The following is a 72089-nucleotide window of genomic DNA, read 5'->3' as shown; positions in this document are numbered from 1 at the left end:
TTTTTAAAAAGGCACCCTTTTTTTCTGCAAACAGAACAATGATGAACCAACTCGCTGCCATTCACTAAAGTAGCTCGACACACAGATTACCCATGGACCTCTCAACTTGAAGAACCACAGAGAACCATGAGCCTATGTTATATATAAAAACTAAGTCAGGGACAAGCACTTGTATCAAAATTATGTGCCGGTGATACCGATCTGTTTCCAAACACTTCTTGAATGGGTAACGCATGTAAAGAATGAGTCCCTTTGCCATTACCGGTAAAGGTCACTAATTTCTAATTCAGAACCAAGAAGATGACTCCCCAAGTGCCCCTTTGGGAGAAGAAAGCAGATAAAAACAAGAAATTCCCCGGAGCCCAACAATCACAGCCCTGGAGTCAGAAAGAGCTGAAACACATTGTTCTATCCCCCTCCGGCTCATTGTGGGTCTGCAGACAGAGAAAGCCCGGTATTCCGATGGGAGGGACACAGATGGACCAGAGGAGATTGTACAAGGCCGTGTAAATGCAGCACCAAGCGTGACAAGACCATACCAAACACAGGGTCAAGACGCTGCCGATGCAACATTTACAGCTATTGTAACAACTCATTTGTGCTAATGTAGTCAATGAATGGCTAATCTGGTGAAGAAGAAATGTCATTTCATTGCATGGGGGGAAAATGTTTCGACTAAATAAGTGATTGATGGGTAGTGGGTAGGGGCCAAGAAATACAGTGTAGCAGCGTATTCAATATTTGCAGGGAAATGAAATGGAGGGGTTAGAAACAGTCTGCAAAGCTCGCCACTCTTCCTGAGTCCTCCAGCAAATGGTCCTGTCAGTGTAGCCTTCCTTGTTAACATTGTCTGGTCCCAGGGAAAATTTCCCTTTTTAGTTGACCCCCATTTGATTCTCCTTAATCCTCATACAAGTCCCTAGCAAGGGCCGTGGCAACGGTCCTCGTACGGAAGATAGAATTTATTAGTGTTATTATTCCGCTGCCTTCTCAGTTGCTTTTGATAAGAATACTGACTCTTGAAAGAAAAAAAAAATTGCAATTCAAAAGAGACTGGGAAGCGAAAGAATGCCAAGTATTACGGAAATCTCCAATCTCGACTGGTTTAAAATTGGATGCGCTTTAGAGTGAAGCGCTCTCTTGATGGGGAGGTTAAGAGGCTGAGATACGCTTCCTGTGACACCATCTTGTCGGGTTTAAAGGGAAAAACCCAAAACCTGCTGTGGTGGGGATATTCAGGATGAGGTAGCCTAAGCTGGAATATGGTGGATTTATAATAAGATGCTATTTAAGGGACGCATTTGAGGCGGGAGGAGAGATGAAGCAAAAAGATCGATTCACCCCCAAATAAAATTTGCATAAATAAAAGTCTCTTGAATATAGGGTCTCGAATAAGATTAACGTTAAAGGCCAATGTGCTTTATGGCCCATATGCTGAGAATGCTGAAAAGATAACATTTTGTTGTTGTTGTTTCTTGTCCAAGTTGCCAGGACCCAAAATGCCCTCGGAGAAGCACATGATGTCCCCAGGGGCAGTGCTCCAACATAAGGCACCCTGTGGACACCCCTCTGTTTTGGGGAGTGGGATTTGCCAAGCTGGCCAGTCATGATGGTCACTAACTGGCAAATTTTTTCATCTTGGAATAGAAGCCCTTAGAGGGGAGGTTTTGAAATTTGTGGTTTCTGCAGCTCCTCTGACCATGCTGGAACAGCAGGTCTCCTCCTCATGTAAACTCGACTCCTGCGCTGTTAATACTATGCCCATTCAACCGTTCAACAGCTATGCACTGAACATTTTTTCTGAGCTGTGCACCACACAAGGCACTGGGGATAAAAGAAGAAACCACTCCTGCCCTCCTGATTCTCACGGTGTGTAAGGAAGACAGACATTCACTAATTCGTCAAAATGTAAGAGGGCAACAATAATAAAGATCTCCAAAGTAGAGAACTTGGTGCTGGAGGAGAGTTTTGAAGAAGTGCCTGCCTTAGTCAGGGATATCAGGAATTCAGCTGAATGTCTGAAAGATGAGTACAAATAACCAGACAAAGAACAGAGCAATGAACATTCCAAGTGGAAAGAATGGCATGTGCAAAGGCACAGCGGTGGGGGAATCTCGCCAACTGCCCGGAGATAAAAGAAAGGCAATGTGTCTGGGAGAGGAAGAAGAGGGAATTCTGGAAATCTGGAAGGGCTGTTGGTAACCTAGAATTAATTGAGCAGTAATAGATTTGCAGGAAAGAGAGGAACTGGAGATAAGATGGGAGGGATGGTATGTCCTCGGAAAGCTTTGTGGGCTCTGTTTTCTGCCCCAGGATTCCAGAAAACACCCATGCCCTACTGCCACCACCTTCCTTCATATTTGTTGTCTTTTCATATTTCTGTAGACTTTCTATTAACCTCAATTGAAAGTCATTCATTCATTCAACAATTTTTTTTTTTTTTAGATTTTATTTATTTGAGAGAGAGAGTGGGAGGAAGAGCAGAGGGAGAGAGGCAAGCAGACTCCCTGCTGAGCACAGAGCCCAGCATGGGGCTCCATCTCAGGACCCTGAAATCATGACCTGAGCCCAAATCAAGAGTTGGATGATTGACCAACTGAGGCACCCAGGTGCCCCTCATTCAACAAATATTAAATGTCTGTTATGTGCTAGGTTCTTTGGGAATACAAACGTAAGAGTAACTTATTCCTCCTATCCCCTGCATGAAGTCCGTAGCACGGTCATACCATGTCTCTTGAAAATATAGGTAGCTCTCATCCATGGCACCTGCTACGTGTGCCTTGCCCTGTGACAAGTATATGTGGTATGTATATCACCTGATTGGTCCCTAAAATCGAATCCATGAGCCAGTGAAATTCACAAAATATGTTTTATTTTTCAGTTTGCAACAACTTCGAAAGTAAGTTTTTCAAAAAGTCAAATGTAGGGGCACCTGGGGGGTTCAGTGGGTTAAAGCCTCTGCCTTCAGCTCGGGTCATGATCCCAGAGTCCTGGGATTGAGCCCCGCATTGGGCTGTGCTCAGCAGGGAGCCTGCTTCCCTCTCTCTCTCTCTGCCTGCCTCTCTGCTTACTTGTGATTTCTGTCTGTCAAATAAATAAATGAAATCTTTTTTTAAAAAGTCAAATGTATTCAATTTAAAGAACTACTATATGTTCCAAAAGAATGTCTTTTCTACTTTTATTAATACTAACAAGCTCCAGTATTAAATGATTAATTAATCAATAATATTGAAGGATTTGATTAATTAATTAAATAATATTAAAGGATTTGACCCCTAAAAGGCTGTTTTAGTTTGATTTTTATGTTTTTTGTTAAGAAATTATATAGGTTTCTTATACTGGTAAGGATCCTGAGGTTACAAGTGGCAGAAAACCCACGCAGTGGGTATTGAATGCAGTGGTAGATGGCCTTCAGGTATGGTTTGATCCAGAAGCTGATCATATTCATAGAGCTCTGGTTCCTTTTTGATGACTTTTTCTCTAGTTGGCCCTCCCCTTTGACAATTTCCTCCTTGGTCTGGGTTCTCTCATTGGAGTAAAAGAGCTGCAGCCATCCTCAACTCAGCCTGAGTCACCGTCAAAAGAATACAGGACAGTTTTTGTTGCTGTGGTTGGAGCAGAAGTGCCAAGGTTCACTCTGATTGCAGCAGCTGGGTAACTTGTCCACCTGTGAACCCATCACTGTCACAATGGGAGCATCGCAGAATGGAATGTTTCTTTGTTGTAACTTTTGGGGGAGAGACAGACCCTCTTTTCTCCTAGAGTTGAGATAGAAAGGAGAGAAACAGCATCAACAGCTCACAAAGGGTACAAGGTGCCAGAAGCCTGCAAACACATTCCCTAGATTATCTGGTTTAACCCTCACAGCCACCAGAAGAGCCCTTTTCACATAGGAGGCCACGGAGGCTCTCGGATGATTGGAATCCAGAAGCACCTATCACTTGCTCCTGCCCACTGTGCTTCTCTTCTGCTTTGCCTCATATGTGAGAACTTCTGAGGCGGTCCTGCCGCTGGGAGGAAAGAGCCCACCTGAGGGGGAAAAAAAAAAAAAAAACAAAAACCAAAAACAAACCCTGCCAAAGCCAAAAACCAAGAAAGGAGAGAAATCAAGTCCTGAACACATCATTTGAACCAGCTGATCAAACCATACATCAAGCTAACAGCACCTCTGCCTTGAAGCTAACCATGCATGAAGCTAAAACCACCTCTGGACGAAGAAATGTTTATGCCAATAAAGTCTCTCTCTCGCTCTCTCTTTCTCTCTGACTTCTGCAAATTTGGTCTTTTTGTTACTTGCAACAGAAGAAAGCACACACAGTAAAGAAATACGAATATTTCAGAAAGAACTTTAGAAATTCGATGCCACCATTAATCGTAGTGTTAGGAACCAATTTACAGATCAGTGCCAGTCTACAGCTAATCCATGTATGTGAGCTTGTTTTTTTCTTTTTAACATGATCTGAGCTATGCCGGAATGGAAGGACCGGCTTTAAAAAGAGCAAAAATTTTATAAATAATAGCCAACCAGGCTAATCCACCAGTATGTACACGTTATCAGGTGAAACTTCATTTTCTTTGCTTTCGGGTGCGTTGCTGTGCTTCTTAAAGAAGGACACCCAGCATCCTGATAAGTGAGGCAATGTGATTCTTTCACGCTTGTAAATTAGAACAAAGATTGTGATTCCTTAATAGAATATAATGTTTCTAAAGAGGGATGATCTCTTTGAAAGGACTCTGCAGTGGTAATGCCCTTTAGAAATAGGAGAAACCTAGACATCATTGCTATTACAAACTGACTCTCACCCCAAGAGGATATAGGGTCCCTGTTGGGGCACTATTTACACAGCAGATAGTGAAAACAAAATAATTAACAATAAAACCAGTCATCGAAACACACATTTCTTTCTTTCAAGCCAAGGTGTAATTTTTCTAAGAGTGCAGGCTCGTGTTATAAATCGTTGACTGTCAACACATTATTCTTTCTAACCTGCCACCCAAATCCTCCAGGGTTTCTCAGCCCCGATCCGCCTAACAGGGACATGAACACTCCCGGGGACACCAGACCAGGCAAAGGAAGCCCGACTCCGGATCACATTTGGTCCGGGGTCTTACAATCCTGCAGAGCATGAATGGTAAATTAATGTTCTGGGGCGGGACAATTATGCATGCGGGAACTATAGTAATTATGCTAATTGAGGAGACCTCTTTGTTGTGAGATTTCCAGAGCAGGAAGCAGGTTGTGTCAGAGATTTACAGTAGAAGTCCTAAAAACAGGACCCCCAGGTGTGCCCCCGGGGGTAATGACAGAGGTAGCTGGAAGGTTAATCTGGGAACAAAGAAAATGTGCTGGAACCAAACATGGACAAGCATCAACATAAGGTCTACGACTGAGAGCCTCATAAATAAAGGGGAGGAGGGAGGAGTGTTGAGGGAGGAGGAGGCAAGATGGCAAAAAGCTGGGCAAAGCTGCATCCTCTTTAAACATTCACGAGTGGAAAAAAGTATCAAACTGAAAACCAGCTTTAAACAGCAAGGGTAATAAAGGTTGCTCAGTTGCTGATCAGATGTGAGGCCAGTGGGAGTCGAGGGTGGCCGTGGAGGGGGTTGGGTGGGCAGGAGTTGGAATTGCAAGGAGAAGGGTGTGGTCCGATGCAGCCCAAGAGAGAGCAGGAGCCCCAGAGGAATGAAGGGGCCCTTTCTCAGTGGCATCCTCAAAGGGCCCACGTGGTGCACCTCGGAAGGTGCCATTGAACTTAGGGACACAAAGCCATCTGAAACACTTCTGATTTCTCTTCCTTTCAAGTTTATTCTCTTGCTGTTAAAGGTCAATGCAAAAATTAGATGCAAATGGACTACTGGTTTATCCAAACTAACCTTGAGTTGAGAGGGCATCTCTTGACCTAGAAAATGAGGAATCGTCTTTTTTTTTTTTTAATTTCCAAAACCAACCTTTCTCTCTGCACAGAAATTTCTCCATGACCAAACCTACTGTTTTCCCAAAAAGATAAGAAACAGAAATCCTCTTTGTATGAACTTGATTGCTGCTTCTAGGTTCAACTCTGGTTTTCTTCCACCTTCCGTGGTCCCAGGTTTGCAGCAAACAGGCCAGACCCACTTCAACCTCTTCCTTGTCATCTCCTCCCCCTCAACTCTGAGAATCATGACTCCCTCCTCCTGGAGGACCTCTGCACCGAAACTGCTTTTGGGATACCTCTGATCCCCTCATCAAACAAAGTCAATGCCTTTTCTTGGATGCACATCATTCTTGGCCATTCTGTGGCAGTCAGAATGTTATCTCAGAACTGGAGCCTGGGATCCATTAAGGATGTGGTTCTCCAGCTGCTCTTTGACTCTCTCTGGGAGTGGTTCTCACCAGCATCAGAGTTGCCTGGTGGCTTGACTACAAGGCAGATTGCTGGGCCAACCCTCAGATTCAGTAGGTCTGGGTGGGACCCAGAATTTGTGTGACAAGTTTCCAAGGTTGTCCAGCACCCACTCTTCCAGCACCACTGTTCAAATACTATCAACTCAGCCTGTGCATTAAAATGGCCCCAGGGCTGAGGCGCTTATAAAAATATAATGTGTAGGTCCTACCCTGGACTGGTTTGGTGAGATTATCTGGGCTGGGGTCTGGGCTATCCATCCCTATGATTCTAACATTCAGTCAGGATTAATGGTCTCTCCATTTGCCTCCTCCCCTAGTTCCGTTTTGTCATGTCAAGCTCTATAGTGACCATCTGTCAAGCTCATTCTCTTGGATCTTTGCCTTTTGGGCTTGGTATTCTTCCCTTCCAAGTGGGAAATTATGAGCCCTGACCTAGAGTGTTGGCTCTGGGGAAAGAGATAAGGTCAGTTTTGAGAGCTATTTGGGATCTAGAAATAACTCTTTACTAAGAGTTATATAATTAAATATATAACATGTAATTAAATATGGGCACTGGAAGAAACAATTCACTAATTTGGTAATAAGATAGAAATGATAAGGGTGCCCAGGTGGCTTAGTCAGTTAACTGTCTGCCTTCAGCTCAGGTCATGATCCCGGAGTCCTGGGATCAAGTCCCACCTCGGGCTCCCTGCTCAGTGGGGAGCCTGCTTTTCCTTCTACCTGCTGTTCCCCCCGCTTATGCTCTCTCTCTCACTCTTGCTATCTACCTCAAGTAAATAAATATGTTTTAAAAACAAAAAAAATAATATCTGTAGCTGTTTCCAAATACTAGGAAGACCATAGTCAACATCCCCTCTGCAACAGTTTTACACAAATATTGTGCCCAAACCTGGATCCAGCAGATAGAAAATAGTTTTCTCCTATACTCAGAAATCAGGAGGCAAACGCCCCTTGGTACCTTGCCAAAAAAGGAATTAGACCTATCTGAAAATAAGATCTGGTTTTTGTTTTGTTTGTTTTACATTCTTAGAGATTTCTTTTCCCTTCTTTCTTTTTTCTCCCTGTAAGTCCAAATATCAGTGATCATACCACACTTGCTAGTTGTGTTTTGATAGCTACCTTTTTTTTGCTCTCTACACACATTCATACACAGTTTTTTCTTCTTTTTCTTTTACCATTTTTCCCTCTTTGCATTAAAAGTAGTCATTTGTTCCAGAAATGGAAGATGGATCGATATTAAAACATTTATCCATAAATTAATTGTCACAACAAATTAGATATATAGGCTGTGAAAGTTATTTGATAAATATCACCAATCACAACTATTGCTGAAATAAACAGAAATGCCCTGAGCATTATAAAGACTATTATCAAAGCCTAAAATCAAACATTAAATATAAAATAGTAAGCAATCTCATTAAAGGAAGAAAGAAAATGGGGGTGCCTTCAAACATCTGTTGTTTTGGCGATTCTAGCTAATGCAATAATAAAAGAAAAGAAAATGGGTGGTATAAATTTGAAAATGAAAAGAGAAAATTATCTTTATTTATAGATTATGTAACCACATGCCTCTGTTTAAAAAAAAATTCAACTGAGTAAATTTGAAGATCAAATTAGCTTTATTCTGTGATTCACGAATCGGGCAGCATCCCATCTAGCAGACAGAAGGGAGCTCTGAGGAACAAAATGGAAGGTTTTCAGAAGCAGAAAGTGGGAAGAACAAGGAAACAGCAGATTGTTTCAGGCAAGGTCACCTTCCTGTGAGGGAAGGATGGGGTGTATCAGACAGATTACCTCACTAACGCTAACCAGGTGATTCCAGACTTACTAGTTAAGGTCACATTCCTAGGAAAGATGGGAACTCTTTCTTTTTTAACACATAGAACACCCAAGAAAATATAGTAATATTCTTTGAAACTATGGCGATTAAAGGGCAAGGGATTTTTTTTTTTAAGTTTAATAAGTACACAAAAATGCAAAAATTGTCTTTATACTAGCAAGGGTTATTTGTAATGAAAAGAGGGTTTTAAAAATTCCATTAATGGTCACATCAGAGACTTTAAATTTCTAAAGAATCAAGGTAGCAAAAGACATCTATGTGAAGAACACAATTAAAAAAATAAAATATCTAAATAAGTGGATGGAAAACATCATAAAAAAGTCTATCTTTCTCAATAGAAATAAATTTAGCTTCCCATAAAATCATAAAGGGTTCTTTAATGAAAATGGTGAAGTGACTTTAAGTTTTATACTGAAAAATAAATGCGTAAGAATTGTTAAAATATTGTAGAAAAAATGTAGACTAAGAGACTATGAATTGGTGCGATCAAAGTAATATGGTATTGGCAAAAGACAGAGGAGATCAGTATATAAAAGGCCAGAAATAAATCCAAGTATATATAGGAACTTAATATATGATAATGGTGGTATTTAAATTCAGTCATGAAAGAATGGTTTATTTTATAAATGAGACTGGAATAATTGGCTATTCATCTGGAATAAAATAATGATAGCCCCTTACTTCAGGCCATAGACAAAAATAAACTTCAGCTAGATTAAAGAACTAATGTAAAAAATTTGAGGAAGAACGATTATTAGGAGAAAATTTAGGAGAATATTTATCTAGCCATTGGGTGTGGAAGTTCTTATTAAGCAAGAAAGGAATTCCAAAGCCATTTAAAAAAAAATAATAAATTTTATTTCAAAACCCAGCAATGTCAAAATGACAAAAGGACACCATAAATAGAGTCCAGAGGCCTGTGACAGATTGGGGGAAAAATATTTGCTAATGTTAGAGTCAGGAGTTTGTATCCCTGTTGTATAAAGAAAGACAAAATAATTTTTTGTGAATCAAATAACTAACAGACAAATGGGCATGGAATAAGAAGCAGGAAATTTATCCAAGGAAATATGCAAAGGGTCAACAAACATATGAAAAGAAAATCCGGCTCACTGGTGAATAGCTACAGACAAACCCAAATGCAAACAAAATGCCTTTCTCCACTTTTCCCTTAGAAAAAATGTACCCTCATGAGGATGATGATGGTGATGATGACAAGTCTATATTGTGCTTGCAAGGTACCAGCTGCTGTTCTAAGCATCTTACATAAAACAGTTCATTTAATCCAATCAACAACCCATAAAGTAGACACTATTATAACCCTCATTTCATAGATGAGGAAACAATACATCCACACTTGGAAATAAGTTCTCAAAGAAGAATACTCATCCTTACCACATTCAGAATTGCTATCAGATCCCATGTCACTTTCCTTAAACACTCCTGACTGGGACCCAGTACGTTGCTTTTGATGGTATGGAAATGGTTAAACCCACAGTGTGAAAGACCCCAGAGAGGGGGCCCAAGTGTGGTAGGACAGAGATTTTCACTGTATTTTCCTGTTTCGTTTTTGGATGTCTTTAAGAACAATTCAGCGAATTAGGACAAAAGAGTTTTGTGATCTTTTGTAAACTTCTGTGCTGTGGGATAAAATCTAAGTCTTTCTAACTTTATTGCCTCCCCATTCAGCATTTGGCTCCCAGTTATTAAAAAACATAAATCTTTCAATTCCCTGTATGAAACGTAATGGGAGAGGGGTAACCTGATTATGGTGACTTCTTATCAAGCTAGGAGGGTAAATGATTATTCTCACCTACAGTAATCATGCAATTGAGATTTATTTATTTATTTTTAGGGAGAAAGCATGACTGTGCAGTGGCAAGAGGCAAAGGGAGAGGGAAAGAGAGAATCTCAAGCAGACTCCCTGCAGAGCAGGGAACCCGATGTGGGGGGGGGGGGGGGGGTTCAGTCCCAGGACCCTGAGATCATGACCTGAGCTGAAATCAAGAGTCAGTTGCTCATCTCACTGGGCCACCCAGGTGCCCCTAATAATGTGATTGAATGAAAGGTATGGGAGCTGCAGGGGAAAATATCCAAGAAAAGTCACAAAAGGTGTTTATAGAAGAGAGGTATAATTCCACTCGAATGAAGTTTCATTCATGTATCTACTCATTTACTCCTGCATTCAGCATGTGCCTGATTTGATTTATTTTACCTCTGACATATCCAAACTGCTACTTCTCTTTATATTCTGCATTATATGTATAATAGCTCATTCCATGGCTAGAGGCTTCCCCTATGAACCTTTAGGCATTCCCCCAGCTGAACTGCTCAAGATTCTGGGGGCTTACTCAGACATCAAACAAGCCTGGTTCTGTCTTCCAAAGGTTAAAAGAGAGAAAATCATTAGAAATTTCAATCAACTTCTTAGTGCTGTTTGTCAGCTCTATCTTCTGGGCACATGCCAGGATGACACAATCTTGCCCACTGGGGATCTGCTTTAGTCAATGACAACAGAGAAGAAGTGATGCCTCATTTAAGATCCAATGTGGGCACCTGGCACATCCCTTTCTGCCCCTGCAAAGACAGAAACAGGCATCCAGAAGCAATCTCCATCAGTCTGAGTCTTCACAATGGACATGCAGAGTGAGTGAGAGATAACTCATGTTGTATGAAGCCCCTGGAAAGCTCAGTACTGCTTGTTACCACAGCACAGTGTTGCATATCCTGACTGAAACACTCCATGAGGAGTTAGGTCTTACTTACGCTCCTGGTGTGCGTTACTGTTATAACTCATACCTTGCCATGGAATACATGTTTGTCCATTGCTGTGGTGATGTCTTTTTCTCTGGAAATCTGAACACAGTGGGCTTCATGACTATAATATTTTTAGTTTCACTCAAGGTCTTAACCTTATTCTCTCTGAAGGACGACACCCTTGCCTGGGTGGCTGAGTACAGAGTAGCTTCTAGCCTCAGCCGTGGGTGACACAGGAATTCTTAGAAACCCTTGGGCCAATGTTGTGCCCAGGTCACTAAAACAACTGCTGTCCTCACGGGGAGTTTCTCTTTGGAGTGCTTGGGGCCCTTATCTGATTAAGCATCTTATCAAACCCACTTTGGGTCACTTTGTTATGATTAACTAATTTCACATACAGGGATAACGGTTTTAGATTTCCATTTCTTGCCCCCAGAAAACCCCAGATTTTATATACAATAGGTCAACCCCTTCCAAGGCATTCATACTAAAGAATCTTCAACAAAGCATAGAAGGTTGGGTTATATTCAGTGCTGGGCTAAAGCCAGCTCATACAGGCTCCCGACAACTACCTGTGTGCAAGCCCTTCTACCTCTGCCTTCAGTGCCTCATGTGGATGGCTTGAAATCAACCACAATGGTAGTATTTACACAATAGAAATTAGCAATTGCTACAAATCAGGATTGTTGTTTTTGGTTTTGTTTTTTCCCTTGGAGATCCAGTTGTAGGATGCCATTGGTTACATCCTTCATCCTCTTCTCTGGGAGTCCACTGCCTCTACAACTGCCTAATGGAGAGGACCCACTAATATGATTCTAATCTTGATAGGGAAAACCCTTCCACCTTTGCTCTTGTGACTTAGTAGTCACTTGCCTACTATTTTAAATTTCACTTCACTTGAAACTCCATTCCAAAGAAGCTGTGATTAGACACCTACTACATCCCAGGTACTAGGAAAATGAGGACACACATGACAAATTCTCCCTTCCATGTTGGAGCTTCACTTGAGATATCTAGAAGGTCAAGGGTAACTACCACTGATATAAGATATTTTTATTGTATCATACCCTTTATTTATCATTTTTGTTTACCTTAGTTTCCTCAGAACTACCTAATTAATTTGTGTTCTGTTAATTAACTTGTGCAACTGTTACTGGGTTTTTTTTTTGGTCCCTTTGGGAACTGCTCTGCTCCACATCATGTAGTTCTTGTAGAACTATCAATCAAGGTATGAGTGTCCACTGCCCCAGCGATAGATACATGGCTGAGGTTAGCAAAGTATATCCAACTCCCTTAGACACAGATACTGTTCCAAGGTATGCTTGCAACCTAACTGTGGTCAGCCCGAATCTTTTTGAAGAGACTGATTCTGGAAGTCTGAAAGGTTATCAATCCTTCTGAAAGCATGAGCTTTAAGAACCTGATAAACCTGGAAATGTCACATTACATGGAGATCGTTTATAAGAGAATGAAGCCAACACAGATGAAAGCAGAGCCAAGAAATGAGGAGGGCAGAAGGGACAGAACATGATGATATTGTTTCTTGAAACCTCAATCCATCCATGCCTGAAATGGAACTAACTAACTCTTGGACTTTTCAGTTACATGAATTGATGGCAATTTCTTTTGGCTTCGGCTAACTTGAGATGAGCTTTTTTTTTTTTTCCTAGCAGGTGAAACTGATACATACCTGTTCAGTACAGCAAAGTACTGCTTGAGTACAGAGTACCACTGCTCAAATCTTTGCAAGTAAGTCTTGATTCCCTTTCTATGCTTGTTTTGGTCATCTTCCATGGAAGCAATGAGGGCAAGCCAAGTGCTCCTGTGACATTGTCTGTGTCACCTTCTCCTGCCTCCTTAGTCTCTGTTTCTCTCTCCTATCTCCCCTCCCCAGGTCTAGACATTGTGTGTCTTTTCAAGTGGGGAACTCACCATGCCCATACCTGAGTTGCTTACCAATGGCTTTATGGCTTAAGAGTAACTTTCTTCACTTGTTTCTGGTTTTTTGGTGTGAAACTCATGTTTGGTTGTCAACCTGGGGAAAGAAACAAGAACATAGCTTATATTATAGGAGTTTGGTAAACCTTGTGGATGTAAGTAGTGCTGGGGTGGGAAGTGATTGAAGGAGGTTGAGGAGCAAGTAGGAAAGAGTGGAGAATAATGGAGCTATCATTGACGTTTGGGCATACATTGGAGGAAGATGGTCAACAGCCAAAAGGGTGATGAATCCTTTGAAATTTTTATTCTATTCACTTGTGGAAAAGGTCAACTTCCTCTAATTTGAACAATGGAAGGTTTTTTTAAAAAAAATATTTTATTTATTTATTTGACAGAGAAAGGGAGTGAGAAAGCACTAGCAGGAAGAACAGCAGAGAGAGGAGAAGCAGATTCTCTGCTGAGCAAGAAACTCAATGCGGGGCTTGATCCCAAGACCGTGGGACCATGACCTGAGCTAAAGGCAGCCGTTTAACTGACTGAGCCACCCAGATGCCCCAATGGAAGGAGTTCTAAGGGGCCATATCTGGGGACTTTAAGTCATTACTGTCTTAAGGCAAAAGGCATCCAGGAATCTGCCAAGATGAGTAGTTGACTACCTACAGAGAGTGTGGATCCTCCACCCAATGATTTATCTGCTGAATTATGAGCTGAATTGGGATGTTCTACTTTTAATTTGGGGTGGTCTTTTGAAATCAGAACTTCTAGCAAAAAAAAAAAAAAAAAAAAAAGAAAGAAAAGAAAAGAAAAGTAAAACCACAAATTACACCCAAGTTACAATACATTGTGGAGATACCCCAGATGCTTTGAGATCAGTGAAAATAATCTCATTTTCAAGAGAAATTACCCATCCTTGCCAGAAGAACATGTGTTCCCATGACATCTGTAATGAGACACTCCAAATAGACTGCAGTAATAGAAATCCTCCTTTTGGAGGAAGGGCTCTGGAGCAGGTCTATTTGGATCATGAGTGTACAGAAAGTACCCAAGTATCAGAGCCTGCCAATCATGCCATGAATCTGTGTAAGGAGAAATTGATATCCATCACATTGCTCCTTTATTTGTCCATTCATTGATTCATGTATTCAGTACATGAGTCTCCCGGCCAGTGGAGAGCACCAGAGATACACATCTTTAGCAGCAGCAATGAATAAAAGGTAGCCCTCACCTTGCAGGTTCCAATAGAAGAGATAATGTCATAATAACGTATAATAAATATATCTTAATAACAGATGTCTGTGCAGTGCTCTCTGGATGTATAGAGCATAGAAGGGAAAACTGAATTCTGGGTTCACAGATTGCTGGTGAGAAACAGGAATAAACACCAGTTACCTGAACCAAGTCACGAGACCTAGCATTGGGTCCCACCTGTTACTGACGAACTACATCATTACGGGGCTGGGGCGGGGGGCAGGGATTGGCCTCAGTTTACTCACTGAAAAATTGAGGTGTGGGCTATAGAGTTGTATGGGCATCATGATGTGTGTGTGTGTGTGTGTGTGCATTTTAACTGGCAATGCATCTGTTCAAAAAGATTTGCACCCAGTCAAATCTTTATCTTCTTGCCCATGTTTCTAAATACAGTGTAATTTCCTTGTCTTGTCTGATTAGGTTGATCTTAAGCAGACTGTGATTTAGAAGGGGGAAAAAAGGTTTTCCTAACAGTTACAAGTCATTTATCTTGATTAAAAGGATAGTCTTTATATCCAAACAAGCCTGTCTTATTTAAACCTGCAGGAAGAAAAGGCCTTCATCCTGAGTAATGGATGATCAGTATTTTCTATAATCCTTTCTAAAATTTGAGTTAAAAGGATATCTTGGAAACACACAAAGAGATCCAGGAATGGACCTATTTCTGTGTTAAAATGAAAACAAAACCAACCCAGGGACAAAATTTATGACCTTACAGACTCTCTAGATACTACCCTCTTCCTCCTCTTCCCTCTCTTAGTACTTGAAGGTCATGCTGGCTCCCTTGGCCTCATCTTTTTTTAGGGTGTACAGCCTACCTGCAGCCAGATCCTATCCCCTCCACAACTTCAAAACTGCATCTTCCCAGGGCAATAGGCTCTCCTCGTTGCCAAAGCCAGTGAGGCTCCTTTTCCTCCTTCCATAGAGTAAGTCCCAGATTTTTGACACGTTCTCTATCCCCTGATCTCCTGGGACACAAATCCCTCTGGGTCTTGCTCCTTTAAGAACATTACCCATGTGTTTATCACATGCTGGGAACTCTGCTAAGGATTTTACCTGTGTCTTCATGTACATATCACCATATCCCCATGGAATGTGTGTTAGAAATGTCCTTTCACAGAGAGTGACTATAAAGTGAGTCCTTAGGACCTATGCCCTTCTCCCCAGTACACATATGGGAACCCCCGCCCCATGACTTCATTGCCTCTCCCCTTCATTGTCCAATCCACACCCACACCTCTCTCACCACACAGTTTTTCCAGGAAGATGTTGGCCCTTTCTAGCCTTTTCCAGATCCCAAACCATTCACCCATCTCACAGTTTTATATTCCCCCAACCTTCTCAACCAAAGTGGGGAAAAAGTCCAAGGGGGGGAAATACATTGTTATCTTTCCACCAAAATGTAAATGTCTTCCTCCTTCACTTCCTCTTCCAGTGACAGCACCACCATTTTTACCAACTAGCATGGAAGAAATGTGAGTCATTCCTACCCTGATTTTGTCTCTCTCACTCTCCTCCTCAAGGTGGTCCCCAAGTTCAATAGCTCTGCCTTACCATAAGCTGCATCATCCCACCTTCTCTTGATTTGCATTGCCCCCACCACCACCCCATCACCCCTGCCTTCATCTTTTTTGCCAGGATTCCTTCGATTCCCTCCTCACTGGTTTGTCTTCAACCATGTACACCTCTGATATTTACAACTACAATGTAACAAAGCAATCTTTCCAAACCTGAACCTTCACCCTGCTCCTTCAGCTCCAAAGTGACATGGCTGGTTGCCTTCCCGGTCTCCACTGGATGGCAGCTCACCACTGTGGGTTTGATGCCTTTTCCCAGTCATGGATGGGCCCCGAGTGTTAGAAACACGTGGAATTCCCCAGCTGCAACGGAGAGTGAGCATGGAACCCAGCTGGTCTGATCAGGATGACAGGATGATCTCAGGATGGTTGTTGGATCATTAACAGAGAAACCAAAACTCTCTCCTGTCTCTGGTCATAAATGAGAAGTAAGTCTTGTCAGCAACAATAAGGCAAGTCAACCTTAGGTTAGAGGACATTTCGCAAGATTCTAAGGTCTAAGAAATTTTGTTCAGAAAGTCATTCAGGAAAATATGTATGTGTTAGATCTTCTGGGACATGTCTTTCCATCTGAGTCTTTTCTCTGTGTACAGAAATGACATTGTTTAAAACTGTGTATGGAGTTTTGTTAAATGACATTGTTAAAAACTCCATCAAGACTCTAATTGTGTTTGTCTAATTAGATTAGGTTGGTCTGTCTGAAATTGCATTTTTTGGGGTCAAAACTGGTGGAACATTGCCATTCTGGATGACTCACCTGATATGTGTCCATCTCTCCATTTCCTGTGGAAGTTCATTAAGAGCAAAAACCACTCTTGTGTTTTTAGAGCTCAGCAGTATGTCTTTCTAGTAGGTCAATAAAGGTCTGTTAAATCTAATTGTATGGATAAATTCAATACAACACTGTTTCTAAGGTAAGCTCTACATTCTGCTCCTACTTGTTTGAGACTTCCTTCCCAATGTCCTTCTTTCCTTATCCACAACCCTCTAAATGTAAAAATGCCCAAGGTCCTTTTTAATTTTTACTTAAGGCACTTTTCTTGTGGTCTCATGGCCTCACACAGATTTGTCTCTCTCTCTCTCTCTCTCTCTCTCACACACACACACACACACAGAAACACCTACCACACTATGTCTCCAGTTCCATCTCCTCTCCCAAACACTACACTGAAATTTCCAACTTATGGGTGTCTATAAAACATCCCATGTAGCTGGTAATACATTATATGTTAATAAAAAATTTAAATTTTTTTAAAAATTTAAAAAAAATAAAAGGCAAAAAAAAAATCCCATGTAGATGTCCTCTCTCTATATAGACATCTACAATAGGACTCATCAGGTGTCTCTATCCTCTGTACAGACATCTCCTACAGGTCTGCTCCTCTCCTTTTATAGCACATCTGGCTTAATGCTGCCCCATCTTCCCAGTATCCTAGGTTCAAAACCTCATTGTCATTTTAGACTAAATCATTATCAACTGTTTTTGATTATTTCTAAACCACCCCTCTGGCATCTCCTCCTTGTTCCCTCATTACCGATGCCCCAGTTCATTGACAAGACTCAACCCCCTTGGACATATACCCTATCCTATAGCAAGAATGGTATTTCTCAACTGTAAATCATACCATACATCTTCCCTTCTAAAAAACTTTAATAGTTTCCCATTGACACAACACAAATGCAACGTGTAAATATTCTTTTAAAGATTTATTTATTTTTGAGAGAGAGAGAGCACAAGTGAGGAGAGGGAGAGAGAGAATCTTCAAGCAGAGTCCCCTCTGAGCATAGAACCTGACCTGGGGCTTGATCCCAGGACCCCAAGATCATGACCTGAGCCTAAATCAAGAGTCAGATGCCCAACTGACTGAGCCACCCAGGCGCCCTATGCACAGTGTAAATATTAACAGAGGATTGTTTAAGGTAGAAGAGAGGAAAACAGGGAAGAGTTTCTCAGACTAGACTGCCCACAGGAAGGTGAGCTTTGAGACAAATTGTGTAGGAAGAGATGGGATTAATCTCAACTAAGCCAGGGGAAGCAGAAATGTTGTCAAGAATAGAAAGGACAGGAATTCCTTTCTGATCCCAGGGCCTCATGAATTACTGCATCTAAATCAGAAAACAGTATTTGTTAGACTTTCCATATCAGATAACAACATTATAGTAATTATTTTTGACAGTCTAAGTGTTTCCACTGAAAAATTGAGAAGCAAGGCAGAAAAAAATTGTAAGAGCTCTGTTGTCAGCATTTTATGCTGTTGCAATACTCTTGCATTGATGATACAAAGGGAAATGGAAGTGTAGACAGTTTTGCTACCAAGAAACAGGCCAAATATTTAGGATTTGAATTGAAGAATTGCTTTTGATTGTTGTAGACTTAGAACATATTTGAGTATTTGTTCCAGGAACACGTTTTGAGATTCTGCCAAGCAGAACCATGATCTCCCAAGATCAAGATGGCAAAGAACTACGTCAAATGTTTTACAAGTAGGTGTGCATCAATCAATCAATAAAAATCCTGTTTCAATCCCTGAATTTTTGTGAGACATGTAAAAGGAACCAATATGGGTTTGTTTTTTATTTTTTAATATTCATACCAAAATAATAGAACACCCATGTCAGTTCAACCTACCATTCACTTCTGGAGTAACTATCACATAGAATATAAATTAGTTTTCTTTTTTCCCAAGCATTCTTGGGAATATCTGAAATGCAGATCAAGTATTATTATCAGATTTATATTAACACATGTAAACCTTGGGATGTTTAAACAATAGTCTTATTCCTTCCCACAAGTTATCAAATTCCCAGTCTTTTGGGGGGGGGGGGTTATGATGGCATTTCAATACTAGATAGTATTTAGCAGGGGATCAAGAATGAAGAAAGAGTAACTAAGTGTAAATGACATCAGTAATAATAATAATAATTCTTCCTGCTCAGTTACTCCCTATTTAAGACTGTCTGGTGGAAGCCATCTTGTCCATTCACTAAGGAGACCTCAAGACCAAAGTGGATTTTCCAGTCTCCCCAGCTGAACTTAGCTTCTGTGTGGGAGAAGAAGAAGAGGTGTGTTACAGAACTTTCAGATGCTTTTTCCAGGAGCACAGGACGAAATTCTGCCTATCTTCCATCAGGCACGAGTCCCTCTGTATCCCCTTACCTACACACGTGCATGGACTCGGCCACTGGGAAAAAAGCATTAGAAACACGAGGAGAGGAGAGTGCCAAAACACTCACAGATACAGCTTTTTAATGTGGTTTAACTCTGCTCACTAGATCGGGGACAGCCAGGGAGTGGGCAGAAGTGGATGTGACACCAGGAAAGGTAGCCAGAGCATTTCTTGTCCCCAACTCCATGGGTCTGTCATTGCATGTGTCTCACCACCGGAGGGCGCCAGTCGCTGCACACTTGCCTGTATCTCTCGCTCATTTGAACCTTGAACCAGGATTTTCCAAAGGTCTAGTCCCAGCAACCTGAGACAAACGGTTTCCCGGACGTCAGCTCCCCACCTTCCTAACTATTTCCCCCCCCCCCGCCCCTCCTCCAGTTTCTGTTACTGCAGAACACTGAACAGTATCCAGAGGGCTGGGACTTACGTCTCCTCTTTGTTCTTTCCACAGTTCTGGAGACTAAAAGTCCAAGATTAAGGTGCTGCGTGGCTGGGTTCTGGGGAGAGCACTCTTCCTGGCCATCTTTTCACTGTGTCCTCACATGGCCCAGTGAGAGTGACCAAGCAAGCCCTCCGGTGACTCTTGTTATAAGGGCACTTATCCCAGCATGAGGACCCCATCTTCATGACCTTCTCTAACCCGAATCACTTCCCAAAGGTCCCCACTTCACGTATCATCACATTAAAGACTAAGGTTTCAACGTATGAATGGTGCAGCGGGGGTGTGAGGGAAAATTCCGTTCACCACTACATTATTAAATATTGTGTGTGCTTTCTCTAGACCTTTCCTAAACCAAAGGAGAGGGAGAGGAGGAGACAAGGAAGAGGAGTAGGAGTAAGAAAGAGAGAGATTGCTACTCTTTATTACAAACCTACTATTCTGCAACTACTTTGATTGACAGATTTTTTTCTTTTTTTAAAGCTTTTATTTATTTATTTGAGAGAGGGAGAGAGCACATACATAAACATAACACATACAAGTGGGAGGGAGAGAGCCAGAGGGCGAGGGAGAAGCAAACTTCCCACTGAGAAGGGAGCCTGACATGGGGCTCAATCCTAGGAACCCAAGATCATGACCTGAGTGAAAGGCAGTCACTTAATCAACTGAGCCACCCAGGTGCCCTGACAGTTTTGGTTTTTTTTTTTTTTTTTTCATAATTATCTTATCCTATCAGTGCATAGATATCCTTCTTACTATTTTTAATATCATCATAATAATAAACAGTATGGAGTATACCATTAAACAATAAAATAACATTTTGGTTCAAAAGACAGATTGAACAGCCACCTGTTATATGTAACCCCTTTTGAATACCCTATTAAAATTATATATGGATTTGAAACGTATATATTTGAATTATATAGTATATACAATTGAATTATATATGTTATAAATATATATGTAATTTGAAATCATATATTATATATGTAACATATATATAATTTGAATATACAAATGGTCCCTGACTTGTGGCTCAACTTAATGACATTTCAACTTTACTAGGTGCAAAGGAAATACACATTCTGTAAAAATCGTACTTCGAATTCTGAATTTGGATCTTTTCCCAGGCTAGCAGTGGTCCATCCTTTCTCGTGATGGTGGGCAGGTGCAGCGAGACACACCCCAAAGTCAGCCACATGACCATGAGGGTAAACAATAGATATTTGTATAACTATTCTACTCCAAAATACATTTTTCATTGTCAGTACAGTATTCAACAAATTAAATGAGATTGTCAACTTCTAAAAAGGGCTTTATGTTAGATGATTTTGCGTAACTGGAGGGTAATGTAAATATCCTGAACACATGTAAGGTAGGCTAGGCTGAGCTATGAAGTTTGGGAGGTTAGGTGTATTAAATGTATTTCTGACTGACAGTATTTTCTACTTATGATGGGCTTGTCCACTTGTAACTCCAATGTAAGTGGAGGAAGATCTATAAAATTTGAAATCATAATAACCTTAAACCCCTGAAAAATAAAAAAGTGTATCAACAACACAACAGAAATTGTAAGTTCTTGGGTGCTTCCGTGGCTCCATCAGTTAAGCATCTGCCATCAGCTCAGGTCATGATCCCAGGGTCCTGGGACTGAGATCTGCAACAGGCTCCCTCCTCAGTGAGGAATCTTCTTCTCCCTCTTCCTCTGCCCCTCCCCCTGCCCATGCCCTCTCTCTCTCCTTCTCTCTCTCTCTCAAATAAATAAGTAAAATCTTAAAAACACATACACACACAAAGAAATTGTAATTTCTTGGTAAAAGGAAAGTGTAACAGTTGATGAAGAACTCCGAAGTGCCAGGTGTTCCCCAACACAATGAATAAAACAAGAGGAGTGATTCCCCAGGAAGTCATAGGATATTTTACTTACAAAACCCATTTTAGAAAGCTATCATTATCAGGACTCTCCTATCCCTCTTGCCCTCCCACCCTCAACAGAGAGGTTGGCTTTAACAGCAGATTTTTGCCTCCAAGATGAAACCAGAAAACGAGCCCCTTTGGGGAATTTTGTTAGAGGAGAGCACGCATGGGCAACATTGGGTCTTAAAAGATTCTTAAAGCAGCTTGAGGTACTTTCAGACCTCCACAACAGACAGAGAGATGCCTGTGGTTGAAAGGGGAAGAAAGACGATTCTGCCCCAGAATGAATTATATGAAAGACTTCCACTTCCAGAATGATGGTCTCCTTATTATCGCAATTACCTATAGACACCCTGCTTTCTGCGTCCGAGTGAGCCCAACCCAGGAACAGAGCAAGCAATTAAAGGAGGCTATCAGCAAGGAAGGGAGATCAAAATGGCATTTAATTAACAGACAAGCCAGGCTATGGGGCACCCGGGTAGCTCAGTGGGTTGAGCATCTGCCTTCGACTCAGGTCATGATCCCAGGGTCCTGGGATCGAGCAATGCATTGAGCTCCTTGCTCAGCGGGCAGCCTGCTTCTCCCTCTCCCTCTGCCCCACCCTGCCTCACCCTCAAATAAATAAATAAAAACAAACAAGCCAGACTCAGTATCTTCCTGTTGAGAGCTGCCCGGTAGGACTGGGGAAGGAAAACCATTTTCCAGGTGTAACAGATGCTTTTGGTGCCTGGGCCACAGCCCTTCTGCAGGCATTCATCTTTCTGAGTCAGCTCGATGGCTTCTTAACTGCAAGGTCTTGCAACATCTGGCTTTCTCTGGCACCGTGCCGTTTTTATCTGGCCTGTGCATTGGGCAGGCTATGTTGACAATCCCCAACCAATCATCAATGACCATGGGCATGGATGTCAGTGAGAAAAGCTTCCGGTTTCTCATCTGCCAGGTGCCAAGTGCACTCTATGCCGTGGGATCCCCAGTTGCCTGTTGAAGTCCTGCTCAGGATCCACCTGCAATGGCTTCCTTCCCTTTCCTGCGCTGTCAGACTTCCACTGACCCCTAGTGGTGTTTCCGGGAATCACCTCCAAGGTAAACTTTTTTTTTTTAAATCAGTTAATTAACATGCAGTGTATTATTAGTTTCAGAGGTAGAGTTTAGTGATCCATCAGTTGCATATAACACTCAGTGCTCGTTACATCACGTGCCCTCCGTACCCGTCACTCAGCTGCCCCATCCCCCCACCTCCCTCCCAACAACCCTCAGTTTGTTCCCTGTAGTTAAGAGCCTCCTCTGGTTTGTAACTTGCTTTGGAATCTCTGTCTCAGCGTTCCCTTGGGGAACTGAACTTAAGACTCTAGGCCTGGCAGGTCTTCTCTACTCTGTGCAATTTTTATCTTTTTGTAAGTGTGTTAAGTCAGAAACTTCTATTAATCCAAGGAAGACTTTACATTTTCAGGAGTCTTTAGAAATATTTAAAAATAAATGAAAACTAACTGAAGTAAGTTGATTATTATTTTTTTCCAATCTGACTATGATTGTGACCCATTTAATCTTTGTAGGAGACCAATTAATTGGTGGAGACCCTGGGGCTCACATTGTCAAGAAGTCCAGGACCTCCTTCTTTTAAAAAAAAAATAATAATTTTTTAAAAGATTTTATGTATTTATTTTTCGAAAGAGAGGGTGCACAGTGGGTGGGGGAGAGGGAGAGTGAGTCTCAAGCAGACTGTGCTGAGAGCAGAGCCTGTTGTGGGGCTGCGTCTCACCACCCTGGGATCACAACCTAAGCTGAAACCAAGAGTCAGAAGCTTAACCAACTGCACTGTCCAGCTGCTCCCAGGATCTCCTTCTTGAGGCCTCATCCCCCTCCCCACCCACCTATAATATAGTCCAAAAACCCAGGCAGAGAGAGAAACAGAAAGTGTGACCAGTTCACTAAGAAGACCTAGACTGTGTTTGCCATTGGTCTTGTTGCTGCCACCAAAACCTCTTATTTAAGCCTTACTTGGTCCCATTGGAAGCATTGCTAGCCAAGGTCACTGCTCTCAGTTACCTGGTTCCCAGAACCAGCTCAGGAGTACTCTGTGTCCAGGCTCCAAGACTGGGATTTCCAGGCTGGGCCTTGGGACCAATGTGCACACCCGTGTGGGGCCACTGAAGTGTGGAGAGAAGAGTCACAAGCATCTGCTCCAAGGAGATTGTGAGATTTGACTAGGCTGCTGGGACACTGGAGGTATCTCTTGATAAACTGATAAAGTGCAGGCTCACTGAATCCCTGTTCCATAAGTCAATGAAGGCTTTGAAAAACCTATCAAAAAGATCGATGTCAGAGGTGCCTGGGTGGCTCAGTGGGTTAAGCCTCTGCCTTCAGCTTGGGTCATGTTCTTGGGGTTCTGGGATCGAGCCCGGTATCAGGCTCTCTGCTCAGAGGGGAGCCTGCTTCCCTCTCTTTCTCTGTCTGCTGTTCTGCCTACTTGTGATCTCTCTCTCTCTTTTTCTCTCTCTCTGTCAAATAAATAAGCAAAATCTTTAAAAAAAGATTGATATCAAAGGTCACAGGGGTGGCTCAGCAAGTTATGTGTATGCCTTCCGTTCAGGTCATGATCCCAGGATCCTGGGATCAAGCCCCGCATCAGGCTTCCTTCCCTACACAGACTCTGCTTCTCCCTCTCCCTCTCCCCCTGCCTCTTGCCCTGCTCATGCTCTCTGTATCTCTCTCTCTTTCCTCTCAAATAAATAAATAAATAAAACCTTTAAAAAGAAATAGATGTCAAAATGTGTATGTTATTGTGTCCACATGGAGAAATTGGGGTCAGTTTTTAGTTTTCTTTTACTCTCTATACTGCCTAAATACCTTTCATTTTTAAAAAAAAATGTTTTACTTCTATAGGCAGATTTTTATTTTTTTATTTATTTATTTTTTAAATTTTATTTATTTATTTGATAGAGAGAAATCACAAGTAGATGGAGAGGCAGACAGAGAGAGAGAGGGGGAAGCAGGCTCCCCGCTGAGCAGAGAGCCCGATGCGGGACTCGACCCCAGGACCCTGAGATCATGACCCGAGCTGAAGGCAGCGGCTTAACCCACTGAGCCACCCAGGTGCCCCTATAGGCAGATTTTTAGCACTATGAATATTTTTCAAAGAAGAAAGAGAAACTGCCGTCATATTCACTGGATTATTCAACAGACATCTATCGAGTGGTCCTTCTGGGCCAGGCACTTCCTGGGCATTAAGAATAGATGAAGAAATGAGACAGACCAAATGCCTCCTCTTACAGAACTTAAGTCCTAGTGAGGAAGAGGCACTAGCTAGTCGGCAAATAGACCAAAAAATAAAATGAGTGCTCTGAAGGAGGATGAGACATTGAGGGCACAGTGGAGGGCATGGCTACCAACCACGAGATAAAAATCCATCCAAAAATTATCCATTACAAAGGAGCTCCTTTATCCCTCTTCTTTTTTTTTTTTTTTTTTTTTTTTCAGGAAAATTACACAAAATGTTGGAAAGAAGTCTACCTTTACTTTGCATCTCAGATGAAAATATACCATTTACCTTCTAGGTAAAGCATCTGAAATGATCGAAAATCTCATTGATTTATCTGTTGGGAATAACATTACAAATGTGTTTTTCCCCAAGTATATTCAGGTTTTGTTACTCTGGTTTTTACCTCTTTCCCTCTCACCCCCTGGGCTCCTGCTCTCCAAACGGGTGCACAGCCGCTCCTTGAACACACACCAGCATGCTCCACGATGAATGCAAATGGCCACAGCCACAGTGACCACTGGCCACCCACCTCCATTCTTCAGAGCCCACACGTCAGTGGAGTGACAAGGCTTTCTCCATTGTCTGAATCTTCAGGCAGGTCAGGCCAGCACCAGCTTCAGAAGCAAAGGCTGGATAATCCCTTTTCCCCCTGTGGAGTAAGTCACAGGAGCCCAGCTGTGGCTTACAGCCTATGCATCACGGCGGAGTGCCTCCTCCTTAACGCACAGCTGACTCATCAAGAAGCGATCCCCGATCACATTTCCCCAGCTCCTTTGGAAAGTACCTGATTGACTTTCTGCTTTTCTGGTAGCCTGCCATTTTTACATGGAAGACAGAGTGTCCCAAGGGGGCCTCTTATAGCCCATCCAGTGTGGCCCAAACCACGCACTCACTACACAATCAACACACTTGCACAAACACACACTTACTCAACAGCTCTCGGGGTGGGGGTTGCTTCTGAGAAACACAAAGAAGGGCAGCTCAGATTAGAAGCCAAGGGGAGACACCTGCCCTGTTAGAGATTCTTTTAATGGGATACCAGACAAGACCCTTGGTGTTACTGTATTTTTAAAAAGCAGTTGAATCTCAATGTGATTTTGATTTAAATTTCCCTGAGGGCTAATGATGATGAACATTTTTTCATGTGTCTGTTAGCCATTTGAATGGCCAAAATTAACAAGACAGTAAACAACAAGTGTTGGAGAGGATGTGGAGAAAGGGGAACCCTCCTACACTGTTGGTGGGAATGCACGTTGGTGCTGCCACTTTGGAAAACAGTCTGGAGATTCCTCAAGAAATTAAAAATAGAGCTACTTTATGACTCTACAATTGCCCTTCTGGGTATATACCCCAAAGATACAGATGTAGTGAAAAGAAGGGCATCTGTACCCTAATGTTCATAGCAGCCATTGACACAATCACCAAACTGTGGAAAGAACCAAGATGCCCTTCAACAGACAAATGGATAAAGAAGTTATGGTCATAATATACAATGGAGTATGATGCCTCCATCAGAAAGGATGAAAAACCAACTTTTGTATCAACATGGGCAGGACTGGAGGGGATTATGCTGAGTGAAATAAGTCAAGCAGAGAGAGTCAATTATCATATGGTTTCATTTACTTATAGAGCATAAGAAATAACATGGAGGACATAGGGAGATGGAGAGGAGAAGTGAGTTGGGGGAAACCAGGGGGGAAGATGAACCATGAGAGACTGTGGACTCTGAGAAACAAACTGAGGGTTTTGGAAAGGAGGGGGTAGGTGATGGGTGAACCTGGTGGTGGGTATTAAGGAGGGCACGTATTGCATGGAGCACTGGGTGTGGTGCATAAACAATGAATCTTAGAACACTGAAAAAATTAAATTAAAATTAAAGAAAAAAAAAAAGCTGTTGAGCCAGAAGAGTTGATGCGAAACAATTATTGCAGAATTCTCAAAGAAAACGCTGATATGGTTTAACTGAAAGTGTCTACATTCTGTGGGTTGAAAGCTCTAAACTCTATCATTTAGCCTCAGGAAGTAAAAAATGCTCACCAGCCTAGCCCTCTGGTTCCTCTAAGACCACCAAGGAAACAGGCAACATTTTGCTTCCTCTTATCAGTCAAGGTGGGGCTGAAAACCTGAGGCTTCAGATATCCAAAGCTGAGAGCAGAACAATGAAAAAAAGACAGTTGAACAGAGACATCCCACCAAGTCCGAGCACTAAATCCGGACCCACTTATTCATAGGTATACCCTATTGGCTTCTGTTTTAAAGCAATTCTGGTAAAATGGATTATCCGGTTTTACACCCCATCACAGATTTGAGGAAGCTTGTGAGAAAATGGGCAGGCATGCTGCTAAAAACAGGAACACAGATTTAAAAACAAAAAATGATACATGCATAAAAGTAAAAGGTATTGATGAGAGAAAAGATGTGAAATTTTTGCAGAGGCAAACAAAATCCTCCAAGCCAAGCACTTCAGGCTCATTTAGGTACAAGGTAAAATATTGTTTAAAAGGTATTTATTTATTTACTTCATAATTTATTTATTTATTTATTTATTCGAGAGACAGGAGAGGGACAGAGGCAGAGGGAGAGAGAGAGAATCTCAAGCAGACTCCCTAATGAGCTTGGGGCCCAGCCTGGAGCTCCATCCCAGGAACCTGAGATCATGACCTGAGCCAAAACCAAGAATCAGACCCTCAACCCACTGAGCCCCCAAGGCGTCGCAAGACACAAAATATTTTAATCCTTTCGCCCACTTCCCAAGATAACACAAGGACTGATGTTCATAATGAAGCCTTCAGATGGTCACTAGCTTACATGTTCAATATCCTGGTGGAAGGAAGCAGAGGGAGTGTGTTTTAGACAACTTTCCATCCAAAATGATCACATGGGGAAAGCAGACTGTAAAGGGGCATCAAAGAATTTTGGGGGTGGTGGAGATGGAGACTTATCTCTGAGTAAGGAAGGGATTAAGTTACAGGCAGGGAGAGGTTGGGGACCCTTGACCAGGCTCTGAAACTATTCCTGGCAGGCAGAAGCACTAAGCCAGAGTGAACAAGAGGTAATGAACAGGCCAGATCACCTGGTCCCAGATATTAGGAAGTGTTTTTCTTGGGAGGCTACACTGTAATCACAGAAAATGATCAAACCTCAAAGAAGTAAGTCATTAAGGGTATTATCATTGGTCCTTGCTTAAGCCAAGATAGCACAAGCATCTCAAGGCCACAAGCCTCCTGGTCAGTTCTCAATAAGAGACCAGACCTAAAATCCCTCAGGAGCCACTCATTTGGGACCCCTCTTATGCTAGAGAGTTTTCCTTTCCTTTCTGCTCTCACTTTCACTTAAAAAATTTTCACTGCACTTGACCCTTTTGTGTCTGCAAGATTTGTTCTTTGATTCTGTGAGACAAGAACTCTGAAGTCCTGGAGCATCGTGATTAGGAAGGGGGTGACATGTATGGATTCGCCAAGTCATCAGGCTCTGTGCTGAAAGGGTGCATTTTATTGCATGTAAATTATACCTCAATGGAATTGATTTAAAACATAAAAATAGGGGTGCCTGGGTGGCTCGGTCAGTTAAGCATCTGCCTTCAGCAAGGTCATGGTCCCAGGGTCCTGGGATCGAGTCCCACATTGGGCTCCCTGCTCAGCAGGGAGCCTGCTTCTCCCTCTCCTTCTGCCTGTCTCCCCATTCCTGTGTGCCCTCTCTCTCTCCCTCTCTCAAATACATAAATAAAAATCTTTTGTAAAAATAAAGTTAAAACTTGGAACTTAAGCACCAGACTCAGCCATCTGAGAATTCACTGGTTTTTGCAAGGTCCACTTCCCTGCTGATACAAGCTATTTATATTAAATTCAAGATACATCTGTTATGCCAGCCATTGTGTTGGGTCCTGAGGATATAGAAATGTCGGAAATATATTCCTTGCTTTGGAAAGTTTCCAAGCTTGATGAATTTAGTGACCAAAAAAAAAATAATATATATATATATTTTTTTACTTTAAAACTCTGTGCATATTTGAATATGTTATTGGGGGAATTAAGCCAAAGAGAATCTCAGACGTGGGTTATGCTTGTTCCTTACCTCTTCTTGCAGGATTTGCTGACCTACACAGCTTCCTGATTTTGGAACAAAGCCCTTTGTTGAGCATCATTTTAAATGGGAATCATTACCATACCCTCACTGAGCCAAAACCCGAGGGAGTGGCCAGCAGGATAGAATTTCCTCTCGATTTTCAGGCAATAAACAGGACTTATCACAAGCTGTCAGAATCTCACCTATTTGGTGAGAGAGAATGCATTTCATTGAAAAACTATGCCGTGATCCCTAGACCCAGCGAAGAGAAAGTGACTCAACACTGCATAGACTGGACTGTCCCTGAAAATGTATCAAAAGTCTCCAATACAAAAGGATCACAGTGGACTGAAAAGAACAGCATTTTGGCCAAAGCCTGGCCCGTAGCAGGGTTCTAGCCACGTTTGTTGAATGAAGGAAGAAAATACTTGCTTTAGCTCTCATGGCTAGCTTAGAACAGAAAAGGGCTGAAAAGCTAAGACTCTGTCCCAAGGGACAGAGTATAGCTCGCAGTTCAGTCCCAGAGTTTAGCGGAGATGGCAGCCCAAGGTGTTTTCCCTCGGCTCATTCCTCCCCTCGCCCAGACTCATCCTGATTCCAGAAGGTTTACTCGCTCACTCAGAGGTTGCCTGAAAGTTTTAGTTTATCTTAGGACCTGGAGCCCTGAGAGCAGGCGTCTGCCCAGTGCTAATGTTGGCCAGCTGTGTATGGACACTGGGTCCCCGAAGGAAGCAGACCCAGTCAGGGTTCCAGAAGGAAACAGATTCTAGTCCAGTTTATAGTGATCTCCACGGAGGGAATGCTCACAGAATTGCGGGCACATTTCAAGGAAGCAGAAGGGACAGGAGAAACACTTGGACGCCAGCAATGGCAGCCAGCATGGGTGATGTGGGGGGAGGGGCATCCTGTTAACACCCTCAGACCTAGGATCACCAGATTCAAATAAAAATGCAAGGTGTTCCATTACATTTGGCTTTCAGAAAAGCAATGAGTATTTTTTTTTTAAGATAAATGTCCCAAATGTTACACATACTTACACTTCAAAAGTATTCATTGATCACCTGAAATGTAAAGTTTACTATGTCTCCTGTATTTTATGTGGCAGACGTAGGAGGTCAGAAGGGCAACACAGCTTTACAGTGTGGAGATTCCTTAAGAAATTAAAAATAGAGCTTCCCTATGACCCTGCAATTCTACAACTGGGTATTTATCCCAAAGATACAGATGTAGTGAAAAGAAGGGCCATCTGTACCCCAATGTTTATAGCAGCAATGGCCACGGTCACCAAACTGTGGAAAGAGCCAAGATGCCCTTCAACAGACAAATGGATAAAGAAGTTATGGTCCATATATGCAATGGAGTATTATGCGTCCATCAGAAAGGATGAATACCCGACTTCTGTATCAACATGGACAGGACTGGAGGAGATTAGGCTGAGTGAAATAAGTCAAGCAGAGAGTGTCAATTATCATATGGTTTCACTTAGTTGTGGAGCATAAGGAATATCTTGGAGGACATTAGGAGAAGGAAAAGAACAGTGAATTGGAGGAAATCAGAGGGGGAGATGAACCATGAGAGACTGTGGACTCTGAGAAACAAACTGAGGGTTTTGGAGGGGAGGGGGATGGGTGAACCTGGTGGTGGGTATTAAGGAGGGCACGTATTTGTATGGAGCACTGGGTGTGGTACATAAACAATGAATCTTGGAACACTGAAAAAATAAAATAAAATTAGAAAAAAAAAAAAAAGCTGATGCCTACTTCGAGGGGTGGCCCGGCAAGAGCAGTGGTCATGGAGGGACACTGGTCCAAAGTAGAGCCCAGGGCAGTAATGGGAAAGGAAGGAAGATGAGACTTCTCTCTGCACTTGCCCTCTGAGCTCTGGCAGGCACCTTCCAGGAGCTGAACAGTCAGAAGCCAGCTTACTAGAGCCTGGCCTCTAGAACCCTGAGGTGTTGGTCTCCTTAAGCAAAGAAGTGGACAGGGAAGGTAGAAAATGGATATGGAGGTGGGAACTAAACCAAGAATAACCAACACAGGTGGAAGCTATATTTACCCAAAATTTCCTATACCCATTTAGACGTATTGGGTTTTTTTTATTATTATTGTTGTTGTTGCTGTTTTGCTTTTTGCTTAAAGCCACCAGTAAAACCAGATTTATAGAAAACAAGTACTTAGAAACAAGGTCCTCCCAACCATTAAGCAATAGAATCCATATATGCACACACGCTCATGCGTACACAGGAAGATACTTCTTTCTTTTATTTATTTTTAAGAGGTATAATGGACAACATTGTATTAGTTTCAGGTGTACTACACAATGATTTGATATTTGTACGTACTGTGAAATGATCACCACAACAAATCTGGTTAACATCTGTTACCACATAGTTAAACATTTTTTTTCTTTATGATGAGAACTTTTAAGATCTCCTCTCTTAGCAACTTTCAAATATATAACACTGTATCATTAATGACCATCCCCTTGCTGTATATTATGTCGCCATGATTTTATAACTGGAAGTTTCTGCCTTTGACCACAAACACTCGTTTCTTTCACCCCCCCCCACCCCGAACCCCCTACCTCTGGCACCCATGAATTTCTCCTCTATATGGTTTTTCCTTTGGTTTGCTTTAGGTTCCACAAATAAGTGAGATCTTATGGTATTTGTTTTCTGTGCCTGTCTTATTTCACTTAACATAAAGCCCTCAAGATTCATGCATGTTGAAAACGGCAAGATCTCATTCTCTTTTATGGCTGAATAACACTCCGTTTGTCCCATACTGTTTTCATTACTATAGCTTTGTAACGCCATTTGAAATCAGGAATGTGACGGCCCCAGGTATCTCTCTCAAGGACACTTCTTTCTAAAGGCACATGCGTTCAGCTCCCCTGAAGCTGGAGAAGGCAGGATAAGGAGCAAGGACAATGAAATGCCTCTTAGACAGATCAAAACTTCTTGTTTTGCACAAGGGAAGTATCTCAAGAGAAAAGCAAATAATTCCATTGGCCACAATTTTGCCGGAAAAATTTGGCTAACCCTGTGCTAGAGTTAATTTGCAACCATAGTTGAAAGGATCAAGCATTTTTGGCACTTCCTGTTTTTTGTTTGCTTGTGGGTTTTTTTTTTTTTTTTTTTTTTTGGTTTTTGTTTGTTTGTTTTGTTCAGTAGCGATCATCACAACTAAATTCTTTTATCATCTCTAGCATCTTTGCCCTATGCGAGATCGAGGTATCCATTAAAGGCAGTGAAACTGAGGTCAGGGGGCACTGAAAGTGATGCCACCTACAGACACTTGACTTTAAGGAAGTGGGTGGGATCAGGAGGGTTGAGAAACAGTGTGGGAGCACTAGGTGGGCAAGTTGTGCTACTTCTGGTTCTTCCTCCTCTTATATGAGCCCCATAGTGGAAGTCACTAAACGTCCCTAGGCTTCAGATTTTTTTCAACTGTGTAATAAGGAGGGTAGTTTCAAACTACTTTTCTGACGTAAGCATCTCTATTTCAGAACTTGATTCTTAATAATTTTCTGAGGGAAGATTAGGTAGAAGTCTTACCCAACTGCGTTAACCAAGGTGACTTCCTTGGGCAGAATTAATTGAGGACATGGGCCAAGCCCACTGGAGCTCAGCTTCCATTCAGATGAGATTTCCATGTCTGGTTTCAAGAGGGACTATCATGGGCACCTGGGTGGCTAAGTTGGATGGGTGTCTGCCTTCCACTCAGGTCATGATCCCCAAGATCCCAGGATCAGAGTCCTGCATTGAGCTCCCTGCACAGTGGGGAGTCTGCTTCTCCTTCTGTCCTTTACCCCACCTATGCTCTCTCTGTTTCTCTCTCTCTCTCAAATAAATAAATAAAGTCTTTAAAAATTAAAATTAAAAAATAATATTTTTTTTAAAGAGGGACTATCACTATTGTAGGAAGGGAAGTGGGTAGCAAATCCTTTCTGAATACCTATGACAAGATAAAGAAGCATTGTTTCTCATCCCCCACAGAATGCCAAGGAGGGATTGATCTCACCAAAGGCACAAGAGCCCCAACTTTAAATTCCCAGATAATCCAACCAAAGGCTAAGGAGACAGAACAAAACGAAAGAAAGTCCCTGTAATAAATGGGCCAACTTTATGAAAGCATATATTCTTAATTTTATCTCATGTGTTTATTACTGCTGTATCTTTTCATGTCAGGGCTTTTCCCATTAACTTTTGGTCCCTCATGTTCCAGGGGCACAGGCAAAGCAAAACATCTTTGATAATTTACACAAGAACATTAAGACTCCATAGCCCACCAGGAGCAGCAGAAGAAAATGTTTGGCTTCTCAGAAGGTAGAAAGAGCATCCTGACACCATCTCCAGGTCTAAAGAGCAAACAGAAAATGGGGACCCGTGTCAATTGTCCTACATTTGAACTGTCTGATTTCACAGTGCAAATCTGATTCTTGTTTTCCTGTCCAAGCTGAAGAGTTATTTTTTTTTAAGATTTTTATTTATTTATTTGACAGAGCAAGATCACAAGTAGGCAGAGAGGCAGGCAGAGAAAGGGGGGGAAGCAAGCTCCCCGCTAAGCAGAGAGCCCGATGCGGGGCTCAATCCCAGGACCCTGAGACCATGACCTGAGCCGAAGGGGAGGCTTAACTGACTGAGCCACCCAGGTGCCCCTGAAGCTGAAAAGTTCTAAACGCCTGGACTGTCCACCTAGATCTCAAATTGCACAGCCTGGAAAGATCCCATAAAGCAAGAGCTTCCCTAGATTATGGGGTGAGGAGAAAGCCGCCTCACACGGATTCCTCCCAGGTAAAGAAGGAGCAACATGGGTTCTCGTGCACAAACCGGTTTTCAGATGACCCCACAGAAAGACCACATTTAAAGCGCGAGCATCCCAAATTATAAGCCATCAGGATCCCGGTGCGATGGAAACGTTCTCCAGCTTTGAAATCAGCAAGGAATATGAGAATCCAGCTAAGTCCCACAGACGAGGACCAGGGTCCTCCAGGACTGTGCAGGCAGGGGTCCTGCAGGCATTCCTCCTTGGTCCCCATCTATAAAATCACCAAACTTAAATACACAGCTGCTGGTCAGGCTCCTACAATGCTATCTGGAGGGAGATGTGGGTCTAGCCTCGAGCTGCACGCCCAGCAGTGAGTCTGATGGGAAATGCAGTTGAAAGAACAGAGTGGAAAGCCAAATACCTATCAGGCTCTTTCACACTCCAGTGTTGCCAGAAGGTCTATAAAAATGTCATTGTCTCTCAGCTGCTGGTGATTATATTACCCTTTACATAGGCGGTTGGTAATAAAAAAAAAAAAAAAAAAAAAAAAAGCAAATATCATTTTTGCTCTGCTCTGGCCTTCCTCTGGCCTTTTTCAAACAATAATAGACTAAATATAAAGAGACAGAAGTCATTACTTGGCTCTTTAACCAGTGCCAAGGAAAATGAATAATTAAGGCAACATTACTTGAAAGAAATTTACACTGTTGCTTTTAAGTTAGAACCAAATAAGAGCTCTTTAAAAATACATCATTTCCCCTTTCTCTTAACATAGCGTTTGTGCTCTGGCATAATATATTATGGCTGCTACTGTTTAGATCTTACCAGGAAAAAAAAGTGCTTTTAGTTTCCATTATCCTATTATAAGTCCCAAATCAAACAGAGACGCAGAGGAGAGAGACAGGGTGGGGAGGCAGAGGTCTCTCCCTTTGCACTGTTTTCCTTCACCTCCGGCCAAGCAGCCAATGTTGCACTTTGGTGCATTCAGGACAGCAAATCCCAAACTCCATTCTCTGAACCCTCTTGAACATCCACCTCCATTGCCAGAAGCCTCATTAGTTTTACAAGAATGAGCTCAGTTTGTTCTTTAAAGTGGCCAAGAAGAGACACGCACAGGTGCACCTGCAAGGCAAGGGTGAGAATCAATTCTGGCCAAGGCTGGTCGTCCGAGGGCTCTCGAGAGTCTCCTCTCTCTCTCTGGTTCTCTTTCCCCCTCCCTCTCCCTCTATTTGTCCTCCTTCCCCCCACGCACCCCCAATATGGGTCTTAGAACAATAAAAATCTAATGTCTCCAAATTCCAGAGGATAGACATCTGCATTCACCGGGTGCTCAGGGGCTGGTTCCTTCTGAAGCTGGGAAGCAGGATCTGGTCCATACCTCTCTTCGAGCTTCTGGGAATTTTCTGGCAATCTTAATTGTTCCTTGGATTGTAAAACATCCCACCGACCTCTGCCTTCATCCTGCCCAGCCTTCTCCATGGGTGGATGCCTGTCTCTGTGATCCAATTTCCTCTTGGAAAGGACACTAGCCATGTTGAATCAGGTCCACCCCAATGATCTCACCACAAGCTGATCGTAGGCAAAGATGCTCTTTCCAAACTAGATTACATTCACAGGTACGTCAGGTTAGGACCCCAGCATCTTCGGGGGAGTCAATCCACAGCAACTACTTAGGGAAGATACTTACTTCTGGCTTGTCAATACCAGGCTGTGATTTATGAGTGAACACGAGTGTTCCCACCTCCATCCCGCCCCCACATCTTTCCAATCTGTGCATTATTGTTTTGAGTCATCTCATCAGAAAACAGAACTTTTCTGGGCCTCATAAATGGGGCTTTCGCTGCAGATGTGTTCTGAGAATCCCTATCCCATTATGGATGGCCAAGAGTGGAATGTTCCCTGGAAGAAGGTGTGGCTACCAGATGGCACAAGACTAATGGATAAGCTTTGCATAAAGGGCCTCGTGGTTGGGCACAGAGAGAAGGGGAAGGGAGGAAGAGTGTTGCTGAGACCCTTGGACACGCAGATTCACACGGCTGCCTTTTCTCATCCCTGTGTCCATTGTCACGTAGATGTGGCCTTTGCATCTGGAGAAGAGAATGGGGGTTCAAAGCAGCCTCTGATGAAACCTCTGTGATCACATTAGGCTTGAAGCAGAGAAAAATCAGAGGCAAGCACAGAGTCTTCTGACAAGCACAAGACAGGAAAAGAAGAAGAAAGACTGGCAGAGGCTTTAAAAGCCACCTTGACTTGTTTGCCTTGCCTGGAGGTGATTAATTACACATCATCACAGGAAAAGCACATGTTTCCGAAACGCTCTTCCGTGAACTACATCCATTTGTGCTTTTAGAGAGTCAATCCAGGTGATTAAGGCAGAAGGCAGGACTTGTATAAAGAGGAAACCTACAAAGCAGCTTCATTCCACACGTATTTGCTCTTTCAAAGTAAATTCAGCAGGAAATCCAAGTCACTGATGCAAACCTTTGCCGTTAATTTGTTCCCAGGGGCATAGTTGGGGCCGTTATCCCAGAAGCATGTACATGAAAATCCCATTATTTGAAATACACTCACTGTATTTCTGTTTCACTCTAGGCTGTGCACTGAAGAGTTATCAGTAAATCGGAACACAGTCAAAAATGACAGAAAGAAACTTTGGGGCATTTTATGCCAACGGGAAGGAAATCAGGTTGGCAGCACCCGGAGATTATCGTCCAGAGAACTTGTTTAAAAACCACATGTATGCAGTGCCTGGGTGGCTCAGATGGTTAAGCATTTCCCTTCAGCTCACGTCATGATCTCCAGGTTCTGGGATCGAGTCCCACGTTGGGCTCCCAGCTCAGTGAGGTGTCTGCTTCTCCCTCTCCCTCTGCCTCACCCCCTGCTGTGCTCTTTCTGTCTCTGTATCTCTCTCAAATGAATAAAATTTTTAAAAAATTTTAATAACAAAAAATCACGTGACAATAAGCTGTGGGCTGAGGTGTATGTGCGTGTGAAAACACAATCTAGCTGACTTATTTGAATGGGTGCCTTGTGAAATGCCAACCCACAAAGTTATCCCCATAATTCCGAAATTCCTTGTTTCGGGAGAACCTGTTGTTCATACCACCATCAAAATTTAAAGTTTACCCAGGAAGACGCACAACTTGCACGTTGCGGTTTTGTCGGTAAAAGGGAGAGATTATCAACAAGGTAAATAATTTGCATCATTTCCTTCCAATCCAGCACTCCTGAATGGCTGAACATCCAAAACTCCCTACATTTTTCTGGTATGGGTTTACTGGACACAGAGCACACCCCTGGACCTCCAGCGCCCCCCCCCCCCCGCATCTTGCAGCCTTCTCTAAGCTCCATAGGAGCGTCCTCGGCACCTTGCCCCTCCCTGCTTCCTCCTGCTTTCTCTTCCCCATTTCGATAGAGAACCTCAGAGCAATGCGAGTGCCTCAGAGAGGTTCCAACTCCAAGGGTTCCATCCTGCTCCAGGCACGTCTCCGATGAACTCAGAACCCCGCTGCACAGGGAGGACCAGACTGTTTCCCCTGCAGCTGCGGGACCTCCATGCACCAGTTCGCCCTCCCCAGGAACCCCTGATCTGGCAGATAGGAACTTCAAGGGTGTCTCACCCCCCATCTTTTGTATTACTGGTCTCTCTGCTGCTGCCCAGACCTGTGTCATGTCCAGTTTGGCCGGAAGGAGCGACCCATCCTTTTTCTCCTCTAAGAGAGCCGAGGAGGTATTCTGAAAATCTTTTTGTGATCCTGCATCACAAGACCACGTTCTGGGAAGGAACCGGCCCACCTGTTTCAATAGCATGCAAAGCACTAGCTTTATGGGGAGTACACAAGAAGCAAAAGACAAAATTCATAAAGAACTTAAGTGTCTTTCAATAAGAATTTTTTTTTAAAGGACCTCCATGCAATGGAATCTATATACTGGTTAAAAAAGAATCTCAGGGGGCGCCTGGGTAGCTCAGTGGGTTAAAGCTTCTGCCTTCGGCTCAGGTCATGATCTCAGGGTCCTGGGATCCAGCCCCGCATCCAGCTCTCTGCTCAGCCGGGAGCCTGCTTCCTCCTCTCTCTCTGCCTGCCTCTCTGCCTACTTGTGATCTCTGCCAGATAAATAAATAAAATCTTTAAAAAAAAAAAATCTCAAGGGGGGGCCTGGGTGGCTCAGTGGGTTAAAGCCTCTGCCTTCGGCTCAGGTTATGGTCTCAGGGTCCTGGGATCGAGCCCAGGCTCTCTGCTCAGCAGGAAACCTGCTTTCCCCTCTCTCTGCCTGCCTTTCTGCCTACTTGTGATATCTTTCTCTCTCTCTCTCTTTCTCTCTCTCTCTCTTTTAAATAAATATATAGAATCTTAAAAAAAAAAAAAAAAATCTCAGGGCACCTGAGCAGCTCAATGAGATAAGTGTGTACCTTTGTCTCAGGTCATGATCCCAGGGTCCTGGGATCGAGCCCCGGTCCAGTTTCTTGGGGAGTCTGCTTCTCCCTCTCCCTCCCTTCCCTGCTTGTGCACTCGTGTGCACACTCTCAAATAAAATCTTTTAAAAAAAGATTGCGTCTCTATGACTAGTGTGCCTCTATCTGTAAGATATAATGCAAAGTGGGATACAGATATACATGGCCTGATCCCCTGTACGTGAAAATAAACATCCAAAACTATTCTGGGGTGGGGGGAAGGGAATGTCCACTGTTTGATTTGTACAGTTTAAAAAATTGCAATCAAAGGATAAGCTCTGTCCCTGGAGGAGCTTTCTGTCAACAAGGCAAGCCAAGACTAACAAATGTGACATGTTTTTGAATTCGTGGTTCACCTGTGTGGTAGAAGCCGTTTTTCACTATGAGATCCCTGGAGGGAGAGCCAGGAGTAGTCCTGGAGACTTCCCTACAGAGGTCAGGACTTGAGGGGGGCTGTAAGAAATGGGTAAGATGCAGAAATGTGGAGGGGGTCAAGCAATTAAGTGAGGTGTCTTACCGGTGCATTCCTCTCCATCACCGGGGGCGTATGCATTTTCCCAGTGCAGTCAAGTCACTACAGAGAGGTTGCTCTCGGGCAGTTAGTAAAATCTTAGGAAGGAACAGCAATATGCATTATTATACTTCCAAAACTAAGTAAACATTGTTATTTCCCGTAACATAAATACAAATCATTAGAAAGCAAAGCAAAAAGCCCCACCGGCCTGGGGACAGAGGAGTATTTTAGCTTTTAATTGACTTGTGATCATCTTCTGATAATCCATTCCCTCATCCTCTAATTACAACTATTTTAAACAGAAGCCCATTAATTCTGGAGTAATATTGTTTTTCTAATGAAAAATGGATTAAAAATTGCCTTTCTAATTGCCCCCCTTTTTAGTTATAACAGGCTGTCCAAAGCCTCCAGCTTAAGGGCACTTCCTGGTTCCAAGAACTTTTAAGTGCTTCTGGGCCGCTTCCGCATCATAGTAACAAAGGCGTTTGACACCCGCAGCACCTCAGCTGCACCCAATTAATCCCCAACCAGGATGCTGCTTGATGAATGATTCAGCAACCTTTCAAAGGGCCTGGCCAATGTCTAGGCACCAGCAATATAGGCTATAACAAAGTTAATCCAACATGTAACATCAAGGAAGCAAACAGATCTATTCACCGGGGGGAAGAGACTGCACGGGCAAATAACTTGAAGGCAGGGAGGAACATGGCACATTCAGAAAGAGCAGAAATTCTGCCTTGCAGGGATGAAAATGTTCTCCTCCACTACAGTCAGGCAATTCCTTGTGAATCAAACCAGCATTTCCCTGCACCACCAAAATCTGTTGCTTTGGGAGTTAACATCATTTCGAGAACAACAACAAAAAAGTTCATGACCAAATAAGCTTGAGGAACAGTTTGAGGGGAGTTAAACCAGTCTTTTTTTTTTTTTAATGCAGGACTTGTCAGAACCTTTATTATTGTGACTGTGAGCATTGAGTCTCCAAGACTGATGGAAGGGCTGATGGCAATCAGCATTTCTCAAAATTCTCTCAGCTGTAGTTCCTTTGTGGTCATCAGTGCATGGTTTAGAAAATAAAGATTTAGACAATTATTTTTCTTGGGTAAATATGGTTTCGGAAAAAATATACAATGTCTCCCAACAACTGAAGTTAGTTACTTGGAGTCATGGCAACCTGGTGGGCAAAACTCAACAAAGCAATTGTATTCTTTTATGGCTTAAATTTGTTCCTTCCTTTCTGTCATAAGTTTCTTGATTATTACGGTCAGGCTCTCTACAGCCTTGTTCCTATAAGTGTAGTCCAGGGGCCAGAAGTATGGACATCATAGGGAATTTGCCAGAAATGCAGCACTGCATGCCCCTGTCCAGACCTCCTATATCAGAACCTGCTTTTGGACAAGCCCCCTGGGGATGTGCATGCACATCACAGTTTGGGAAGTTCTGCTCTCCACTGTAGCATTAGTGTTCATTAGGATCAACCAAGGTGAAGGAACAATGGAAGCCATGTGTGACATTCTTTGACCTTGAGTTTGAGAAGTCCTGAAAACAAACCATCTTGAATGACTGACATCTTCAGCTCACCTCCCCGTCAGCCTTGGGCTGGTTTTGAAGTTCACCTATCTCTTAGCCTCAGCTGATTGCTCCAAAGAGATAGAATGAGGGATATGCGCAGATGAAGGATGGTGTCAGGGGTATCGTTATATCGTTATGTGCCATATTTGGTAAGAGCTGTTGATTCATATGGTCTTATATTTTGGTGTGACTCTTTCATGCTGTGCCCATGACTCACCATCCTCCAAACTGGCTGAGTCAGAATTTCCTGCCACACTTAACTTCATATACGTAACCAGCAAGAAGCATTCTTGGGCTTAGCAAAAAGCATTCTTCGGGCTTTGCAAATAGAGGAAGAAGATTATGGGGAATCATGCATTTTCTCTGCCTAGTGGGTTTAAGGCATGTGTGCACGGTGTGATTAAGAGTACTGGATTGAGCTGCTGTCTGGGATTAGATTGCAAAGTTCTTGTCCGGGATTAAGAGTTCAGGCAACGGTCACAAAACACTTTTCATCGGTGCGGGCTAACCAGGGAGCAAGTCAGCAGCCTTGGCTCTAATGAGCCTGTCCAACTAGGTAGAAGGAAACAGATGACTGGGAGTCAAGGAATACATATATGGCTAAACAATTAGAGAGAGTTTTCTCTCTTAAAAAAAGAAAAGGAACGGTCCTCAGGTACTGACAGAAACCAAAGTCCATGTTTTGTCTTGCCACTCCATCTGGATGATTCAAACACCGTGAGCAGGGAGGGGAGGAAACATGTAAAACATTACTGTTTGAAGTAAGACCCTGTAGTTTTTCAAAGCGAGTTTTTCCAGAAGCCTAACTGATTGGCACAGTCTCAAACCTCTAGGTCATTGAAAAGTCCGGAGCTAAGTGTGCACGCTTGCCAAGGAGTTGCACACGCACACCGTATTCCTGTTAATAATAGACTTGGAACTCTTCCTGTGTGAAACTTCTGTGAAGTTCTTGGAGAAACACCAGGGTGATGGAAACAGATTCCTCATCCCTCTGGAGGATGGTCTCCCTTCCCTCTTACTTGAAAGCCCCTGGCTTTTTATGCCCTCATGGTCCTTGGAAGAAGGATTCTGTGGTGTTCGCTCTGTCCCATGAGGGTAGCTACTGTCTAGGAACCCAGAGACCCAGCTTATGCAAATGTCAACATGTCCACCACCTGAGAGCCACGTTCTTTCTTGATAAACTGAGGACTTAGTACCTGTAGAGAAGAGCTCGCTGGAGAGGCTGTGTGCATGTTGGGGGCAGGGTCCTCTTATTTAATCCCCTATTAGTGAAAAGGGCAATCCTTAAACTCTGTTCTTAATTTCTTTCCAAGGGCCTTTCTTTGTAATGAGTCACCAGAATCACTGTGGACCCAGCCCGCGACGCCGATGTCAGCGACTTATTTTACTATTGTTCAGAAAATCTTCAGGTACAAACTCTTGGATCACGTGCGTATGGGGTGGAGTCAGTCCAGTCACCGGCATGACCAAGAAGTTCATGGAGAATTAAAAGATGGTGTGGTTGGGGCCAAGATCAAAGCTGAGGAGGTATGGAAGTGTGTGCCTGGTTTAGGGGAATCCTGGAAATATTTTTAGAGAAAGAGATGCTTTCAGGGTAGGCTTAAAAATAAGAATGAATCATAGGGAGAAAGGGTATCAGGATCAAGGACTGGGCCTGTGGGAGGATGAAGACAAGAGAAAATCTTAGGACGCTCACAGACAAGTGGGCCAGCTTGCCTGGAGGAAATGCTGTGCAGGTGGCAAAGTGACAGAGGCAGGTGCTCCCATCGGGGCTTAGAGCAGCAGGGCCTTGGAAGTCAAGATGGAGAATTTGATCTTATGGAGTTGCTGAAGGACTCAAAGCATTTGACATGGCCAGATTCACCCCTCAGCTGCATCCCTCCACCAACATTTTGGTGCACTGGAAGACGGTAAGATCACAGACAAAGAGGGCAGTAAGTGAGCCATTGCATCAGTCCCAAAGTCAGGGTGGTGGGTGTGGTGAGAGGAGAGGAAAGGCTAAGGAGTGTAGGCTCCCTGGGAGGTTCTGTACTGTTTAGGAAAGGGATAGCCCCTTCCTGGATCCAAGCTCATGCTCCTAGGGCGTGGGCTCAGTGAAGCAAGGAAGACCAGGTGGGCTTGCCAGCCCTAAGGAGATCAGCTCCATTCTGTAGAGATTCGTGCCTATGGGATGTCTTACCCCTGTCTCCTTGGGGCATCCATCTACAGTGTGGGGTATGGAGCCAAATTCCCTGTCTTCCAGGAAAGCATCCATTACTGGATCCCTCCTGCCTTTGCTGGTGGAAGAGACTCAAAGAAGAATGTTTCACATTCCAAAGAACCTTCTGGATTTTGGTGATTTCCCCCTCAAAGGGCTTAGAATTTAATCTCCTGCCCTTGTGCACATGATGCCTTGAGGACTGGTCTCTCAGGCCCATAATCCTAACCACCCCAAGCAAGGACCTTTGGGGAAACTGTAGAACATCTGGTCACAGTAAAGTCCTATCAACTAATAGAGGCATGTGTTGTTCATCAGCTAGAGGTCGTGGTGTTTCCTAGACAGCACATTCAACCCCGCTCCCTCCCCCAACCACCACTGCCAGCACCACCCATGTGTAGACAAGCATTCTAGGATCAGTGGGATTGTAAAAAAATAAAATAAAATAAAAGACAGTCCCCATCCAAAAAAAAGAAGAAAAAAGTATCATCTAGTTGGTAGAAACAGAACATTCACATATGTACAAAATGACTTGAAAACAAATTTACAGAGAAATATAATTAAAAGCATAAGTTGGGGCAGGGAGAGAAACACTTCCTCAATGGAGGCACAGACCGGGGATATACCATGCATGCAGGGCCCTTTCAAACCTTGTCCTTTAATTTTGCTTATGGTTCACCTTGTCCTGGGAGGGTCTTGAGAAGATATAGAAGAGTATGTAGAAGAATGAAAGTAGGGAATGAGAAACAAGGAAAATAAGAACAAAAAAATGCCCATCGTATGTCAACCTATGTGTTATGTACACTTCGAATCTATGCCTTTCATTTCCTGCTGGAAAAGAAGGTATGTTTGTTCTGTACTTCCCATGATCGGGCATCAGAGAGACACTGAATTCTAACAGGTTATTGTTCAAATCATGGTCCTTGGATTGGCAGCATCAGCATCAATGGGAAGCTTATTAGAAATGAACAATCTCAAGATGATCCCAGACCTAGTGATGCCAGACCTACTGAATCAGAATACACACTTTAAGAAGATCCCAGGTGGGTGCCTGGGTGGCTCAGTGGGTTAAAGCCTCTGCCTTCGGCTCAGGTCATGATCCCGGGGTCCTGGGATCAAGCCCCGCATTGGGCTCTCTGCCTAGCAGGCAGCCTGTTTCTTCCTCTCTCTCTCTCTCTCTCTCTCTGCCTGCCTCTCTGCCTACTTGTGATCTCTGTCTGATAAATAAATAAAATCTTAAAAAAAAAAAAAAAGATCCCAGATGACTTGTATGCATGTGAAAGTTTGAGAAGCAGTGCTCTGAAAGTCATCCTTCCAAAATCAATGTACATAAATCAGTTCCTTTCTTATACACTAACAATAGAAATACAGAAAGGGAAATTAGAGAATCGATTCCATTTACTATAGCACCAAGAACCATAAGATCCCTGGGAATAAACCTAATCAAAAAGGTAAAGGATCTGTACTCAAGGAGTAACAGAACACTCATGAAAGAAATCAAAGAAGATACAAAAAGATGGAAGACAATTCCATGCTCATGGATCAGAAGAATAAACATTGTTAAAATGTCTATACTGCCTGGAGCAATCTATACTTTCAGTGCCATTCTGATCAAAATTCCACCTGCATTTTTCAAAGAGCTGGAGCAAACAATCCTAAAATTTGTATGGAATGAGAAGAGACCCCAAATTGCTAAAGAAATGTTGAAAAAGAAAAACATCAGTGGGGGCATCACGTTGCCTGATTTCAAGCTTTACTACAAAGCTGTGATCACTAAGACAGCATGGTACTGGCACAGAAACAGATACATAGACCTGTGGAACAGAGTAGAGAGCTTAGATATGGACCCTCAACTACATGGTCAACTAATCTTCGACAAAGCAGGAAAAAATATACAGTGGAAAAGGTCTCTTCAATAAATGGTGCTGGGAAAATTGGACAGCTATGTATAGAAGAATGAAACTTGACCATTCTCTTACACCATACACAAAGATAAAGTCAAAATGGATAAAAGACCTCAACGTGAGTCAGGAATCCATTATAATCCTAGAGGAGAACATAGGCAGTAACCTCTTCAATATCAGCCACAGCAATTTCTTTCAAGATATGTCTCCAAAAGCAAAGGAAACAACAGCGAAAATGAACTTTTGAGACTTCATCAAGATCAAAAGCTTCTGCACAGCAAAGGACACAGTCAACAAAACAAAGAAGCAACCCACGGAATAGAAGATATTTGCAAATGATACTACAGACAAAGGGCTGATATCCAAGATCTATAAAGAACTCCTCAAACTCAACACACACAAAACAGATAATCATGTCAAAAAATGGGCAGAAGACATGAACAGACACTTTTCCAATGAAGTCATACAAATGGCTAACAGACACATGAAAAAATGTTCATCATCATTAGCCATCAGGGAGATTCAAATGAAAGTCATCCTTCCACTGGAATTTCATAGGGGGGATCCTGGGTAAGAAAACAGTTAATCTATCCACAGGAATTTTCCAACAAATGTGCTAAGTAACTGAATGTCTGTTCCTTATAACAATTTTTGAAATGCCAAAAGATATAGCAAAATTAAATCTAAGGCAAAGAGCTCTTAGGATACCAAAAGCACAACTCATAAAGGAAACATTTGGTAAACTGGACTTCATGCACATTTAAAACTTCTGTCCTGAAAAAGACCCTACAAGAGCATGACAAAGCAAGCAATTGTCTGGGAGCAATTATTTGTAAACAGCATAACCAACCATAGACTAATATCTAGAATATAAAAAGAGCTCTTGACACTCAACACTTAAAGAGAAATCCAGTTGGAAAACAGGCAAAAGACAGGAAGAGACCTTTCAATAAAGAGGAGATATGGAAGGCAAACAAGCAAAGACGATGTTCAGCCTCATAAACCATTAAGGATATGGAAATTGCCACCATGATGATGTACCACTGCGCACACGCAACAGCAACTGCGCTCAGAAGTAGTGATAATACCGAAGGCTGGGGAGGATGTAGAGAGACTGGCTTTCTCACACACTGAAGATGGGAATGTCCAATGGTACAGCCGCTTGGAAAATAATTTGGCAGAGTCTCACCAGCCTAAACCCCTACAACGCAGCCATCACACTCCTGGACATTTATCCCAGAGAATGAAAACTCGCATTCACGGGAGAACCTTGTACACAAATGTTCATAGCAGCTTGATTCACAGCCCCAAAGCAGAAACAACACAAACGTCCTTCACCAAATAGATGGTTAAATCAACTTTGGTACTTTGTACAAAGTTATACTACTCCACCGTAAAAACGAAGGAATATTGATAGATGCCACAGAAAGATGGAGCTCAAGGGCATCGAGTTTAGCGGGAAAAAGCTAATCTGAAAAGGTTACCATCTATATGATTCCATTTATATATCATGTTCTCAAAAGGACTAAACTATAAAGAGGAAGAGCAGATCTGTGGCTTCCAAGGGACTGGGATACGATCCGGGGTGAGGTGGCTACAAAGGGGTATCGGGAGGCAGGCAGTTCCTTTGCAGTGATTAAATAGTTCTATAGCCTGATTATGGTGGTGGTCACACAAACTATCCACGTTATCACACTGCACAGAACTACACACACACACACATGAACCAGTATAAAAACTGGTAAAAACTGAATAAGGTTTTAATTTATGTAACATTACTATACTGGTGTGAATCTCCTGGTTTTCATATTGGTTTTTTATTTTATTTTATTTTATTTGAGAGGGAGAATGAGAGAAAGCATGAGCTGGGGGTAGGGGCAGGCAGAGGGAGCAAGGAGCCTGATGTGGGACTCGATTCCAGAACCCCGGGATTGTGACCTGAGCTGAAGGCGGACCCTTAACCAACTGAGCCACCCAGGTCCCCCACTCCTGGTTTTGATACTGTATTATAGTTATAAAAGATGTCGCCACTGAGAAAAGCTGGCTGATGGGTTCATGGGACTCTCGGTAATATCTTTGCAACTTCCTGTGAATCTATAGTTACTGCAAAATAATAAGTGAAAAAAAAAAAAAAACCACAAAAAACCCCACAACTAATGGCACCTGGATGGCTCAGTTGGTTAAGCATCTCACTCTTGGTTTCCTCTCAGGTCATGATCTCAGGGTTGTGAGAAGGAGCCCACCTAAAAATTTTTTCTCTCCCTCTCCCTCTGCCCCTCCCTACCACCAGCCCCCCCTCTAAAAAAATAAGTAAATAAATAAATATGAAATCAAAGGGCATTAGGCCAAAAACCAAGATAATGTGATTTAAGGCCACTGATATTTCGATAAATCAGCTCTCTCTCAAAAACAAACAAAAAAACAATCTGATTCTTGGGTTTTGTTCATTCCCCTGGTGCAAATACCCTCACTAATTGGTAGATAGTTAATTTCAAGATCTCAATAGGTTAATGACTTGTTTCCAAAATTCCTGAATGTGTAACAGTAGGTTCTCAAAAGCCAGTAAAGCCAGCTCGGGGCACCATGGTGTTTGGTAATCACATAGGATCCTTGGACCACCTTCAAGAGACTCACCTACAGGGACATGTTAAAAAGTCATACTCCTGTACCCCAGGCCGGAACTAATGAGTCAGAATCCCGAAGGCTCAAATAGGGAACGTGCAAGTATGACAAGTCCCTTTCATTATTCTCATCTTCATTAGAAGTTAAGTGCAGTAGGGTGCCTTGGTAGCTCAGTTGGTTGGCGACCGACTCTTGATTTTGGCTCAGGTCATGATCTCAGAGTCATGAGATAAGCCCCATGTGGGGCCCTGTGCTGGTTATGGAATCTGCTGTGGACTCTCTCTCTCTCTCCCTTGGCCTCTCCCCACACTCCCACTCACATGAGCTCGCTCTTTCTTTAAAAAAAAAAAAGAAAAGAAAAGAAAAGAAAGAAAGTTGACAATAGTAGATGGTACGCATAGCTACGAAAGGCATCAAGCACTAGAGAGAGCAGAAAACCACCAGCTGTCCCTGTAGTCAAAGGAGTGGACTGAGCCTTGAAATGTAGTGCGAGTTTTTTCCCTCCAAACTATACAGGAGGGAATGAAAGGCTGATTAGTTTGTGGTTGTTGAAGCTAAATTCCTCTGAATGCCTAAGTACAATCCCAGTTACACTCTAACAACAGTTCTGCTGTGCTTTCTGTTTGGTGCCCCAGAGAAAAACCAGGGTTCTATTAAAGTATTACTGATAAAAACTTTTTCTTTTAAAGTAGCATTTATTTTTTTTAACACTTGGTCTAATTCAAGTGGTTCCCAACTTTGAGTGCACGTTGGAATCATTTGCAGAGCTTTAAAAAATACAGATGCCTGGTCCTTCCCCCCAGAGGTTCTGATTCCATTGGTTTTGGATGTGGCTCCAGCATTAGATGCCTTAAAAACTCTCCGGGTGACCCTCCCATGCAGGGGAACCACTGCTAGATTCTAACGCATGACAAATCATGAATTTGCTTAACTGCTACACTTTTTTAAAAATGGAAATTCCATCCTTTTTGAATAGCTAATATAATTAAACATTTCATAAAACAACATTAAAAATATATAATGAGCAGTCTTGATCCCATCGTGATCCACTGATACTATATCTAGCCTCCCATACACACACATACACACCCACCCTAGGACTCTCTCCCAGAATTTCTTTCTGCAAATTCTGTATAGGCAGATATATGTGTCTGTAATATATTCATATTTATATAAATAAATTCCAGGGAAATAATATAAGGCTATAAATATGTATACAGATATACACCACATATATATTCGAACGTGTACTACATATCACTAGATATGTAATATTATTACATTATTTAGGCATTTACTTACATGCATAACATATTCATATTTATATAAATAAATAAATAAATTCTAAGTAAATAATATAAGGCTATAAATATGTATACAGATATGTAACACATATATATTTGAATGTGTGCTATGTATAATTAGGTTTTAATATTATTACATTATATAGGCATTTACTTATATAATAAATATTCATATTTATATAAATACATATTATATTTATAATTATATTCATATTATATAAATCGATTCTGAGGAGACAATGCAAGGCTCTAAATATACATATAGAGAGATAGTATATTGTACAGTTAACCCTTAAACAACATGAGGGTTATCAGCGCTGACCGCACCCCCCACACAGTCAAAAATCCGCATGTAACTTTTGACTTCCCCTCAAATTGACTACTAATAGCCTAATGTAGATCAGAAGCTTTACTGATAGCATGAACAGTCGATAACATGTATTTTGTATGTTATATGTGTTATAGACTGTATTGTTACAATAAAGTAAGCCAGAGAAAATAAATTATTAAGAAAATCGTAAGAAAGAGAAGATACATTTATAGTACTGTACTTATCAGAAAAAAATCCATGCATATATGGACCCACACAGCTCAAGGCTGCGTTTTTCAAGGGTCAGCTGTATATATAATATACATTTACATAGGTATCTTTACAGCCGTATATTGCATCCTGAGAATTTATTATTATTTTTTTTTTTAAAGATTTTATTTATTTATTTGTCAGAGAGACAGCGAGCGAGAGCGAGCATAGGCAGACAGAGAGGCAGGCAGAGTCAGAGGGAGAAGCAGGCTCCCTGCGGAGCAAGGAGCCCGATGTGGGACTCGATCCCAGGACGCTGGGATCATGACCTGAGCCGAAGGCAGCTGCTTAACCAACTGAGCCACACAGGCGTCCCGAGAATTTATTATTTATAATTAACCGAAGAATGTGTTTACATTTGCTCTTACACCAATTTAGCTAACCCAGCCATAGCTAGGCACCAATATTTACACAGTCTGAGCTAAGCAAGTTACAATCGTAAGGGAGAGAAAAGCCTCAAATTCCAACAGCAAATGTCCTATTAGTGTGTGTGACCATGTGTGTGAGAGCTACATGTGCATATGTGCATGTGCGTGTGTGTGTGTGTGTGTGTGTGTGTGTGTAGCTGGATTACCCCAGTTCCTGAATCAACTGGTAAGTTTTCTGAGCCTGAAACTCAGAGCAACCAAGTCTGTACCCATTCATTCATCTGAACAGAAGCTTAGAATGAAACCTACCACCCTAGGCCCAATACCTACCACAGCCCGTTGGCTTTAGCCATTTCCTGACCTCTCTAAATAAGCAGTTCCAGGGGCGCCTGGGTGGCTCAGTGGGTTAAGCCGCTGCCTTCGGCTCAGGTCATGATCTCAGGGGCCTGGGATTGAGTCCCGCATCGGGCTCTCTGCTCAGCGGGGAGCCTGCTTCCTCCTCTCCCTCTCTCTGCCTGCCTGTCTGCCTGCTTGTGATGCTTACACGTGCCACTCCAGAATGATTTAACACTGGGCCGTGGCATCTAATGGACCTTCGTGATTAATACCAGTCATTTGTTCAAAGTTAACAGCCCCGGAGTGACAGCCATAGACAAATTAACAACATTAGAAAAACACTAAAGCAAGCATTTATAGAGTGGGTCAGTGGAGAATATGATGGTAATACAGATCGTCTCTGCTTACGATCCACTATTAATAAATGTTATATGTTGAAGCCATTTTTGCCCGGTACCTTTTTAATTGTCCTAAAGTTGTCTGTATTTATCTTGATTAAAAAACAAGCCAACTCCTAGAGACATTAATGGGTTTTATGTGCTTAGAAGTGAATATTATAAGCAGATGTGGGAAGCGGGTGGGGGTGGGGAGAGCAGGCCTGGCATTGTGTTTCCATTGGTGCAGTTTGTTACAATGAATCTAAGGTGTTGAGTAATGGGCTGTTATAAATTAGGGGACTGTTTACCTCCTAACTCTGCCAAAGAAATGTAGACAGATTTGGGCTTTGCCTTCCTCTGCTCCTGCCTGTGCCTTGTTAAAGAGTCACTTCGGGGAGAAGTGAATAGGGCTGCGGGCTATGGCCGTTTAAGTCCCCAGACCCAGACCTGCTGTGGCAAAGCCATTTACAAGGAGACACAGTTTAAATCCAAATTGGACTTTGTTATCTCGGCAGGAATGTTATAGCTTCTGTAAACAAGGACTCTAGGTCTCATTTCGAAAGAGCGATGGCCGATCTGTTCCATTTAACAGCACTCCGAAATGACAGGACTGAGGACACCTCCCCGCCCCCTCCACATCCTCTGGAGGAGGACGCTGGGATCTGGCGGGGTTAAATGCACCGAGCCTGAGAGGTGGGGTGTTGGGGCCACTGTGGAGGGTCTGACCCCCCGCACCTAGGGGGTCTCTCCTTTCTCCCTCTCCCATGATGTGGGAAGGAGGAGGAGGCAGAATCCACATCAAGGCAAACATTTGGGAGTTACCTGATACAGAATGACCAGACAATAAAACACATATTTTATGAGCAGTTTGGGGGGGGGGGCACTCAGCACATTCTCCCCACACTGGCTTCTCCTTCCCCAAAAGAGCAACCAAGTCCCCTAGATGAGTTTCAGCAGCGTATCTCTGTGACTTTCTGGGTCACTTGTTTTGAGAGCCTCCAAGTCCAGAGAACCCTTTGCTTTCCCGGGTTCCCAACAGACACCACGGTCTGAGGACAAGGCCAAGGCCAGAATGTCTAAAAGACAAAAGGCTTCTCCTACGTCTCGTTTCTCAGATTTCCAATGCTGCTGGGCTCCTCTTCGGTTATCTAGTTGCTCTGCGACTTTGAGATGTAAATTCTAGGGGTCTGTTTCTCCATCTGTGGCCCCAGAATGATGGATTTAACTCAGGAGATCTCTGCGCTGATGGAGCTCTCCCAGTCGGGGACCACCCGGGGAACAGGGGTGGCAGCTGCAAGCTGCAATGGGAAAGGAGGCAGAAGAAGTGGGTCCCTTGGCCCGTGGAGGAGGAGGAGAATTTTCTAAAGAAAAGCTTGACCAAGGCCACACATTGGGGATGACCGGGCCTCACACGGGCTCTGACAGATGTCCCTAGGCTCTGTGCAAGCAGTTTGTCTCAGTGGCAAGGAACAGTGTATGGAAGTACAGCAAAAGCACAGAGGGAAAGTCAGAAGCCTCCCTTCCCATTCTGATCTGTGGCTCTGTGCTATGGGACTTGGGGGACATATCCGTGCCCCTCTGTTACATGAGCAGGCTGCACAAGACAGTGGGTGAGCACTCCTGCTCATGATGACCCTCCAGCAAACTCAGGGACCCACAGGGGCATGAAGCAGGCTGGTGGGTGACAACAGTCGGGAGGGTCCTCAATGGGACACCAGCGTGCGACTCTCCCATGAAACCCTGTAACCGTGGAGGGAGCCCAAGAGGGCTGGTGGTGAGTCTGGAAGACATGGGATGCCTCTACCCCACGCCCCCCACTCCCCCAGCGCCCAGGCGTCTTTCTCACTGAAGACATGCGGGCACACGTGAGGAGGAAAAGGGACAGAGCAGGCATGTGGCTTCGCCAGCAGCAGGCCTGCAGGGGCCATAGCTGGCTGAGACATTTGCCAACCCAGCCAGCCAGACGGGCCTGGAGTCAGAGGTGCTTCAGCTCTGGTGACAATAACAAGAAGGTGAGACCGGGCACCTCTTACCACCCGACGTGAGAACCGAGACTCGGCTGGAATTTTCCAAAGACTTAATTAAGTGCCACCTGACTCCCAGAAAGTATAAATTGGGCTGGGATAGGAGAGGTGAGGGGGTGTGGGGTGTGAAGGGGGGAGGTAAAGTGAAAGAAAAAAGGACAAAAATAAAAGCCAAACAAATGCAAGAGGTTAAAAAAATAAGGTAATGAATGGATGTCCATAAAAGGATTAATCAGAACTGAGAAACACACAAGTTCACTGCATGGAATCCTGTAAAAAGGGACCCCTCCCCTCCCCGGCCCAAACCCCAGGGTGTAAGAGAAGTCAGAGCTAGACATGTGCCAGATTTGGGACTCCAAGACCCCACTTTCTGTACTAGTTGTGATTTCCCTCCCCAAATAGTTTAAGCACTCCCTAGGGGTGCTGACGTTAAGAATCACCTCTGACCTTGTAATTATGTTTTTGCTCATATATTTCTTGTTACTGTCAGATTCTGCCCCCCAATGCACTAAATTCTATAATTTTTTTTTATATTTTATTTATTTATTTGTCAGAGAGAGAGCCGGGGGACTGGCGAGAGGAAGGAGAAGCAGGCTCCCTGCCAAGTAGGGAGCCCAACATGAGACTCAATCCCAAGACCCTGAGATCGTGGCCTGAGCTGAAGACAGATGCTTAACAGACTGAGCCACCCAGGTGCCCCGGTAATTCTGCAGGTATACAGATCTCATCTGCCTGTCTGCCAGGCCTATCGAGACAGCTCTGGTCCTCTATAAGCTCTGGTCCTCAATAAGCACCAAATGAATGAATGAATGAATGAATGAACAGACAAATGGTCACTGACATGCTGCTGCCTGAGGCCCTCACCCGGCACCCTTACACTCACCCATGCACCACCACCCACCTTCTTGCAGTAGTAAATCCAGGGATCTGGGCGCCCCACTCCGTGGAATGGGAACGGCATGGTCCTTCATGCCTGTGCTGTGCTGGGGACCAGCCCTGCCGCAGGAATGTTGTCCCTGTTGCTAATTCAGACTTCACTGACAGTCTCTGTAAATTCCCTCTCTAGGCCTGTTGTTCCTTCATCCAGACTGGCCTCGAACAGAAACACCCTATAGCCATTCGATATATTTTTCAAACCTAGTGTGGCAGGATGCTAGTGCTGGTTAGTACCCTTATCTAAGGGAGAGCCTGCTGCCTACGTGTAAATTGATGGGGGCAAAAAAAATGAAGGGGCAGGGGCTTCTCCAGGTCTCACTGGCATCTGAGACTAAAGGAAATGAGGATGAGGGAGAAGTTCTGGCTTACTAACCCCCCCCCCCCGCCCACACACACACCCCATATCCCTCCTGCAATAGAATCTGAGTCCTAAATCGCCAGTTCAGCCAAAACAAATGTTTCGTGATAGTAGGGCCAGGATTTCTGGACAGAGCCAGAAAACAATTGGAAACAGTCCTCTGAGAGGAATGGGGGCCACTTTGCCCTAAGAGTGGCTCGTCACTTGGTGGAAGGACAGAGAGAAAGTGGGTAAATCACATGTGTTCTAGACCTCAGGCTGCTTCAGCTGCGGGAGAAGGGGAGGCAGATCTTCCTGCCTCGTTTCCAAATCCTTTAATGACCTGGGTCACAGAGAGAAATGGCCAACCTCTTTTTCAGTAAAAGAAATCAGGAAGAGAATACATTCCATCATTTGAATTCAACTTGCAATCAAAACAATACTACAAAAACTGGGTTGTCCTGCTTCAGGCATTTTTATTTTATTTCATTAAAGATTTATTTATTTGGGGGTGCCCGGGTGGGTGCTCAGTGGGTTAACTCTCTGCCTTCAGCCCAGGTCATGATCTCAGGGTCCTGGGATCAAGCCCTGCATCGGGCTCTCTGTTCAACTGGGAGCCTGCTTCCCCCTCTCTCTCTGCCTGCTGCTCTGCCTACTTGTGATCTCTCTGTCTCTGTCAAATAAATAAATAAAATCTAAAAAAAAAAAAAAAAAGATTTATTTATTTTAGAGAGAAAGAGTGAGCACCAGGGTGCAGGGTAGGGGCAGAGGGAGTGGAAGAGAGCGTCTCAAGCAGACTCCACTGCAAGCACAGAGTCCCATGCTGGGCTCCATCCCATGACCCATGAGACCAGGACCTGCACCAAAACCAAAATCCAGATGTCTAACCAACTGTGCCACCCAGGCACCCCTGCTCTGGACATTTTTAAAGGGACCTCCAATATCTGAATCCCCTCTTCCCACCTCGGTACTCAGTAAGCTGAGAAACAGAACAGAGAGTGAATCTGAGCACTGAAATATCACTGTTATTATTGGTAGACACCAGGCTGGAGCACAGTGCTTGGTGTGAGAGCCTCGCTGGGCTGCTGGTGAGGCCAGGAATGCAGCCGACCAACTGGGCCAGCCTCTCCACTCCCCATCCTGCGCGTTGGTAATGGCGCATGCTCCAATAAGACTAAGGCATGAAGAACTCCAGCTCTCTGCTGGTTTTATTATTGTTGTTCTTGTTGTTGATCTCAAATTTACTAAGCATGTAAAGTCACTTCACTTCTCCAGAGACAAAGGAGTAAAGGTTCAACAGAAGCCAGTCACCTGTGAAAAATGCCCTTGCCCAGAACTTAGAGGGACAAACCCCTCCCACTATACCTGCCCCATCTGATAGCCTTGGTAAGCTATCTTATCGACTGCCTTCCACTGAAAAGGGCCCTGGTATTGAGGACCTCCTCTTGCCTTGTGGCCTTGGGCAGCTCCCGTAAACTCTCTGAATGTCAGTTTCATCATCTATAGCACCCGCACAGTGGGTGTGAGCAGTATGGCCTTACAACTTTTTTCTGCTTTAATGCTACAGATGGTATAGTCTTTTCCCACCTTTGAGACATTCCCATTCAGGCAGCAGGGAAAGACAAACCATGGGGAAAGGTGGATTTTACCGTACCTCCTTCACTGGGCAATTCTAAGGGTACCTTATTGCCACTCAGGGTTTTGCTCTAAGCAAGACGACCTCTCAGCCACTCTACTGAGCGAGCGATCTTATTACCCTATGTTGAAGGAGGAGGAGACAATCCTATACCATCAGCAGGATTTGAGAATCCTGGCAGGATATGGGATGACATGTTTGCTTCTCCCAGCCTGCTGGCATGGCCTCCCCCAGTGAGGTGAATCCACCACTGTGGATCAGGGCACCAGACTTTCTCCCCATTGCCTTCAGGAGCACTCCTTCTATGGGGTTACTTTCATACCCTGGAGACTCTTGTCAGTGATAGCCAATAAGCTTCTAAACAGCAGGACTTGACTTTCCCATTCCAACTAAGACCTCTCCTTGTCTGGGAGTCTCAGGTTTAAGAACTGAACTAAAAAGCAACCGGATGCTTAGTCTTGTCCTATTGCTGGTCCCTCATAAAATACCCATGTGACAGCCATTAGCAGTTATACGTAACATGATATTAAAATAACAATGTCTCAGCTTCTATCGCGAATGGATGAATGTGAACATGCGCGAACACACAGGCACACACACCCCTGCTGATTTACGTTTGAGCCGAGGTTGATTTACTTTCTAAATTACTTACAACCTGAAAATGATTTATAGCAGAAAATGCGTATTGACTTTGTCTTACAAGCTGCAGAAAGTGAAACTCAACCAAATATTATTCCTCAGTAGTACCATGAAGACTATCATCTGCCTCTGATTGATTTTAAGGTGCAAGGATTTTTCCGAATCTGGGAAGTGTGGTTGGGGAAAAAAAACCCTACATCTATCAAATGGGGACATGAGCTTCAAACGGCTGAGAAATAACTACATCATCTGAAATGACTAACTAAACATTTTTAGGAAATTGACTTTCTTCATGACATAAATGGGAATACGTCTCAAACCCCTGACAAGGTTTCACATAATCTTCCCGCCGTTTGAGGAATTGTTCACTATCTCCACCGCTGTCCATTTCCAACCCCCAGTTCAGGGGTTGGGGTTTGCCTTCTAAACCACCACTGCTCAGCTTGGCGATAGGGACTCCTTGTACCTGTTTCGGGGGATATAACAAGTATCCTGGACCATTAAAAGGGGCAGCAGGAGGGGCGCCTGGGTGGCTCAGTGGGTTAAGCCGCTGCCTTCGGTCTCGGGTCCTGGGATCGAGTCCCGCATCAGGCTCTCTGCTCAGCAGGGAGCCTGCTTCCCTCTCTCTCTCTCTGCCTGCCTCTCTGTCTACTGTGATCTCTCTGTCAAATAAATAAATAAAATCTTTAAAAAAAAAGGGGGGGGCAGCAGGAGGGAAGTTGTGTGGGCAGGGCAATTTGAATGGGCTTGACAAAGCCAGGAGGCCTGGGTTCACATCCTCGCCTAGATAATGCACGATAGATACTCAGACATGTGTTGAAGGGAGACCCCACCGCATAGGAGCAAGACGAACAGCATGCTGGCTCCTCAACAGGACCATGGTGTGGAGTCTTATTCCTTTTTCTTTTTTTTTTTTTTTTAGGATTCTATTTACTTACTTGACAGACAGAGATCACAAGTAGGCAGAGAGGCAGGCAGAGAGAGAGAGAGGAGGAAGCAGGCTCTGCCCGGAGCAGAGAGCCCGATGTGGGGTCAATCCCAGGATCCTGGGATCATGACCTGAGCCCAAGGGAGAGGCTATAACCCCCTGAGACACCCAGGCGTCCTAAGGGCACTATTCTTAAGGCTCTCCTCTTCTGGGCTTGGGGCACTGCTCACAGATGCTGGGCTGCAGTGTAGCTGCTGACCCTGACCCTCCAGCCATGGGAGCCCGAGCCAGGCACTCTGGTCAAGCTTCCCCAGCTTCCTCGAGGGCTCCATCCCCTCATCCCGCTCACTCCTACTGGGGACCACCTTCTAGAGTCCCCCAGGCAGCCTGGCTCCTTCCCATCTATTTTTCTAGTCTATTGCTAACGCTTAAACATCACACTATATTTTCCTCCAGATTTGCTGTCCTTCCCGAATTTGAAAGTTAAAAAAAATTTTTTTTTTTAAAATTTGGTCTTTTTCTTTTTGCATCCCCATCCCCAACCATATCACCTGTTCAAGGTGACGCTGATACACGCACATGGTTGAAGGGCAAGTCACGGCCAAGGAAATGAGGGCAAGAAATGCACATTAAACTGCAAGCCAGTCCGACTCATCCGAGGCCACGTGTTTCCAGTATATTGTGTTTCACCTCTGTGCGTGAGGGCACGTTTTCATTTCTTTTTTTGATAGTTTTGCCTTTGTATAGCTGTTGGGTATTTTTTTAAGATTTTATTTATTTATTTGACCGACAGAGATCACAAGTAGGCAGAGAGGCAGGCAGAGAGAGAGAAGGAAGCAGGCTCCCCGCAGAGCAGAGAGCCCGATGTGGGACTCGATCCCAGGACCCTGGAATCATGACCTGAGCCGAAGGCAGAGGCTTTAACCCACTGAGCCACCCAGGCGCCCCTACAGTTTTCTTTAAAGTGTAACCCGTTTAGTACTTTTGGAAGCAGGTCTAGTTTTTGTTAAGTTTCTGACTGTATGCGGAAGAGGATTCCCTTTTCCATCTTTTCATAAAAACGTGGTGGTAAACTTTTAAATTCACTTACACAGAAAACGACCGGTTTCTCCGTCCTTCCCTCAGGGCAGTTCATCCTTCCCGCTCCCAGCTTCCCTGGCGGCTGGAGTCGTCATGTGACCCAGTTCTGGCCAATGAGAGAAGAGAGAGACTCTGCAAGGGCTTCTGGGAAAGAGTCCCCGCTTATAAATTTCGTGGGGCATGTGAGTGGTTCAGGTCCTGATCTCAGGGTTGGGAGATTGAGCCCCTGTTGGGCTCCACGCTGGGCATGGAGCCTGCTTGAGAGTCTCTCTCTCCTTCTCCCTCTGCCCCTCCCTTGGCTCATTCTCTCTCTCTCTCTGTAAAAAATAAAATAGGCAAACGCACTGTAATAATCCAGGCCAGAAATGAAGTTGCTGGCTCCAAGGTGGTTTCTGGATCTGCTTTGGGGGTATAGACCAGTGCATTTCCTAAGGCATTTGATGTCAAACATGAGAGAGAAGCAATGAGTATAGTTCTGCATTTCGGAACCTGAACAACCTAAAGAACAGATCTCTCATCATCTGAGATGAGGGAATGTTATACCTCGAGCTGATTTTTAGGATGGGGGGACATTAAGGGCTCAGTCTTAGACGTGATGAGCCAGGTACCTCTATTAGATAGTTAAGCGGAGATGCTGAATGAGCCACTGGATATATAAGCCTTACATTTGGGGAGAAGAACTTGAACAAACAAATTTGGGAGTCATCAACATGTAGATGGTAAAGCTGTGAGCCTTGAGTATTTTTTTTTTTTTTTTTAATAGCTCCCTGCTTGGAGTTCTTGTTTTCTTCGTATGCGTGTTTGAATGAGAATATAGGTTTGGGGGTTTGTTTTCTTCAGGACAGCGGGTCTAGAAGGGAGGAGAATTTTTCATTTGTCATGGTCCCGTTCACTGTCTGCTCTAGTCAGTTGAACCTGTTCTCAGATCCTCAGCTGGAGAGCAGGCTCACACGTATGGCTCCTGGCTCAACCTAGCAGGCAATCCAGTGGGCTAACACAGTCCTAGAGACCGAGGTGAGAGTTGTCTCTCACCCCTTCTGCCTGATACTCCAATGTTTCAAAGTATTTAGTGTTAAGACCCACAACCCAAGCCCTCTCCATAGTGCTCTTGGGCTCTTATCATCCACCACAGCCAGACCCTGCAGCCTGCCTTCTGTCCTGCTGCTTTTCCCCCTTCTTTTTTCAAAATTATTTCTTTAAGAATTGCCAAAGGCTAAACCTGCAACATAAATAGATGCCTCCCCAGGCTCAGAGTAGAGGGTGAGATATGAAATATCCCCCCACCTTTGTTTCAGTGGGAATATTACTCATGATGAGGTAAAGTCTGAGTTAGCCATGAGGGAAAGCCCGGTTAGTTTTTCTCCCTCAGGCCCCATCTACCTGACTCCCCATTTGGGCTTTAGGTTGTTCATCGGGCTTAGTTTTAATCTCACTCTGTCTTCAAAAATAGTTCAGTGGAAGCTGAAAGAGATCCATAGAGAACTGCTCATCAGATGCCATTTTAAGTCATTTCAACTGCAAAATAAAGTCATATAGCATATAGGTCACGTTAACATTGTAAATTTCTAAACTCTCATCACCAAAGCCAGCATGCTAAAGCCAACAGAGAAATCCCACTTGATAGTAAGCTTCCTCTCTCAGATCCCTGAACATTTCATAACCTATCTCATTTATCTCTCCAGCCATAAATAATAACAAGTTCACTGTTGGGATTTCACTCCCCGGTGGGGACAAGTCTGTATACATTTTCCCAACAAGGTATAAATTCCACAGCCAGAAAGAAAACTATTTTTCCCCATCTCTAAACACATGCATAAATATCTAATGTAGGCAACCTAAAATTAGAATATGTAAATAGTTAAAGAGATTTGACCTATGTCCCGTTTTTTCCTCTTTCCTCTACCCCTCCACCTCAGTAATTAACATTTCCTAGGCTCATATGTTACCCATATTTAGGATGTCCACAGCACTGACCCCTCTCTATGACCTCAAAGCCAGAAGAAAGCAAAATGTTCCTCTATCACCCGTTTCTGGGCTGTGGCTACTAGAAGGAAAACAAGGGGAAAAGTCAAATTCACCCTTTATGGTTTAATACGTTGCTCATCTAATACAATTTTTCTCTGCAGGATGCAAACTAAGCCCAATAAATAACAGATTAATAGATAAGGAACTCTGGAGAGTTCACCCTCAATCAGAGGCTTGCCAGAAATGTTCGGGAATTGTGTTGCTAACAGGCTGCTTAGAACTGAAATTACCATTCTCAAGGATTTATAGTTGAGATATATAGTAACAAAGCTAAATGAAAGCAAGGTCAGGGCAGCACCAAAGGTCGGGGGTAAAACTCAGAGCACAGATGTAAATTTGCCTTCCTCTGGGTTACTAGAGTTTTACTTCCTTTGACACACCTCTTTGTTTTTATGACAATGCTTTTCTCCTACATGCACTTCAAAATACCTCCCAGAAGCCCATAATGCTGCCTTGCCCAGAGTGGCCTGCTATGATGTTTATTCAATTGAACAGAATGGGTTTGTAATATTCTAGATTAAGCAGATATTTGTGCACCCCTGTGGTCAGATTTTCTCCAATAACACCTAAGACCCAAGGACAAGAGGTAGTGTAGAAGCGGGTCTGGCCGGTGGGGTTTGGTGGAAGACACAGGCTATTGGGCCATTACGTAAGGCATCACCAAAATGGTTGACCCAAGTCAAGAAAGAGAAAGTGAAGGAAGATGACTTCAGGGGTGAAGGAGAAACTAAGGAACCAGAGTAGGAAAGGAGGGAAAAGATTTAAATAAGAGTAAAAACAAGGAAGATCTTGAAGATAAGGAGATTGGAAGCAAATAAAGGAATTTCAGAGCTAAGGACCCCAGAGATCTCCAGAGCTCCAAGTTGCAGTGAGATCTCCTGTGGGAAGGACATGATAACATCTCTGAAGTGGTCAACACATGCGCTCTGCAGAAGGACTGTCCAGAAGGGAGCTGAAGTAGAAACAAAGGTCAGAGAAGGTCAGAACCGTCTCTGGTCAAACTATTGGGAGAATCATCCAAGTGTGGGTGGAGGTGACAGTATTGTGGTAGGAGGTAGGAGAGGAAGATGGCAGAATTAATACCCACTGTTAGCTTCCATTTCAAAAAGTTGAACCAAGATCTTCACCAGACCATTGAAATTGGCAACAAACCATTAATACTTAAGTCCTCAGCACTTGAATTTTTAAAGCTTTATTTAAATTAGTTAATATATAATAATAATGCAAAATGGAATTTGTTTCTTTAACCCCACAGAGGAAGAAAGGAATTCTTAAATCATATCTGTCCTATAAGGAAAGTAGGCACTTGCCAAAAGGGGTAAAACAGAATTACAGTGAGTGTAACAATTCTAGAAAAAGAAGCACCTAAAGGGACATAATGACAGTCCTGGCATCATTGTCAACTGTACTTAAAAGAAGTTATTTTCTAAAGTAAGACTTTTTTTTTTTTTTTGCAAGAACTTGCAACCAAAGGCCTGTACTTCCTAGGGAAGTAACACATCATGACTTGTGCTAACCTGGGAGACTTGACCTAGCAGCAGTGCCACAACTTCCCACCCTGCCCATCCTATGTAGGAAACAGAGTACTCTTTCTACTTAAGAGTTGAGACCCGTAATTTCCACTCCTTGCCAGTGTTGAAAGTGAGAGCGTTTCTCTTTAGCAACAACTTTTGGAAGAAGGCTTTGACTTTGTGGATTGTCCCCACAAAACAGTTTTTTGGGCATTGGTTTATGTGGAGAAACTCTCTTCACAGGGTGTCAGGGTGGAAGTCACTGCTAGAGGACTGGGACAGTCAGGCACTGGGAAATCAAACTTCCTCTCCAGCCAGGCAAGTCTCTTAGGCTGGGAATTGCAGAAGGAGACATTGTGTGCCACCTGACTTCTAGAAGGACCTCTGGGGACTGTGACTCAGAGGTGCAGTGAGACCAACCACATCAGTCGGTCAACAGGAAACAAGTGAATCACATGCCCTGATCCAGAGAAGAGTTGGTAAATGGAGCAAGGGAAACCAGCCTGTTCTCACCATGGTTCCCACTTTCTCCAATGACTTCAGCTTCCTCCCACGATGGGACATAAAGTCCCATCTCTCTTGAGCTTTCTCAACTGCCCTCTTCTCTCTCCAATTCAGAGTCCTCCCATAGCTTCATCATTCTCCCCTCTCTGCACCAGCCCTGATCCCTCTAGTTCCCAGGAAACAGATGCCTACCTATTGGCCAACACTCTTAAAACCGTTTCCTCACAGCAGCACGCTCATCTCTCTTCTCTTCTCCGAGTATGTCCAGGACTTTTATCTCTTAAGAAAAGTGTAAGCCTACCATCAGGGCTGCTAGCCTGTACAATCAGAGTCCCCTTCCCTTCTCAGGCTCATATGTGAATGACTACCTGGGATAATAAAAGATAAATATTTGGGGTTTGTCCCCAGCTCTGGTTTCTGGCACACATGTCCTAAAAATCTTGGACTCTCTGGAGTTATAAGAGTGTCTTGGTATGCTAGTGATACACTGGAGGCTGAGGTCCCCCAAAACAGCTTTAGGATTGGGGGCTGACCACCAGAACAATTAAGCCATGATTTGAGATTTGGACATTTTAACCCCAAATTTTGACCTCTGGGGAGGGGAGTAGGTCTGGGGATTGAGGTCATCACCAGTGGCCAGCGATTTAAGCAACCATGCCTATAACTAAACCTCCATAAAAACCCCTAAGCAGGATTCAACAGTACATTAAAAGGATTATTCACCACGACCAAGTGGGATTTATTCCAGGGCTGCAAGGTTGGTTCAACATCCGCAAATCAGTCAATGTGATACAACACATCAATAAAAGAAAGAACAAGAACCATATGATACTCTCAATAGATGCTGAAAAAGCATTTGACAAAGTACAACATCCCTTCCTGATCAAAACTCTTCAAAGTGTAGGGATAGAGGGCACATACCTCAATATCATCAAAGCCATCTATGAAAAACCCACCGCAAATATCATTCTCAATGGAGAAAAACTGAAAGCTTTTCCGCTAAGGTCAGGAACACGGCAGGGATGTCCATTATCACCACTGCTATTCAACATCGTACTAGAGGTCCTAACCTCAGCAATCAGACAACAAAAGGAAATTAAAGGCATCCAAATCGGCAAAGAAGAAGTCAAATTATCACTCTTCGCAGATGATATGATACTATATGTGGAAAACCCAAAAGACTCCACTCCAAAACTGCTAGAACTTATACAGGAATTCAGTCAAGTGTCAGGATATAAAATCAATGCACAGAAATCAGTTGCATTTCTCTACACCAACAGCAAGACAGAAGAAAGAGATATTAAGGAGTCAATCCCATTTACAATTGCATCCAAAACCATAAGATACCTAGGAATAAACCTAACCAAAGAGACACAGAATCTATACTCAGAAAACTATAAAGTACTCATGAAAGAAATTGAGGAAGACACAAAGAAATGGAAAAATGTTCCATGCTCCTGGATTGGAAGAATAAATATTGTGAAAATGTCTATGCTACCTAAAGCAATCTACACATTTAATGCAATTCCTATCAAAGTACCATCCATCTTTTTCAAAGAAATGGAACAAATAATGCTAAAATTTATATGGAACCAGAAAAGACCTCGAATAGCCAAAGGGATATTGAAAAAGAAAGCCAACGTTGGTGGCATCACAATTCCGGACTTCAGGCTCTATTACAAAGCTGTCATCATCAAGACAGCATGGTACTGGCACAAAAACAGACACATAGATCAATGGAACAGAATAGAGAGCCCAGAAATAGACCCTCAAATCTATGGTCAACTAATCTTCGACAAAGCAGGAAAGAATGTCCAATGGAAAAAAGACAGCCTTTTCAATAAATGGTGCTGGGAAAATTGGACAGCCACATGCAGAAAAATGAAATTGGACCATTTCCTTACACCACACACAAAAATAGACTCAAAATGGATGAAGGACCTCAATGTACGAAAGGAATCCATCAAAATCCTTGAGGAGAACACGGGCAGCAACCTCTTCGACCTCTGCCGCAGCAACATCTTCCTAGGAACAACGCAAAAGGCAAGGGAAGCAAGGGCAAAAATGAACTATTGGGATTTCATCAAGATCAAAAGCTTTTGCACAGCAAAGGAAACAGTTAACAAAATCAAAAGACAACTGACAGAATGGGAGAAGATATTTGCAAACGACATATCAGATAAAGGACTAGTGTCCAGAATCTATAAAGAACTTAGCAAACTCAACACCCAAAGAACAAATAATCCAATCAAGAAATGGGCAGAAGACATGAACAGACATTTCTGCAAAGAAGACATCCAGATGGCCAACAGACACATGAAAAAGTGCTCCATATCACTCGGCATCAGGGAAATACAAATCAAAACCACAATGAGATATCACCTCACACCAGTCAGAATGGCTAAAATCAACAAGTCAGGAAATGACAGATGCTGGCGAGGATGCGGAGAAAGGGGAACCCTCCTACACTGTTGGTGGGAATGCAAGCTGGTGCAGCCACTCTGGAAAACAGCATGGAGGTTCCTCAAAATGTTGAAAATAGAACTGCCCTATGACCCAGCAATTGCACTATTGGGTATTTACCCTAAAGATACAAATGTAGTGATCCAAAGGGACACATGCACCCGAATGTTTATAGCAGCAATGTCCACAATAGCCAAACTATGGAAAGAACCTAGATGTCCATCAACAGATGAATGGATCAAGAAGATGTGGTATATATACACAATGGAATACTATGCAGCCATCAAAAGAAATGAAATCTTACCATTTGCAACAACGTGGATGGAACTAGAGCGTATCATGCTTAGCGAAATAAGTCAAGCGGAGAAAGACAACTATCATATGATCTCCCTGATATGAGGAAGTGGTGATACAACATGGGGGCTTAAGTGTGTAGAAGAAGAATAAATGAAACAAGATGGGATTGGGAGGGAGACAAACCATAAGTGACTCTTAATCTCACAAAACAAACTGAGGGTTGCCGGGGGGAGGGGGTTTGGGAGAAGGGGGTGGGATTATAGACATTGGGGAGGGTATGTGATTTGGTGAGTGCTGTGAAGTGTGTAAACCTGTTGATTCACAGACCTGTACCCCTGGGGATAAAAATATATGTTTATCAAAAATAAAAAATTAAAAAAAAAAAAAAAACCCTAAGCAATGTGATTCAGAGCGATTCCAAGTCAGTGAACACATTCCGGGTGCCAGGAGAGTGATGCACTTGGAGTGGCCACGGGAGCTCTGCAAGGCTGATCATATGCATCTCTCCCATCTGGCTGTTCTTGAGCTACAACTTTTCATATCAACCAGTAATAGTAAGTAAAGCATTTTCCTGAGTTCTGTGAGCCAATCAAGCAAATGAGAAACCTAAGGAAGGAAGGTGATGTAAGAATCCTGGATTTATAGCCAATTAGCCAGAACTACAGGTGACAGTCTGGGACTTGCAGCTGGCCTGCGAGGTGAGGGCAGCCTTGTGGGACTGAAACTTTACTCCTGTGGAGTTTGGCACTAAGTAGGTAGCCGGGTGTTCAAATGGAACTGGGTTGTAGGGCACCTAGCTGGTGTCCAGAGAGATGAGGAATGGATTGTCGATGTGGAAAAATGCCACACACAGTTGGTGTCAGAGGTGTTGAGGGTTAAAACAGCTCAGAAGGCCTCCCTGTTCCAGGTGTTCCTGCTGCAAAGCCTCATAGCTTTGCAAATTTGTAGCAAAATTTGCAAAGTTATAGCAAAAACCTTCCTCACCCTGTCAGGACTTGATCTCAGCCTAGAAGCCTGTATCCTTTCCTGTGTTCCTGACTCTGATTTGGGAATTCACCCTACTCACTTGAGAGCTTGACTTCAATTTCTAACTGTTCTACCCTCACTTTTGATCTCTCTGTTTCTAATCATTTCTGATTAACCCCAATGTCATAGAGCACTAAGAAGTAGCTGATACTTTTGACATCACATCAGGCGACTCCCCAGGAATAACAAGCTTTTCCTCTCATATCCCTGTTACAGAATTCATTCTCTCTGAAAGAGACCTCAGCGCCCCCCACCGCCCCCCACCCTTCACCTCACTCCTTCTTCCTTCTAGATATGTTCATCCTCTGGTCCAATGCCTCCAAATACAGATCGCCCTTCAGAGAGATAACATTCTGATTTCTACTATGTTGCCGTCACATATCACCATGGATATTTGGGAAATTATTATATTTGACTTGGATTCAAATTATCTCTCAAATTGGCTAAGTCTATGATTTATGAACTCAACTCCCCCATTAAAAAAAAATCATCCATTCACCTTACCTCCTCTCCAGCTGTCTTCCTTCCTCTCTCCTCTTCTCATTCCAGCTTCCCAAAGTACTGCCTAAATTCACAATCCCCAATTCCTCACCTCTCAAGCCCTTCTCAACACATCCTAGTGACTTGCATCTTCCTTATCCCCACCCTCCCCGCCCCGCCATTCAAAAGCTCCTCTTAAGGCCCTTGAGGACCTCTTTGTCACTAGAAGCAATAAACCTTTTTTCAGTCCTTAATTTTACTTAATTTCCCAGCAGTGTTTGATAGTGTTAATCACTCCCTTCTCCTTGAAACACTCTGTAGGCTTCCTGGACATTCTCCTGGCTCTCCTCCATCTGCTTGGTAGGATCGTGCTCCTCTCTCTGATCAGTTAAAGCGATGCCTGTGTCTTCAACTACCACCTACAAGTAGACGACTAATACATCTAATGTAGAGTGTTCATTGGTGACTAAGACTAACACCTTTGGTCCTCTCCTCTGAGCTCCAGTCCCTTATGTCCATCTACCTGCTTGACCTAGCCTCACAGAAGCCTCTAAAGTTCCTCACACCTAACACAAGCAAAAGTAAATTCATTGCATTTCAGTCAGCTTCTTGGCCAGAAAACAATGGCACCTTTCAATGGGAATAAATTAAGAAGAATTTAACAACCCCCCCCAAAAAAAAATCATAAAAAGATTACTTTCCATTGTGTGAAATGACCCAAAAAGTAAAAGGAAACAGACAAGAGACAGTGAGCTAGGGGAATAAATACCTTGACATCCACTCTCCTCTGCCCTGTGACCTCTTGACCACTGGCAAAACTCAACCAGAAACAGAAAAACATGGGAGCCTGTTGAGGCAGTTTAAGTCAGCCTCCCGGGGCTCAAATCCAGGTGAAAGGGGAGTAGAACTGGAGGGACACATGAAGAATAGCATAATGATCTTCCCACCAAAACATGTTCCCTTCCAGAATTCCCTCCTTGGGGACTGTACCCTCATCCATTCAGTCAATCAAACCAGAAACCTAATATTTTCTTGACACTCCCTCTCCCTTTCCCCCATATTGAAGCCATCATATATCTTAGTAAGACTTCTAAGAACAATAGGTGGCCTCAACTATTTCAAAACACGCTAATTCAAATTTACATGTGTGTCTCTTTTATAACACTCATTGCAGATATAATATTACATTCTTTGTGGGATTGTTTTACTGGTACTTTCTTTCCCTGTAATCGATAAACCCATGTTGACAGAGACTATGATTATTTTCGCTGCAGTCTCTTACCACAGGCCCTGGCATTGACCGGGTACTGAATAATATTTGCTGAATGAAAACACATTAGAATTTGCAGGGATATATGGATCACATAGTCATGTTCTATCATCAAGGGAGAAGGCTGGGACCCAGTGGTATTAAGAACTCATCCAATAATTATAAGGCAGATTTTTTTAATTGTCTTACCATAATAACATTCTAAGTGTTAGGTCCTGCCTAAGGATTTTATAAATGTAGCAGGAGTGGACTCTCCGTGTTCAAATCCAACATGAAAACTCCAACTCTTTCTCTATTTTCCTTCAGTTCAATGAAATCTAAGTTCAAGACCCTCTACCACTAGACTGGTAGAAAATTCACTCATTTCTGTATTCTCCTTCCAAGAATTGCAATAGAATAGGGAAGATTTGTGCAATATTGTAATGATAGGAAGGGCTTCTAGTCTCTAGTTCATCATAACCCTGCTGAAAGCCTCACTGTCTGAGTCTACACTGATTTGTTGAAATTTGGAAGCTCTCTGCTTCCATGCCACCCCTAGATGAAATTTAGGAATCAGTGACTGGACTGAAAGCCTCAGAACCTAGGGTCCAGCCTCCCTAAGTGTCCTAAAAAGAGCTCTCCTTATTCCCTATTATGTCTTGATACCTGAAGAGGTCTGTGACTTTGCGCTCTTACCCCCACCCTGGCTTTTGTCCTCTCATTTTATTGTAGGAGCAAACTAATAATCTCACTTGCTCCCACTTTCCTTTTCTTCTGGTGTTCCTCAAAGAGGATTCCATAAGTGGAATTTCATCAATGAGGTCAGGATTTAGCAAAAGAGTAGCTGGAAAGAAAAGGGGCTTAGAGGCACCTCCAGCTATCTTCTCTTTCTCCAAAGCAAGGAAGCACAATAGAGCTGTCTCCTTTGGCAGAGTTGGGTGTGTGGGAGGGAAAAACGGGAGCAAAACAAAAAACTCCATATTCCTTAAAAAGCATACTGTCACACTAATATTACCTCATGAAACCTCATGACAAACTTATAGCTTAATGACTGTAGTCTCTAATTTTCAGAAGAAAAATCAGAAACGAGGAAGCCTTCAATAACTCATTGCAACCCAACTGGTAGGTGGCCAAGGAAGGATTTAAACTTCAAAATCTGACCCACCTCAAGCCTGTGCTCTGTATTTTGGACTAGTAGCTTTGGGGAAATGCAGAGAAAGAGAATGCTAGGATAGAGCACAATATTATTGCAACATGGTAGCATGATACTAGGATGGAGAATTTAAACTAGAATTTCCCTGGTGTCTAGAAGAGGGCTGTAGAAGGTAGCTTATTTCAGGAACAGAAACCAAAAAAAACCTGAATTATCAAATGGGGAAGTTTAAGAAAGAAGGAGCCCTTGGACTTCATGCTCTGAGTCTTGGACTCTCCATCATGAGCCATTCAACTTGCTGCAAAAGGCAAGACATATTTCACAGCAGTACTTTTGGGCTGGGATTTCTTTTTTAATGGATTCCAAATGAGAATCCTGTCTTCTTCGTGGGGCAATCTCTTGTTTTAATGCCAAGCTTTACTGTTTGAAGGAGGAAATGTTGTCAAAATATGGTTCCCATTCCATAGTCATCAGAAAACACATGGGAGAGATATATAGACTTCCTGAACACACACACACACACACACACACACACACACACACACGAATAACTTTCCTAAATAATTTGATGATGACATTTGGAATTGATCTCATACATATTAAACCCTCTGAAAAGTCCATGTCTATGAAGAGAGGCTTTAAATAATTGGGCTCCGTTGCCTATAAAGGTCAAATACACCCTCTTGTGGTAAAACGGCATATTTTATTTGCACATGATTTCTATATGGAGTTCCTGAGATAATAGTTTGAAGAATAATGAGTATTTGAGAAGAAACAAAGCTATAGTGCATTTTAAAAAATATCAGTGATACTCCTCTTACGGTACCCCTAATCTTTAATTTTCAGATGAAAAACTAAGACTCAGAAGTCTTAGTTTGGCCCAATGTTATCCAACTAAGGAATAAAAAAGCAAGGACTTTGAATGTCCTGCTTCTCTCTTACAACAGATACATCCCTAGGAAAAATGATCCTTAATAATTATGACCATTAAGGGGCACTTGGGTGGCTCAGTCAGTTAAGCATCTGACTCTTGATTCGGCTCAGGTCATCACCTCAGGGTCATGAGACTGAACCCCACGTCAGGCTCCATGTTTAGTGCGGAGTCTGGTTGTCCCTCTGCTTCTGCTCTTCTCCCATAGCTCTCTCTCTTTCAAGTAAGTAAATAAAATCTTTTAAAAAATAATTATGACTGTTAAGGTTGGAGACCAGGTGACATTGCTAAAAGGTTAATACAGTCATGTAAAGAATGAACTGTCATAACCCAGGAATCGGTCAGTGACCGAATCGGTCAGGACCTCTTTTTCATTATTTGGCTTTCCAGCTAATATTTGCTGCCCATCTGTCAAGCATTTATGGACCCCATCTATATACATGTTCTGAGTGCTTGATATCTGCTGGCGGTCCTCAGAGCTAGTGATAGAGTGATGACTGAGACAGCCATGACTCCACATGGAGTGTGAGTTTTCTGTCACTGTGCAATAAATTACCACTAACTTAGAGGTTTAAACCCATTTATTCTGGGAGAACACATCTTCAGATCCAAGGTCTGGATAGAATCAGCCAGAGTCCCTGACCAAGGACAAAAATCAAGATGTCAGTTATCTGTGCTTTTATCTGGAGGAGAATCTACTTCCAAGTTCCTTCAGGCCACTGATAGAATTCAGCCCCATAAGCTCGTAGAACTCAAGTCCCCAGTTTCCTGCTGGTTGTCTGACCTCTGCCAGTTCCTAAAGGGTTCTCACATTTTTTTTCCCCAAAGGACGCCTCTATCCCTAACCCAGCAAGCCCTTCTCATGCTTTGGCTTGCTCTGGTTCCCCTCCTGCCACCAGCCAGAGAACATTCTCTGCTTTTATTTATTTTTTTTTTTTTTTAAAGATTTTTATTTATTTATTTGACAGAGAGAAATTACAAGTACACTGAGAGGCAGGCAGAGAGAGAGAGAAGGAAGCAGGCTCCCTGCTGAGCAGAGAGCCCGATGCGGGACTCGATCCCAGGACCCTGAGATCATGACCTGAGCCGAAGGCAGCGGCTTAACCCACTGAGCCACCCAGGCGCCCCACATTCTCTGCTTTTAAAAGGTACATGGGATTAGAGTAGGCCGGCTGGGATAATCTCCCTTTTGCTGAATGACACAAGACAATCACAGAAATGACATCTCCTCGTATTCCCAGCCTTGCCCCCAGTCAAAAGAATCAAACAAAAGTGAAGACTGTTGGGAGTGGTTCTTAGAAATATGCCTCCCACAGTGGGTAAGAGAGCAAGGAAGACAGGAGAATTCTTGGTTATGGAGTCTAAGGAAGGAAATAAACAGAGTTAAATACAATAGGGAGCCCTGAATAATGAGGACAAGTAGTCACGAAGCAAACGGAAGAAAGAATGTTCTAGACCCAAGGTAGTTTTCAGAAAGGCCCTGAGACAGGATAAAATGTGTATTCTAAGAATGGAAAGAAGCCAGCAAGGGAGAGAGTGGTGCAAGGTATAGAATCAAAGCAACTTATTTCATTCCAAACAGACTCATGCAATCGGCAGAGGGAAACTTTTGAAGAACTTTATATTCTCAAGACATTTACAATATTCAAAAAAAAAAAAAAAGGAAAGAAAGAAAGAAAAGAACAGGTCTCGAGACACTTACAATATTGCAAAAAAAAAAAAAAAAAAGAAAAAAAAAAAAAAAAAAAAGTCTCGAAACAATAAAAATAATAAAAAAAAAAAAAAAAAAAGGAAAGAAAAGAACAGGCAATTGTGAAAGAGAAGAAGCAACCATTCTTGCTTTTTATCACTTAAAATATTAAATATGCACACGAACATTAAACATTTCACACACACATAAATGAGGAGTTTTCTATCTTTTCTACAGTCTGGAAGCATTCCAATAAATACAGGCATTGTCTGTTCTGCTATATGGATTTCAGCTGTAAGATCATTTGAGCCTAGTTCCTTGTCTCCAATAGTGGCACTGTAATTACCTTTCCTGTCTATTCTGTATTTGTGCTAGTTTTAGAACTCTTCTTGGGTCCATTTCAGAAGTGTATATTTCAATAAGAGATTTTCTGTGTTCTCTAGATTTTAAAGTATATTGCCACATTGTTGTACATAATAATCTTTAGTATTTCTTTTAATCTCTTCCATATTTGTATCTCCATTCTTGTTACTATCACAGTCTAATGTTGCTTTCTTGCTTTTTATTTAATCAGAATCAGCAGGGAAATCTCTAGTCCACTAATCTTTTCAGATACGAACTTCTGGTTTCATTCCTACTCTCCCTTTGTCTTCTAGTGAATCAGTACAAGCTTCTATCTTCATTAATACCCACCTCCTGCTTTCATTTGGTTTCTGGTTTTTCTTTTCCTAACTTCTGAAATTATATCCTTTGTTCATTTCAGCCTTTTTTATTTTTCAAAATTAAAAATCATATCATATATAAGTATAAAATTTTCTATAAACTTTAGTCTGGTTTTTGTAGTGAAACGTTTTCTCTGTTATTACACTTGAAAATTGTTGGAATTGTGTTGTTCAGATATAATGTAGAGCTGCTTACATTTTGCCATTTGTCCAAATTTTTAAATTTCCCAATATAATTGCATTTTTTATAAATCTCTTTTTGTATTTTTGGTTCCTTAGACATTATAATATTTACTTGTTTATTTTATTTATTTTTTAAAAGATTTTATTTATTTATTTGACAGAGAGATCACAAGTAGGCAGAGTCAGGCAGAGAGAGACAGGGGAACAGGATCCCCGCTGAGCAGAGAGCCCGATGTAGGGCTCGATCCCAGGACCCTGAGATCATGACCTGAGCCGAAAGCAGTGGCTTGACCCACTGAGCCACCCAGGCGCCCCTTACTTGTTTATTTTAAAGATTTTAATTATTTATTTGAGCGAGAGAGAGCGTATATGAGCAGGGGAAGGGGCAGATGGAGAGGGAAATGCAGACTCCCTCCTGAGTGGAGAGCCAGACATGGGGCTTGATCCCAGGACCCTAGGATCATGACCTGAGCCAAAGGCAGACACTTAACCGACAGAGCCACCCAGGTACCCACAGACGTTGCAATATTTAATAAATGGTGCTGACATGATTTGTTCTCCATCTAGGCAAAAATAAAGCCAAACTCATTCCATACACAGTAACTTATTGCACACAAATTAAATATTTAAGTGTAAAAATAAAAAACAGGAGAAAAGAAAAGTCAGGAGAATATACCTCTAGAAATC

Source organism: Mustela nigripes, chromosome 16, assembly GCF_022355385.1.
Source record: "Mustela nigripes isolate SB6536 chromosome 16, MUSNIG.SB6536, whole genome shotgun sequence".
NCBI lineage: Eukaryota > Metazoa > Chordata > Mammalia > Carnivora > Mustelidae > Mustela > Mustela nigripes.
Note: the sequence above shows the minus strand (reverse complement) of the source record.